Below are 66,491 nucleotides of genomic sequence, written 5' to 3'. Positions count from 1 at the left end.
GAGTTTTTTGAACAATTAAGTTTCACATGATTTCCCATTAAATTCTCCTGAAACCAACCTGATTTCCCTTCTTCCCTACCAGTATCACCTTTAAAACCTCCAAAACCAAAAAAATAAGCTGGAACTCAGAAGTGGCCCTAGGTCAGCCCAGACTTTTCACAGCCGAGGCTGCCAAAAGCAGCAGAGCTGAAGCCTGGAAGAGCAACCAGCTGTGTTTTGCAGCACTGCCAAATCCAGACTGAAAAAGCAGCAAATACAACTTTCGGTGCTAATATAAGAAAGTCCAGGTGGTTCCTCTGCAGCACAGGCCACTGAGCAGACACAAGACACAGCATTTCCCAGCATTTGCCCAACCCTCCTTGGCAGACAGCTGAGCATTAACTGACCTCAAGCCCCTCACAGCAGGTTGGTGACCCTGGCTGCACACCAGGCTTGGTTTTACCTCCACGTTATCATTCCAGTTGCTACTCAGACAACATTAAATACTGACAGACATTTTAAGAGCTGTTCTTACAAAGCAGAGGGGCTGGGATGAGGTGACAAAGGTGCAGCTGGCATGTTTGGTAACACAAGGGAGGGGAATAGCCCTGGGATGGCCTCCAGTTGGCCTGACACATCTGCAAGGAGAGACCGTTTGGATGCACAGCTCTGCAAATCCCACTGACCTCCAACAGTTGGAAATGGGTCACAGGGAGGTTGTAACACTTTGCTGGGCAAGTGCACAGCCATTGGGATGTCCCCAGCTGCTGAGAACGGGGACAACAAGCACATGCACAAGTGAAACAGCTCTTTGGAGAAAAGGAGAAGTCGGCTCCTGTCTCTGCCCTTCCCCCCAGCTTATCTGCTCAGCAGCAAGCTCATCCTCATGAGATTTATGTTGCACGAGTTGACGACAGGAGCATACCCCTGGTGACAAACACGACTTCAATGACTCCTCAAGTAAGCAGCCTGTTAGAAGTTTCTGCAGTGAGAAGAAAAATACCTGAGGTAAGACAGCCAATACGTTTCTCCTTTGTTTTCCAGCAAGGACCTGCTCTCAAGTCGGGGAAGCTGCCAGAGGATTTCAGGGGAAAAAGCATCAGAGAAGCTGGTTTTACTCTGCTGCTCACTTTGCCACCCCATGGACCATCCCCACCTGCTTTCAGGGGAGCCCTGCACAGCACATCCATGGCTGAACAGCTATATTAGTTGCAGCTGTGCTTGCAAGCATGAAGAGAGCTTAAACTAGCAACAGAACCACTCAGCTTGAAGCATGAGCCAAGACAAACCCAACTTCTTAAACCCATAGCCTCAAGGTCCTTTCTGTTCTCTGCAACTTCAGCACTTCTGTCTCAGCACAGGGTCACGTTATTCCCAGAAACTCTCTGGGATTCCTTTGCTCTTTCAAGCAGCCTTGCTCTGGCAGTTTCAAAGCTCATTTTTTCCCCAATGTCTAACCTGAATTCCCTCAACTAATTTAAGGCCCATGCTGTCTCACCCACAGCTGGCACACAGGCTATATCCCCTTCCTTGCCATCACTGTTTACATTGCCCTTCCTCCAGGCTGAGCTGCCCCAGTTCCTTCCACTGCTCCTCCCACATCTCATCCCACCCCACTTGCTCCCAGGCAAAGCTGAGGTTCTCACTGGTTCAGGATTAGCAACAGAAGTTCAGGCCACCCCACACAACACCAGGCTGGCTCAGAGCCCTTAGCCAAGCACTGCTCTCCTGGTGCTCCTGCCCGGGTGCAGCACTGGCAGCTCTCTGCAGAATTACACGGTCTTTACATTCACATTATTTGCCCAGTGTCCTCTGCTGTAGTCACCACAGCTTCCCTCCACCCCAATGGAAACGAGACACATTTCACTACGCCATTAAGGAAACATTCTAAGGCCCAGAGGCCTCGCTACATCCCTCCAGTGACATTAGCTATGCTTAATTAGTTTTCCAGCTAATTTTAAACCAATCTGCCTGCTTGTGGGAGTAGCAGAAACCGCAGGACAACAAAACAGATGTTTTGCTGTCTCTGGTAACTTCTCAGATTAGAGGTTTCACAAGTAATCCAGCACTCAATGTTTGCTGCCTAAACCAGTACCAAACCAGTTTATTTCTGGCTGCCAAGAAGTACCCTCTCCTCCTGAGACTGGGCCCAGGCACATCACTGAGATACTCAAATGATGATGATTAGATAGACCCTGAAGAAAAAAAAACATCATCCATAAAACACAGTGCTGAGCATAGGTAAATTTACCACTAGCAAGGCAAGAAAGAGGGGATGCTACCTCTGAGAACATCCTCAGAGGCTTATGCAGAATATACCCAAACTAACAAAACTCACCTCCTCTCAAACTACTTCATTCTAACTATTTACAGAAGATGCCATTACTAGATTTTACCACTTCGTCCTACCCATCCTCGCCAAGTCTCCAACAAATTGAAGATGTGGCAGAAAAACTACTTTGTAAGAGGCTTGGAAAAGAAATCATTGTTCAAAGCCAAAAAAACATCACTAGGATTAAACTTGCTACTGCAGGTAACACCAACAAACCAAGTCTAACATCAGTCTGATCTGAAGTGGCAAGATCAAGCACTACCAGTTAGGCTGTTACAACCACTTGCACCAACTCATGCACGTTAGCCCTGACGAGGCACTCCTAAACAAACAAGATTTGCCAACTGCAAGCAGCACTGAGGAAAAGCATCACAAAGTTTCAAGAGCAGCTGTTGTCCCTGGACAGCACATTTCAAGCCAAGATAAATCCCTGAGCCAAGACAACACATTGCAAAGCCACCAGGTGTCACACACTGGGCCCAAGGGGTCAAACTTCCCAAATACCTGCAGAATTACCTGCTTCAAGATAGCCACAGCCTTTGTGTCAGAGGCTTTCTGTGAGCAAACACAAGCCACGGGCTCCCCACGACACTTTAAATACAGGTTGCTGAAGAAGTTAGGCAGGGAGCTGAGTTTAAGGCTCTGCAAGCATCTTTTTCCCCCTCATATCCCAACTCATTTTTCATGATCTTTCCAGAAAAAGGTGAGAGTACATCCTGTGCTTTGCACAGGTAATCTTCCAATTGCTGTATGGTGTACATAAGTATGGATATAAATGTCTGCAGATTTTATTGGAATCAAAGCCCTTAAACATATCAGAAATTAAAGGGAACACAGTAACACAAGGGTTGCTCTGGGGTGAGAATGCATCAAAGTTGAATACAGGCAATTAACTGCTTTAACTTTGCTTCCAAAAGCAGGGAAGTTTACATCCTGCATAAGTTCTTGGTAGATACAGCTGAACACACTTACTCTTCTCCCATGATTTGGCACAGGGGAAATTAAGCCTTGAGTTTAAGCTGTCTGAATTTGGCAACACGAAATTTCGCCTGCAACTCCGAGGTAACTGCTTATCAAGAGGTCACTGTTTTACAGTCCTCCACTTTGTCCAACAAGGAAATTGCACCACACATCCTTCATAGGGAAATATTTACACAGAAAATTTAAGCTATTGTTGAAGCAATTTAACAATATATCTTTCCTAAAAATCTGCTAATGCACATCTAGCATTTTCTTTTTTTTGAGATCCTACACTCAGTGTAATTTAAATAGTGTTCGAAACATTCCAACAGGAATCACATTGCACAGAAGAAGCAATTTGCTTCCCTAACATTTTTGCACACCTGCTTAGAGCCTGTGCATTTATTGCACACCTGCTTAGAGCCTGTGCATTTATTGCACAAGTTTACAATGCCAAGCCTCTACATAGGTACCTAACGAATGCTACAGAACAAAGTTCTTTGGAATGAGGGCAAGCATCTTAGTCTCTAGGCTGTAATGACTTAAGGCTTCTTGCAGTTTCATTTGCTTGGTCAGTAAAAGCCAGAGGAAGCGTCATCCACTTTCACTCCTGGTTTGGAGCTGGTACCCGATTCACTCAGACTAAATCCCATTGCAGTTTCAGACGAGCAGACTGGTGACACATCAGTTGCGGGTCACTCCCGGCCCCTCTGGAAGAAGGGATGCGAAGAAAGTCTTGAAAAAAACCCATGCGGTGTTCATAAATGAAGGGTTGGCCTGCTGCAGTTCTTGTAAAACTTGGCCCTCATCAGGAGATGCCTCAGATTCATCTGCTCTGCCTCCATTTCCCCCCTGTCAAAACAAAGGACATGTGGTGAGATCATTGTAGAAATGAGTTAGAAGAATCAGGTGTCAAACAGCATGTTTTGTCACTTAAATGTCACTGTCAGACTAGAAAAAGCTTCCAAGTATCCCCAGACAACCAAAGTCAAAAAAAACAAGCTGCACACTAGTACTACTGGTTAACTCCTGCTGCATGTCCAAGACACTTGTTTAGTGTCACATGTTTAGGACACACATGAAGCACCAGATGAGGTGAGCTATGTATACTCTTACATCTCCATCTAGCCCATGTCCAGGGTTAAACATTGGCCAGCTGTTCTGTTACCCAGTGACCCCTCCCCAATCAAGGAGGGGAATCAGGAAAAGGTAGGAAGACCCATTGGTTGAGAGAAGAACTATTTAATAATTGAAATAAAATAAAATGGAAAATAATAATAATAATAATATACACAGACAAGTGATGTATGGTGCAACTGCTCACCACCCCTTGACCAATGTCCAGCCTGTTCCCAGCCGGAAATCCCAAAGCAGGAAAATCCTGAAACCACAATCCTAGCAGAGAGAGTCAGCCTGGGGATCAGAATGACAGGCAAGATCTTCGAGGGATGGCGACCGTTGAGAAAGAGAGCCCATCCCCAGCAAACTCTCCCGATATATAATGACAATGATGCTACATGGTATGGAACATGCATTTGCCAAGTCAAGTGTCCGCTGCCCTGGCCGCACGCCCGCCAGGTTCTTGGGCATCTGTGTCATGAGTGAAAACAAGTGGAAGAGTCTTTGATCACTACGGGTATCACCACACCACAGCTGGCTACAAACTAAACCAAAGTGTCCTTGTTCTTACTGAATCTCTCACTGTTAAAAGCACAGCTGACTTCAGAAGTGTAGCATTTCTGAACAGAAAACCGATTCTGTGATTCCATCTCAGCAAAACCAAGACAATTTACAACTAATTAACTTTCACTGACATCAAACAGAATGAAATTCAAGACTCAGATTGCTTATCTACTCAAATTTTACCACTGAGGTACTAGCCTAAACCCTGTCTTCAGCTGCAGAACCTGTTCAGCCAGTGACTCTCCATCACAACATCCTAAAGCTCAGGAGCAACTAAAAGATAACATCCAGCCTGAAATATTTTTGTACAACAGAGGAATTTGCTGTCCAAAGGACTCAGGCTGGCAATTACTCCCCCATGGAAGATAGTTGCTGACAAGTTTAAAGAAAAGTTTTTGCTACTACATGTAATTAGTAAACTGAAAGTAAAACTTCAGAGGGTTTCGTGGTCATGGTTTAAAAACAATAGCAAGACAATACCTGTAAGTTATTGTTCTGGTCCTGGTTTACAGCAGCTTGAGGAGGAACATTGCCTGGCAAGGGCTGAACTGGTCTTCGTCTAAATGGAAGCCATCCAACATGGTGCCTGGGGAAGCCAATAGACTTTTATGGTTAACCATTACTCCTTCCAGTTATACCAACACAGTTCAAGTAACATCTGGCTGCTCAGAGCTGCAGACAGCAAGTTCAGCATACTGAAGTCTCTTTCTGCCCTGACCCACTAAGTACTTTCAAAGCCTCCTGTTAGCAGCAAACCATAAGGTAGGAGGGGAAAACTGGGCATCTGCTGACATTCAAAAAGCAGCACTACATCCATGTTTGGATCTGCTCAATCAGGACTCAACCTGCTGGAGAATGCTGCTAGAGGTACAAAGAGCCTGCTTGTTTACCATGTTACATACACCCCTGGGTGTATCCCCTATGTACTCACCCTAAAAAAGGGCACAACAAAGAACAGCACTATCTTACCAAAACGTAACAGGCCATATAGACCTCCTTAGAAGGTCTGTATCTCTACAGCACTGCACCTTGTAGCCCACCATATAAGCTGTTCAAAGTTACACTTCAGAATTATCAATAGTAAAATTTAAGGACTTCTAATGAAGCAATTAACCTTCACTCTCCAAGTCTGTATAGGGGTTGAAAGAGCTGATCATTTGAGCTGCTCTAGTTTCAACTCCTGGACCTACCAACAGGAATTCAAAGACCTACATCACTTGTTTCACTGGTGATCAAAGAATTTGAGAGGACAGATTATCCCAAGCATGTCAACTGACAGCCCATTATCTTTACTGTGCTTCTAAGATTTACCCCAAGCTGCCCCCTCTCCAGAGAGGCTCAAAGGCAATTCAGGACACTGCGCTCAGTTCAGCTTATCTGCTCTCCAGAGAGGTGACATGCAGCAGAGAAACCCACACAGGTACCCAATTTAGATAGCAGGTGTGAGACCCTCTTCCCAGCAGGACTCAAACACTTGTTTCCCCAACAATCACCTGTCATTTCCTCCATTGAACCTACAGGTCTGTCTGCTCTACACTGCCGAACTGCTAGGGCTTTACACTGACAGCTGCTTGCGTTTCAAGAGAGAAAGGCAGCCACACCAGGAGCATTAGTACAAAACCCAAGTAAGACCACCCACTATCACCCATTCTCCATTTAATCCAGGCATAAGCTGTACTATTTTTTTTTTGCTAAATCCTGAGTTACACCAGGATAGAAGAGTGGTTCACCCTTCCCAGGTACAAGAGTCATACGAAGCTCGGCTGCCAGAAAGCTGACCACAGCACAGAGCTCAGTGAAACATCTCAGAATGCAACAGTAAGCGTTGATACCAGACACTTACAGATACATCAGAACTGTGCCGCCCATAACCAAGAGGAATCTGCTGACACTGGAGTAGAAATAGATAATGTTGACAAAAACATAGAACAGTGTTGCTGAGTAGAGCCAGTCCAACCAATCTCGATTGCCACCCTCCTCCTCTTCCTCCATGAGGGGACCCCCTTGGGCATTCATCCGCAAGTTCTGGTCGGCTGCTGCGTTAACCTGGGCAGCAGCGTTCTGGTTTCCAGGCTGATTTTGTGCAGGAAACGGGTCTGGGAGAGGAGCTGGGGGTGCCACGGGTATCTCCTGAGAACGTCGTGCCTGGGATGGGTCAGCAGATGCGGCAGTAGAAGCCAAGCTGAAATCAGAGTACAGAATAAGGCTTAGTCAAATCCTTCCACGCTTAACACAGGCACTGAAAATTTGCCCATCTTTAAGTTCAGAGTCAGATCACGTGCAAGTAGAAAGCATCAAATTTAGAGGCTACAGAAGGGTTAAAACCAAGTTTTAGTTCTACCCATGATAACAGTTGCATAGTGACGCCAACAAGTCAAATCAGGCACCTTCCACATCACGAACAATAATTTCAATACTTTGCAAAGAAAATTCCTTAGAGCAATCTAAAGGTAGTGTGGGAGGCTGCTGCAAGCCTCCACTTCACCTTTGTCACTGGTTTCCAGTCAGTGCTCTGTGTGATACTTTAAGCAGTCAGAAAAATGAAGAGCTAAGGCTCAGCAGCAGGATTTTGCATTTACTCTGCAGACACCTGCCCTCCCAACCAAGAGAGACAGAGATCTGGAGCTTGCAAGATTCCAAAGCACTGGCCTAAACAGTAAGCTAACACCAGTTAGAGGTACACTCCCACACCATTCAGCATGTTACAACAAAAAAGAGTCTTCTGACCACTGTCAAAAGAGGAAAAACTGCCAGAAGCTCTTTCTATTTCCGTGTATTACAGATTTCTATTGGTAGCTTTGAACAGAAAACTTACTATTGCATGTAATATTGCCTTGCATAAATCTGCTGAAACCAGGACATCTGAAGCATGCTGTAGGTTGTGTAAGCAGAGAAGCCAGGAGCCACACTTTGGAAGGGATTCCGAGTTGTTTCAAGCCTTGGTCAAAATTTGAAAACATTCATTAGCAAATACTGGACAAACTGCAAGTGTCATTTATTACAGGACAAGGTAGATAGCTCCTGCCATTTTGTGCATCCAAATGCAAAATTAGTTTTTCCTTCTAGAGTAATAAAGACACATGGATAAACCACATGAATAAAGGGCAAGTTTTCAACTAACAAAGCAGTGCATTTTCCTGTAGCTTATTCCATGTCCACTAAAGTTTTCATGTAGAACTTCATCCCCTTTGGCACATCTTCTGTGGCTTTAAGACAGTATGTGTGGCATAAGGGGCTGGCATCCCACACAAGGCCAACGTTTTAAAAGTCTTAGTGATTCAAGTAAAAGTTGTATTTACCTGTTAGTGGGTTCTGCTGAAGACTGGCCATCAGAAGAACAACTCAGTTTTTCACCATTTGAGGAAGATACAGATGGTTCTTGACTAGCTTCTGACAATAACTTTGGCTGATGGGCTTTAACCTAGGGACAGCGAAGCAGTTAGTGAGGCTTATTCAGGACACTCCACAAGCCTTATGCTAAAAGATTACACCACACAGAATATGCTCTTGTTTTAGAACTCCCACAGAGTTCACACTTTGTCCTGCACAGGACCTCCAGGCACTGTCACAGCACCGACACTGCTCTTGGGCACCATGCCACAAGCACCTCCATCAGTACTTTAAAGCTCCCTTTAGAAATGAGTGGCATGTAAAACTGACTTGATGTTACTCTTCCCTTTCACCAGATCTACACCTGGGGTTTTTTGGGTTCTTTTGTTTGTGGGGGTTATTTTTAACACATGCAGACAGGTCCCATCTGGTTATAAAAATGTAATTGGAAGAAATAGAGGGAAATGCACTCAAAACAATTTGACTTTTTAGCTTTGATTAGTTTGGACTCACATATGCAAGCTGCTGTAGCCAGAATTCAAAAGCAGTTTTGTAGTGGCACATCTGTGCCACATCCACACCAAAGCTGGCTCACATCTACCAAACACCAGACGCGGGTAGGGTTTTGGCCATTTGCACATAAGACCAGTAAGTACTCAGTTCAAGCACTAAGGCTCATCTTTGGCTTCCTCTCTACAGGCTGAGTCATTAACAAGGGCAGTTAAAACTTCTTCAGCTAACAGCTTTCTTCCTTGCCCACACCCGGATTACAGATCAGAACTACTTCCACTCTGTAACTACTATGTCTTCTGCCTGGGACACGGGTCATACTCTATTTAATGTAACTTAATTTACCAGAAAGCCTTTCTATTCTGAGCAGTGTGTTACAACTAGATTATAGTGGTGACGTTTCTTAACGGATGCCATGAGAATCTTTACTGATGAACTGCAGAGTCAATTTTTTTCTGTACTCAGCTTAATCTAAATTACGTCTCACATTCCTAACCAAATTATTACAAAATAATGCTGCCATTGCACTAGCAGGAAAAAGCTGCAGTATCAGCAAACTAAAATAGCCATTTGATACTTCCCCTTTTTAGTCACAACCCCATGATTCAGAATAGTACGTAAACTAAGTGAGAGTACCTCTGCACTGGTTTCTTGCACATTTGCAGGAGCCTTGAAGTTGTACACCAAATGAAGAGCATGCAACTCCTCGTGCTAAAATGTAAGGGAAAACATGTTAAAAAAATCACTTAATTCTTGATACATTTCGGCACAGTGTAAAAGATTATTTTATACCTTTGGCAGCAGCTCTCTCAGATAATGATGATCCAGCAGCAGCCTCCCAGAATAAATCAGCTTTTGGTCCTCTTCAGGCTTTGAGGAAAGAAAACAAAGAATAGGATGACTTGCTCTGCCAAGCACGTGAAAGCATTAACTGACCCAACTTGCAGCCAGAGGGATGGAGGCACATGGCTGGAAGCACCCTGCACACCACGGTGCGCAGGGAACTGTGCACGTTTAAATTCAGCTCATGAGATGAGAACAATCGAATACGGAAACGCGAGATTACTACCACTGAGGTCCAAACCAGCAGGAGGATATAAAGCATCCCTTTGGGAAAAGCTTGGTTACATGCTGTCTCTTTTACAGTCCTGACAGAAACGTTTGTGTTTCTTAGAAACAGAGGTTTGGAGGATCATCTAATCCCATCAGCACTGGAGCTGGCGTCCAGTTCATCTGCTACACCCCATCGAACGAATCCCAGCAGCTGCTCACCCAGAGCCTTCCCACCGCGGCCCAGCGGCCAGCCAGAGCCTACCGCCCATCCTTCCCAGGGAAACCAAGGCCGAAAGGAGGCACGTCCTCCCGCTGACACCGTCGGGCTCCGCTCACAGCACCCGCGGCTCCCAAGGAAGCGGCGCCTCCGCGTTTCCAGCACAAACGTCTCCGCAAACCCCGTGCACGGGCAGGGCCGCCTCTGCTTCTCCGGGAAAAGAGCTCCCAAAGGTGCTCAGCCCCCGCGCGACCGCCGCGGTGGGTGCGATGCCCCCGGCGCTGCCCACCCGCACCCCCCTCCCCTCCGGCCCGCCGACGGCAGCCGGTGCGAACGCCCCGCGGGACGCGCGGGTCACGTTTAACAGCGGCCGAACCAGGCACCGCGTCCCGTCCGGAAACAACCCGCGGGGCGCCCGGCTGATGCAACGGGCGCGGCGCACCGGGGGGGCACGGTGCCCGCAGGGCTCGGGCTCCACCAGGCGAACCGGCGGCGGCCCCGGGAGCCCCACCGAGCCCTTGCGCCGGCTCCCGCCGCTGCCCCGCGGGGATACGTCCCGTCCCGGTCCCCCCTCGGGAAGGGGCTCGCGCGGAGGGGCAACGGGGAAGCGGGGCGGGGGCGCAGCTCGCACTCACCGGCGCCCCGGGTACGAGGCGGCGCAGCTCGGCCTTGAGGCGGCGCACGGTCCAGGCGGGGCCGGCGCGGAGCCGCAGGTCGGGGTGCCGCTGCGTGGGGCTGCGGACGAGCAGCGCCAGCGGCTCCTCCATGGCGCGGGCAGCGACCGCGCCCCCCGCCCCGGCGGTGCCTTTATGGCCGCCCGCCGCGCCCCGCCCCGCCCCGCCCCGCCCTGCCGCAGGGCCGCGGTGGCTGCAGCTCATTGGTCGCGGCGGGAGCGGGGGGCGGGAGTTGCGACGTGGGCCAATGGGACGGAGCCCCGCGTGCGGCGCGGCGGGAGGGCGGCGCCGGGCGGCGGCGCGGGGGGGGCTCCCGCGCTCCGGGCAGCGTTACCATGGCGACCGGGATGCCTCTTGCGTACCGGGCCGTGGCCGTGAGGGGCCGGCGGCCGTGGCGGCCGTGGCGGCGGGGCCCGATCTCGCGGCTCCCGCCGCCGCCAGGCCCCTCCCTGCCGTCCCTCCCCGCGCCGCAGGGAGCGGGGCGGCCCCACCGCGCCGCCATGGCTGCCCGGCCCGGCGCCGCTGCCCCTTCGGCACCGGGCAGGGACCGGGGGGCGCATCACCGAAACGTGCGTCCGACCGCCGGCAGCGCGGGCACCGGTTTGTCTCCGGCCCTCGCGGCCCCGGAGGGCCGAGGGGCTCCGCGCGGGGCTGTTCCCCTCGCGCCCCCGCGGGATCCGCAGCCCGATCCAGGCGATCCGTCGCCGTCCGCCGCGCGGTTTGACATTTCACCACATCTGGTAGCTGCCTCGACCGGCTTATTTCTGACTCTGCGGGGACAGGACACGCCACGCTTCTGCCCGAGGCCAGAAGAAGTGCACAGGGGTGTTGGAGAAAGGTGGTAACTCAAGAAATTATCACTGACAACAACAACAAAACAACATAAAACCCCAAAAAAGCTCAGCAGCTTCTGAGTCATCCTCCTCCTTCCCTTGAGACGCGATCCGGCACTGGGAAAAGCAGTGGTAATGATCCTGCTGCACCAGGAGGGGGGTTTCGCGTGCTTTAAAACAATATCGTAGGAATGCCAGCAGTCAGTTTTATCTGTCAGCACCATGTGTTTGCTCCATGTGTTTCATTAGCTGCTCAGTATTCCTTGGCAGCCAGACCTGTTGCCCAAAGGCACGGATGAGTTTGCAGCTGGTACCAGATTTTGCAACCAGAAAAGACACTCGGCCACGGGGATGCATCACCCCGCAGCTTCCTGGGGAAGAGCTGTGCCACGGGCCATGGCTGCCTTGGGAGCCGACAAAACGAAATCACAAAGAGATGAACTGAGCCGACGTCTGGTTTGACGAACCCTCCGCGGCTGCTGGGGTGCATCCTTGTGAGGATGGAGAACGCCAGTGGAGCCCATTCCTGTGTTGCATCCATCCCCACAGCGAGCACTGCGGCAGCAGGAGTCGGTTCAGAGCTGAGGCCGCGCTCCCTGCCCGCCCTGCCCTCGGCTGTCCCTGCACGGGCTCACGCTCCGGTGGGCTTTCCCTCCCCAACCTCAGCTCTGTGTCCCCACCAAGCCAAGGAGATGCTGTCGGAGGTATCTGCTGCTCTTGCTCTGTGAGCAGGGACCGTGATCCGTGTCCCCCAGCTCCTGCCAGCGCTGGTAGAGGGAAAGACAAATGTAGTGTCCAAGGCCGCCCTCGCCAACGTCCCCCGTTAAGGTCAAGGTGACTTTGTTTGCTGCTCACTCTGTTGCAGCCTTTGCTTGGGGTGCCCAGAGGGCTCCCGTGGGTGGCAGGGACGGGGTAAAACTGCGGAGATACTGGTATCAAACCAGGTTCTTGGGCTCTGCACTTTGCTGGGACTCCCTGTGCCACTGCTGGCCCGTGGACCGAGTGAGAAGCTGTAGTCACAGCACCGGTCCTCCGTCGAGCTCAGACTCCTGTGTTTCTCCCCCCTGCCACAGATAACCCGATCTGAACCCAGCGCTGACCCGATGTGAGCAGGAGCTGGAGGATCGACCTCCTGAGGCACCCACCAACCTGCGTGTCCCCGTGATGCTAAAACTCCGCAGCCCTCCTCCAGGTGAGGGGGTGCTGAGCCCCCCACAGAGCCAGGCCCTCGCTGCCCTCACCCAGAGCAGCCAAGAACTGGTGGATCTGAAGTTGGTGGACACGTCTGGACATTTGGTAGCACGTGATCCAGTCCCAAAGTCTGGTTCAAAGCTCCTGGTACTCAGGAGCTGTAGCCACAGATCCAGGGACGCGGCGCAGAACAGAAGGTGTGACCAGCGTGTCGTTCCCACCGTCCTGCTGAACAATTAACTCCGGTTTACCAAAACTGGAGAGGAAGGGCTGCAAGCTCCTTTTGTCCCCAGTGCCTGCGCAAACATTAACCCTGGTGTAAACCAGGATTATCTTTCTGACCTCAACACAATTACTCTGTTTAAAAAAAAAACTGGGAGAGGGGGGAAATTGCTGATGAGTTTACAGCTCTGTGTGTGGTCAGGCTCGTTTTCACCGCATGGCAAGCTCTCGCTGCAGCCGGAGCAGCCGGCTAAGGATTTGCCGGTACGCGAGGCGGTGTCCCACAGCCTGGCACGCTGCCTTTGCTCACCCAGGTGCGGCGATGCAGGGGAAGAGCCTGCCAGGAGCCACAGTCCGGCTCCCGCGGGCCCGGTGCTGTGGCGATGCCGGGGTCTGATGCAATTACACGCCGTCCAAAGGTCGCCCCACGGGCCAGGCTAGAGCAAGGATCAGAGGACGGCGTGATCCGGGGAAGCCAGGCTGATTCTTGGGATTTGGTTCGATGTGTTTGTTCAGCAGGAAGCGGCTGCGCTTGTCGGGTGTCTGGCTTTAAAAAGCGTCTCATGGCACTGTCGCCACGGCCCCTTCGGCCGGAGTGCTGGCTTCCTTGGAGCCCGTGAGCAAGACTATAGTCTTGTTTAGGTGCATGTTTAGTCTTGTTGGTGACCCCGGTGCAGGGTGGGAGCTCGCGGCGCGCTCCGGCATCGCGCGGGCAGGGCTGCCCGGTGGCGGGGGCTGCGAGGAAGGGGCCGCCTGCGTGTGGCTGAGCGTTTCCGTCTCAGAGCCAGTTCTGCCGGAGGTGCATCCTGAAGGCGTCACCTGCGGACATGAGCGGGCAGCGCCCAAGGAGCTGTGGTCTGGCAGCCTGGCGCTGGGACGGGCGCAGGGATGCGGGCGCTTTGCCGTACACCCAGCGAACTGGAGCAGTTCCCTTCCTATCGTTCGATTGTTTCACTGCTCGGTAAAGCGACTCATCCCCGAAATGACCGACCTTCCCCAGTCGGTAACGGCTCCGAAGCAGTAACGAAACTTTCCTGCTAAATGGGAGAAAAATAGGAGGGAACGTGTAACCAGGAGGCTGGAAACAAGCAGAGTGTGTTGCAGGCCAGGCTTAGATCGTCCCCTGCTGCCAGGACCTGCCAGCCCTCTGCCCAACGGCCACTAAAGCCGTGGCAGCGGGGAGCAGGCAGCCCCGGATCAGCAGGAGAGGCAGGACCCTCCGCCAGCGGGGTGTCAAGCTGTGCCAAAATATCTCCAGGGGGACGCCAAGGCTCCCACCAGTGACACCCCGGGATAGAGTGGGGATTTTTTTTACATTGGGAAAATTTTTTTACAGTGAGGGTGGTGAGGCACTGGCACAGGTTGCCCAGAGAAGCTGTGGCTGCCCCATCCCTGGAAGTGTTCAAGGCCAGGTTGGATGAGGCTTTGGGCAACCTGGTGTAGTGGAAGGTGTCCCTGCCCATGGCAGGGGGGTTGGAACTGGGTGGTCTGGAAGATCCCTTCCCGCCCAAACCGTTCTGTGATTCCATGCTGCCGGCCACGCGTGGGAGCCCGCATCCCTGCAGAGAGGCAGGCGCCCGCCCCGATGGATTTTAATTGTGCCACTAATGAGGGTCTTGATAGCGATGGGGATGCCCGGGATCACCGGGGCGGGGCGGGGCCCGGTGCCCGGTGCCGTCCCCTCCGGCCCGTCCCGCCGGGGCAGAGGAGCCGTCCCGGGGCGGGGCGGGCGGCAGCCGGAGCGGAGCCGACCCCGGCGCGGGGAGCGGGAGCGGCGGGGCCGGGGCGGAGGGACCCGGGGGACCGGGGTTGGGGCGGGGGGTGGGGGGGGTGATGCCCCCGCCTTCGTTGCCACGGCGACGTTGTCAGCAACCCTCCGGCCACTCCCCCCGCCCCGCTCGGGCCAATGGCGCGGCGGCGCCCGACCTGCTCGCCGGTGACGTCATGGCCGGTGAAAATCCCCCGTGGCCGCGGGAGCGGCGGTGGCGGCGGCGCGGCCCCGTGGCCCGGTGCGGCCCGGCCCGGCCCGCAGCATGGCCAAGCACCACCGCACGCCGGCGCGCTCCGCCGAGCCCGTCATCGAGGTCAAGAGCAAGGTAAGGGCCGGCCGCCGCCGCCCGTGCTGATGCCGGTGCCGGTGCCGGTGCCGCCGGGGACGGCCGGGCGCGCCGCCGCCGCGCCGGGCAGCACACGTGGGGCGGGCGGCCCCGCGCACCGGGCAGCGGCGCGGGAGCCGGGCGCTGCGGGCTCTCCCGTGCGCTGCGGCGGCGCTGCCCGCCGCCTCCCCCGGCCCGGCCCGGCGGCCGCGGCTTTCCGCCACCCCGGGCTGCGCCGGGCCGCGGGGCCTCCCGGTGCGGCGGGCACCGGCAGTGAGGGCATCGCCGGGGAGCGCCCGCCTGCTGCGGCGCGCCGTGCGGGCAGCCTCGGTGCGCGGGACGGCCCCGCCGGTGCGGGCGTGCCGGATGCGCGGTCAGCCCGGCTGCACGCCTCGCCCAGATGCGCTCTCCCCCAGATGTGCCCGCTCGCCGTCCCCGGCTCTGCTGTCACCCAGATGTGCACCCCCGGCACGGGATGAACTCCCCGCCACGCACCCAGATGTGCGCGCTCGCACACGCTTGCTCAGATGTGCTCTCCTCCAGATGCGTGTGCTCATCCAGATGTGCGCTCGCCTGATGCACTCCCACCTAGACGGGTGCCTGCGCCCAGCTGTGCCCACCCACCTGCCCCTGTGCTTACCCAGATGTGCACATTCTCTTGCTGCACCCTTGTCCAGCTGTGTGCTCGCCCAGCTGTGCCTTCACTCGCCCGGGACCCCAACGAGGTGCCCGGTGCCCCGGGATGGGTGCGATGCCCCTGGGGCAGCGCGCTCCTCGCAGCCTTCCTCAGCCTGTTCTTAATTGGCTTCCCCTTCGTCGTGACTGAAGGAGGCAATAATTAACGCTGTTGCTCACCAGGTGCTGCAGCAGCGCCTGTGTCACAGGGAAAGGCTTCCCAACAGCATGATGCCCGCCATGGCTGGCACTACAGCCAGAGGGTCCTTCCTCCACCATGTGGGCACCCTTCAGCCTCGTTGCTTTGGTGTTTGGGCAGGAGAACGGCTCCGCTCCTTTTATTTTGCTCTGGACAATGGACACTGCTGCCTTGGTGCTGCCAGGGCTCTGAAGCTGGCAGTGCCTGGCTCTGCCTGCCCCCAGAGCAGCCCTGCCCAGCCTCACCTTCTTCCTCCTCTTCTTCCTCCTCCTCCTCCGCAGTTTGACGCCGAATTCCGCCGCTTCGCCGTGAAGCGCTCCAGCGCGGGCAGCTTCCAGGACTTCTACCGCCTGCTGCAGACGGTGCACCAGATCCCGCGTGTGGACGTGCTCCTGGGCTACACAGACATCCACGGCGACCTCCTGCCCATCAACAACGACGACAACTACCACAAAGCCCTGTCCTCCGCCAACCCACTCCTCAGGGTCATCATCCAGAAGAAGGGTAAGCGGGAGCCGGAGAAGGGCCCCGGATCCATCCTCCTCATCAAGGGAGATGAACCGTGCCCCGCAGTAGTGCCAGCTTCATGATTGGGCTGTGCCGGTGATGAGGGCGGCCGGTCACGTACCCTCCAGCTACTGCTTTGGTGGATGGTGGATGGATGCGGAGCTGATGGTACCAGGAGGCTCCCAGAGCCCCACTGGGGCCGCAGCACCCACGAGGGCTCTTCCCGGCAGCCCTTCCCATGGTGAGGGGCACCCGCACCAGCCAGGCCCCATGTGTCCCAGTGAGCAAAGGCAAATCCTTGAGACTCACCCCTTTGAAGTCGTGTTTTCTGGCAGGGCTTGCGTGGGGTCCCGGAAAACACTGCGTTGCTCCCATGAGCGCTGCACCGGGAGCCCTGTCAGGTCCCTGCCCCGAGGCGGCGGCAGCCATCATTTTGGCAGAGCTCTCCAGGTGCCGGCTGCTGCCGAGTTTTCGGTGGTGGGAGGAGGCTGGTCTCCTCCCCGGCTGCCCCAGGCTCACCGTGACCGCAGCGGCGCGTTCCCGGCGAGCAGCTTCCTCACGCGGGAGCGCGAGATCGCCCTGATAGCCGCATCCTGGTGAGGATAAAAGCCTCCTGGTGTCAAACACCCCATGGATGTCTCCTCTTCGCTGGGAGATGGAGACGAGCCCGTCACCTTCTGCTCTCGGTTTAGCAGCACCAACGCTTTCTCTTTAGTAGCACCATTAGCACCATCAGTAGCACCAGTAGCACCATTTAGGCTGCCCAGGGAGGTGGTTGAGTCCCCATCCCTGGATGTGTTTAAGAATAGGGTGGATGATCTACTTGAGAATATGGTTTAATGGGGATTAGGGATGGTTGGACTCGATGATCTCTAAGGTCTTTTCCGACCTAGAAATCTATGAATCTATGAATTAAGCAACAGTGCACAAAGCCAGACTGGGATAAGAGCCCCAGTTTCCCCAGCACAGCACCCAGAGCAACTCTGTGCTTCCAGCTCCTGTTAGTGGTACGGAGTCCCTGGGTGAGGGGTGATGCCGGTGGCCAGCCCTGGCTGCTGTCCTGCTTTTCCCAGGCTCTTGCATCAGGGTGGTGCAGGACGCCCTGGACACATATTTGCTCTGGGGCCACACAGTGTGGGGGCTGGTGGCGGTGAGCCCGTGGTGTGCTCAGGGGCTGTTGCTGCCGACACCGAACCATCGTTTGTTCCTGGACCAACACCTGGACCCAGGCTGTGGCATGGCGAGCTGGTGTGGGGCTGAGTGTGCCGGGGCTGCCATGGGAGTGTTGCTCCTGCTCCCGGAGCCACCTCGTCCACTGCTGGCTCTGTGGGCACAATACCATGCTGGCACAGTGCGGAGAATGGGCAGCCACAGCCCTGGCGCTGTGTGCAGCGCGATAAGGAGGGCGAGGAGGCTGCGCTGGCAAGTCCCAGCACCCATCCGTGCCCACAGGAGAGGGGCCGCAGGGCCGGCAGCACGGCGGGAGGCGTGCGGAGAGGCCAGGAGCGAGCCCTGGGTGAGTCACAGCTGATTTAAAATGGATCCAGGTCATCCCAGGGCTGAGCTGTCGTCGAACCAGTCCGGGTCGGTGAGGAATGTGGCTGCAGAGCCTCTCTCACGCCGGGCGCGGGGAGCCGTGCGCACGCGTGTGTACGTAGGTGTGCACCCGTCGGTGGGCTCCGCGGGCCAGTCCTGCTGCAGGGGGTCAAAAGCAAAGGCTGCAGCTTGGTCCCTCTCCATGCCATCACCCCGTTAGGTGAAGCCGTCCCCATGGGGCAGCCCGGCCGGGGCCAGCGGTGGCACTGGCCCTCCTTAGCTGGGCTTGGCTCATGGGAAGGGCATGGGAAAGCCCAGCACCTCACCAGGGCCACCAGTGGGCTCATCCCTGGGGTGCTGGACCTGCCTGGCCCAGCTGCTCTGCGCCCCTCGGAGAGGAGCCGTGCGCTGAAATAGCTGTGGGAAAGCCTCCGCCGCCCTTCCCCGAGCTAAAAATACGCCAGGCTGTGTGTGCAGGGAGATATTTATAACCCAGGAGCCCTGGCACGCTGGCTTGGCTATGGAGAAACCCTGCATCCCCTGGGCTTGGGGGCATCCCCAGCACCCCTGCGGCTGGAGCAGGGCCTGGGTACTGGTGGGGGGGCACCGCGGGGAACGCACTGGCAATGCGGCGTCCAGATCCAGGCTCCCCCGTGGAAAGGGATGGGGAGAAACCCGAGAGGGCCCAGGGGATGCTCCCCAGCACCTGGTGGATGTGGCCAAGGAGGGGCCGTGGTGGAGCTGGGCCCCACAGAGCTGCCCCAGGCAGGGTCGAGGAGGATGGAGTCGAACCCTATGTGGTGGTGTCAGACGGCACAGTGAGGGACAGTGGCACAAATGACACTTTGGGACGTCCAGGGGCCCTGAGGATGCTGCAGCCCTGGGATGGGGCTCCAGGAGGTGGGGAGTGTCCATCCTTGGGGACAGCAGGGCTGCGCAGGACATAGCTGCGGCCACCCCCATCCCGTGCCAGTGATGGCCCTGCTCCAACGGGGACAAGGGACTGCGGTGCTGTCCCACAGGGCTGGACTCACCCGCAGGGAGCCAGCTGCCATCACAGCACCCCCTCCTGCAGGGGAGTTCTCTCTCCCAAAACCCAAACTGGGGCACGGCTGTGGCTCCCGGGCCGTCAGGGCTGGCAGTTCTAGTGTTAAACTGCAGAGTTTGGCTTAAAGTGTGATTAAGGCTGAATCACTGCCTCGATCCCACTAATCCCGGCCGTGTGTACGCTGGGTAATCCCAGGAGACGGGCCGGCGGAGACAGGCTGCAGGAAAAGCCGGGGTGATGCTCCAAGGAGGAAAAGCCAGTGGGAGCCGTGAGCAGGGCGCTCCTCCCGCCGGCTCCCCCAGCCCCTGGGGCCAAGGGCGCACGGCCGCGTCCCCGGGCTGCCACGGTGCCTGACCCGTGTCCTCCCTTGCTCCCCACAGCGGAGTCCGATGCCGGCGTCTTCGCCTCGAACTCCCTGCAGCGGAAGAAGAAGGGGCTGCTGCGCCCCGCGCACTACCGGGCCAAACCTCACCTCCTCATCGGCATGCCCCAGGACTTCCGCCAGATCTCCTCCATCATCGACGTGGACATCCTGCCCGAGACCCACCGCCGCGTGCGGCTCCACAAGCACGGCTCCGACAAGCCGCTGGGCTTCTACATCCGCGACGGCGTCAGCGTGCGGGTGGCCCCGCAGGGTGTCGAGAAGGTGCCCGGCATCTTCATCTCCCGCCTGGTGAAGGGCGGTTTGGCCGAGAGCACGGGGCTGCTGGCGGTGAGCGACGAGATCCTGGAGGTCAACGGCATCGACGTGGCCGGCAAGTCCCTGGACCAGGTGACGGACATGATGGTGGCCAACAGCCACAACCTCATCATCACCGTCAAGCCGGCCAACCAGCGCAACAACGTCATCCGCAGCAGCAAGGCCTCGGGCAGCTCGGGCATGTCCACGGACAGCACCCCCAGCCAGCAGACCCCCAGCCCGGCCTCGCAGTACCTGAGCAACTACAGCACGGCCGAGAGCGACGAGGAGGGCGACCTGGTCATCGAGAGCGACAGCGCGCCCCACTACATCCCCGGGGGCTGCCCCAACGGGGGCCCCGCGGACAGACCCCTCCAGCGGAGCCCGTCCCCGCACAGCTCGCGGGGCTCTCTGCAGTCCCTCGGCAGCCACAACGGCAGCCCCGGCCAGGACAGCGGGCAGGAAGATGGCACCCTCCTCACCCTATAGCTGCGGGGGTCCCGTGCCACCCTTGGTGGCCGGCTGGGCTTCCATGCAGCCAAGCTGGTCGTGGGCACCGGGGCGATGACGGGGCTGGTGGGCAGGGGTGGGGCAGGGCTGCCTGCTGCCCTCTCCCACCACCCACCCCCCCGGCAGCCCCGCTGCGGTGCCCGCTCCCGCTGGCCACTGCCCCTCCGAGCCCCTGAGCCTCCCACCTCCTCCTTCCACACAAGTGGGGTTTTTTAATTGTTTTATCAAAATATGCATCATCAATTAATATATTGCAACGGACAGTAAAACCTTTTCTAGAAAGCACCCCCTTGTCCCTGCCTCGCGTCACCCGGGGGGCTGCACCCCAATGGCCACGGGGCACAGCCCCTCCAGGACAGCAAACAGCCCCAGTGCTGCGGGACGGGGCAGGCACGTCCCCCACCAGCCCCACTGCCTTGTCCCACGTGCCGTGGCCTGTCCTGGCCCGTCGTGGGCCAGCATGAACACCGTGACCAGCTCTGCAGGTCCCCTGGGAGAAGGGGGACAGCAGGAGGGGACCCCGGCCCTGTGTGTTCAAGGCAGTGCCCGGGAGCGGCCCCCTCGACCACAGTGCACGTTGTGGCTTCGCACCCCAGCGGGCCCCCCCCGTTCCCACCCTGTCCCCGCCACGGTGCCCTCTCCCCACAGGGGACACTCCAGTGGCATCCACAGGGAGCTGGGTGGCACTGGGGCTGGCAGCCGCACCCCAGCTGTCGCTCAGCCCCAGGAAACGCTGCTGGGGGTGATGCGGCTCCATCCTCATCCTCCAGCCCCGAGCTCAGGGGGCCAAATCCGCCCCTCTGGCTCACCTGGGGCTCCCAGCACGGATGGGCCAGGCTGATGGTGGCTTTGGCCTTTGCTTTGTTGCTGGCCTTTTGGTGACATTTGCTGGCAAAGCAGCCCAGGCAGAAGGTCTGGCAGGTAGGGTGCACCCAAGGGCTGCGCTTTGCCAGCCCATTCACCCAAGCTGGACATGGGTGCTCAGGGGGAGCAAGGGCACCCGCGCGGTGCCGGACCCTTCATGGCACAACGGTTCTCCTACAGCCCTCGGATTAAAACCCGTGGGAAGCGAGCGCAGACGGTGCCAGGTGCCCTGGTCTGGCTCCCACGGGGCGATACTGGGTGCTCTGGACTGGGTGCAGGCACACGGGTGCACCACAGCCAGTAGCAGAGCCGGTCACCTCCCCAGGGAACGGGCTGGGGGGCCGGATCCCAGCCCCGCTGGGGGCAGGCAGGGAGAGCTGCTGGCAGCCCCGGGGCTCCCGAGCGTGGCGACAGTGACGGTACGCAGCCGGGGCCGCGACGGGCAAGGGAGAAAAGCAGGCGGCCGGGCTGGTTAGTCCAGACTTGCTCGGGGCAGGGAGGGGCACGGGGGCTGGTGCCCGCGGCCCCCGGCTGCTCTCAGCACCGCGCTCATCCAGCCGGCTCAGCCCGGCTGCGCCGTTTGCCCCAGGGGAGCGTGGGGTGATTTTCCGATTGGGATCTCACCTCCTCCGGCCCTCGAGTGCTAAAAGCTTCCCCAGCATCAGCTCCGGACGTCCCAGGGAACCTGCCGAGCGCCGGGTGCTGCGGGCAGGGCTGGACCACTCTGCAACATCCTCACCCCGCAAAATCCTGCCCGGGGCCGGAGTAATCCCGTGCGACATGGCATCTGCTCGGGGGAACCGCGCGGAGCATCCTCACCCCATGAAAGGTGACAGGGCAACAGGCACAAGCTGCAACAAGGGAAGTTTTGATGGGATTCAGGGAAAAAAAAAAATGCTCTCCCTGAGGGTGGCCCAGCCCGGGGACAGAGCCCCAGCAAGGTGGTGGTGGCAACCCCATCCTTGCAGGTTTTCCCAACTCAGCTGGACAAGGCTTTGAGCTGTGGAGCTGGGCCTGTGCTGGGCAGGAGATGGACTGAGCCCTCCAGTGATCCCTTCTAGCCTAAAGCTTTCTACGCTTCCCGCAGCAGGATCCCTGCAAAGGTCTGCACAGGTCCCTGTGTGGCATCTGAAGGTAAGGAGGCAGCGAGCTCACCTCCACGATGGCACCTGCCCGGCTGTGTCCTGCCTGCCTGTGGATCGAGATCGGGCAGGACTTCTGTGTATGTTCTCCACCCCAAGTCCATCACCACGACCCAGCACCCCAGCCCTGTGAAACCCAACTCCTCTGACCACTTCAGGCTTCTGTAGAACATGGGACTGGGACCCATGGCTCTCCCCATGCCTGCACATCAATGCTGCTGGATTCTGCTGCCCTCCAGGAGCTGCACACGCACCAAAAGAAGGAAATGATGCTTTACTGGAGCGTGTCCTGCCCCACAGACAACAAAGGCTTCTCCACACATCCTGCCAGATCCCCCTGCAGCCAGCCCAGCTCTTCCCTGGGCAGGAAGGACTGAAGCTCTGTGTCTCTTTGCTGTCCCCAAGCTGTCCCCAAGCTGAGCCCAGCCGGCAGGTCAGAGGGTGCAGAGACACCAGCTGTGTGGGTGGGATGGGTCAGTGCTGGGGCCTGGGGCACACACGGTGGCCGTGCAGCACAAGGTTTGTGTACAGACAAGCCTGCAGGCGCCTACAATGAGCCAAGACCATGGTCCAGCTCAGGAGAAAGAGGGGGACAAGGAACACCCCGGGCAGCAGCATGGGAGACCTCCTGCCAGTTTCTAGAAGTGGGAAAAAAAAAAAAATGGGCAAACAAGAGGCGATGCCACGGATCCAGAGCAGAGAGCTGACGCCTGGGAAGTCAAGCAGCACAGAGACAACTGTCCTCCAGACAGCACAGTGGAGAGTGTATTAGGAAGGAGAGGGCATCTCCCTCCCTTTTCCGTGGACAAGACACAGCACTGGAGGGTGAGCAAGAGATGCTGGGGGCACGTTGGACACTGCATCAACACCTGCATGGGCCCAAGGTCCTGAATTTGCCTTCCCCTCCTTCTCTCCCAAAGTGATAATCGTCCCCTCCCAGCGATGAAGGATGTTCACGTGGAGCAGCACAACACACCCAGCCCCACCAGCTCAGGAGTCCAGCTTGATGAAGACCTTGGGCCTCGAGAAAATTTTGATGGCCTCCTCTATCTGAGAGAGCTTCCTCTCCAGTTCTAACCGCCTCTTCTGCATGCTGAGGGTGTCCGAGCGCACTGGCAGCATCACCAGGTCCTTTGTCAGCTGCTCCTGGCCTGTAAAATTGAAAAAAAAACCACAGTATAAGTGGAAGAGCAAAGAAATTCATCCTTTTCCTAATGCTACAGCCTCATCCTCAGTCATGAAAATGGTGGCAGTACTGGAACAAGGACTTAGAATAGAATCACAGAATGGTTTGGGTTGGAAGGGACCTTCAAGATCATCCAGTTCCAACCCCCCTGCCATGGGCAGGGACACCCCCCACTACACCAGGTTGCCCAAAGCCTCATCCAACCTGGCCTTGAACACTGCCAGGGATGGGGCAGCCACAGCTTCTCTGGGCAACCTGTGCCAGTGCCTCACCACCCTCAGAGGGAAGAATTTCTTCCTTAGATCTCATGGAAATCTCCCCTCTCTCAGTTTAAAGCCATTGCCCCGTGTCCTGTCACTGCACACCCTTGCAAAAAGTCCTATCCTTTGATTCACAGCTTAGCAGGACCTGAGTGACCTGCTCCAGTTTGAAGAACCAAGGGTTGGACTAGAGACCTCTAAAGGTCCCTTCCATCATTTTAAGAGCAATAGTAACCTTAACATCAGGTCCACTGGACAAGTCTGCTCCAGAGAGCCTGTCCCGTAACCTGCAGGTCCCACCAACCTGAAGGAGATGGCTCTTTCCACGCACACAGCTCAAGTGCTGCAACATCTCAGCTACGTGCCTTACTCCAGGCAACTCTCTAAGTGGCTGGATCTGTGCCCCAGAACTCCCCTCTCCTTGGACTGCCTGTTTTTCTGAGCTGGAACCCTCATTCCTTTTCCTCTTACTCTGCTTCAGATTGCCGAGGGTCTCCAGCCGTTGGCCCTCTGGCATCATGGCATGACCAGGTGGCGTGTCGGGGTCTGGCAGGTTCTGCAGCCGCTCCTCCATCTGTCTGCGCCACAGCTCCTTCCTCTCCAGCAGGCTGGCAAGGCAAAGGAAGGCACGTGGCCGCACATCGGGCAGGAGGGGTTGCCCGGGGGTGCAGGCAGAGGACAGGAATCCAGCCCTTCAAACCCCACTAGTCCCCACGTCGCTGCTGGAGGACCACAGACCCGCCCTGCCAGCACAGGCCCTCGCCGTGGAGAGAAGAGGCACAATGAGGCCAACACAAGCTCCTTGCAGACAAGGGCTTCTGCTCCTTGCTTCTGGCCCGGGCCACCGAGTCCTCTCAAAACCAGCTGTGGGCCAGTGATGGAGTGAGGCGGGACAAGGCGGCTCCCAGCCAGGGATGCTGGCAGGGAACAGCAGGCACAGCAGAGCCGAAGGACTGACCCCACGGCCAGTCCTGTGCCAGGACAAGGTCACCCAGGAGCGGCTGGAGGCCACAGAACCCTGCTGGAACCCCAAAGCACAAGTCACCAGCTGGCTGTTGCCGACCCCGGGTCCAAGGCAGGACGAACGCTTGCGAAGCAGAGCAAGCCATCTGCCTCTGCAAACCCAACCTTCCCATCCTGAACCTACGGCACGTGGAGCAAGGCCCACGGAGGGGCAGGAGCACGTTTCTCAGAGCACGCAGTGTCCCTGTGTCAGTGTCCTCGTAGAGCAGCAAGCGAGGGAGGAGGCAACATTCCTTGAGGCCGGTCGCACTGGCCATGGGATGCTCGGGAAGCCCAGGAGCCAGAAGGGATTGCATTAATTCCCCAGGCCACAGCAAATCACGCTGCTTGCGTGCAGTGAGAGCACCTCTGTCCCACCCTCCCCGTCTTTCTACGCAGAAGCTGGGGGACGTGGGCTTGTTCCAGAAAGTCCCACGGACCAGAGAGGGGCGTACGTACTACTGGGGGACGTGGCCCTTTTGCTTGGCGTTGTACTCCTCCTGCTCCCGGTGCTTCTGGTCCAGCAGCTCGGCCAGCGCCTGCAGGGACTGGGAGCGCCGCAGCGGGGCCCGCTTGGCGTTGCGGGCGTTGTGCTTGATGAAGTCGATGCTCCTGCCCTCCACCTGGATCTGGAGGAAGAGAGAGGGAGGCAGCAAGGGCTGGCTCGGTGCACGCCCGTAGGCAGCTGCCCTTGTCCCCACAAGGACAAAGCACAGAGGCACTTGCACAGGACACTGAATGGCAGGTGTGGTGCAGTAGGACAGGCATGTCCTCTGCCCATCCCATCTCAGTAGTCAGAGACAGGCAGGAGCTATGGCCATGTTTTGAGAAGAAACCAGTGCCGGAATAAGTCTCAGAAACCCCTGGGGTGCCATGGTTTGCCTGGCACCAAAAGTCAGGCAAAACCTAAACCCCATCTTTTTGAGGTCCCCAAGCTGACCCCATGCCCTCAAAGCCAGAAGGACAGGAAGAACCAGGCTTGACATAGCCCACGTGGCTCCAACTGCTGTGTTTGGAGCCCCTCACAGCAGGTAGAAGGTCAGCACAAAAACTGGCCCTTGCCAGACCAGTAAATGCAACAGAGCCCCTGGCAGAGCTGGAACTTAGCTAGTCCTTGGGGGCATTTCCCCAGAGACAGCACCCTCTATCACAGCTCCTCTGATGGTCAAGACAGGGGAGAAGGTCACTGGGTTGGAGTTTAAGGTTTTCTTTTCTTGGTTTTCCTCCTTAGGAGTTTAAGTCCTGTTCAAATTAAGTCACTCCATGGCATTTGGAAGCAACAACCCCACAGTAGCCAAAGAGAGAAGACATGAGTCATGGAGCAGTTTAGGATCTCCCAGGCAAGACTACCTGAAAGGTTTAGTTGTTCACACTGATTTAACTCTCCCTATTAAAACGCACACCCATTTCCCAATTTTTTGCCTAACACCCAGAAGCCACAGTTCCTTTGATTAAGGTGGGAACAGTCTCCAAATCTTCAAGACTTCCTGCAAAGCCCCAGGAAGGGCAGATTTGAGATCACTGGCACTTCTACAGTGAGGAAGTGGGATTCCCAAAGGGAACTTCATGAGTCCTTTAACTACGAGCAAGGATGAAGCCGGAGCACAGTATTAGCAATCCTTCAGTGCCCGTCTCACCACTCCAGTGACCAAGGCCCTGTCCCTTCCCTTCATCCAGGAACAGTATTTACAGACCTCCCTGTTCACGTAGCACATCTGGCCCAACGCTTTAGAAGCACACAGGAAGAGTTCGAAGCAGCAGCGATGGATAAATGCCAGAGAACCCTGGGACGGATGAGTGCCAGTGGGAGTGTGCAGTTAAGTGTGCAACTCACCTTGGCTTCAGCATCCAGTGCCTCTGGAGCCTCTGGATCTGCCCCTGCTTTCGTTCTGGCAGGCCTTGGGGAGGGCGGTCTGCATGGCTTGATCCCAGGGCCACAGCGAGAATATGCCCTCAGGAATTTCAGAGCCTCTGGATTCGGAGGTGGGGAGCTCTCCTGGGAAAGGTGAGAAAACACACACTAGTGAAGGGAAGCTGGAGCAAAGAGAAACCCACCCAACAAAGCCTGGGTGGTCAACCACAAGTTTCCAGCAGGCAGATGAGAGCACGCTCTTTCTGCCACGACTTGGCAGAAGCTCTTGGGGGAAGGCAATCTGTACTCAGCCAGCAAAGCCCAAACTGGCTGCCTACAGCAACAAATCTGGACCTGGCAACTGAACTTCGTAAATAAACACTGAAAAAAAAAAAAAAAGGAAAAAATGTGCAGAAACACACATTTGGAGCAAATGCATGCGTAGCATTGACTGGAGAGTCCCTCTTTACTGCCTAATCCAGTAGGCACGAAAGGAGAGCAACACCAGACAACCCAACAGAGATACCTACCAGAGCCAGGACAATCTAAACAGATGGACAGTCCAACCTGACAATGATCACAACTCTTGAAAGAGCAGAAATCTTTCCGCGAAAAGGGCCAAAGGCAGCGTGGAGTGAGCGTTCTGAAAGTTGAGAGACACGTGCCAGTCGGCACGAGAGAACCTGACCTCCCAGAAGAAGCCGCCCCACCTCCATAAACGCAGAGGGTGCTGCAGAGCCCTGCTACAGCAGGATGTAACGAAACAGCACAGGTAGGCATGAACCTGACACAAACTGGATGCTGCTCTCAAGCGCTGCTCTGCTCGGCACCCCACATCTGAGGTTATCCCACCCTAGGCAGAAAGAGGAGCAATAAACACAACCAGGGCACTGCTCTGCTTCTGGAAGTGACAGCAACGGTCCAGGGCAGCCTCCAGATCTCTGCAGGTGCCCAAGATCCTGGTGACCCCTCGAGGTAGATTCCTCCTCGCCATCCCACTTAGCTTGGCAGACCTGAAGGTGGGATAGGACGGCGACACTGGCAGTTTTGGTGTAAGGACCAGGGTGTGTGATGCCCTCAGCACTGCCCAGACTGCTCACGCTTCCAAGACGATGGGTCTTGTTTCAAGAGGCACCAGGAGATGCAGATCTCTCCGGTAAGTCAATGAGAAGTGCCTTGCCCTAGGGCGGGCGGTTAGAAGTCAGATAAAGTCTGTGATCTCAGGAGCAGGCTAGCAGAGCCCAGCGTGCCCCATCGTCCTCCACGGGAGCCCCGAGGCTGCCAGAGCCCTTGTCAAGGCAGCTGCTACAATTAACAGCCCTCGGGGACAGGTGAGAGAAAAGAAACTCTGTGTTAGACACCAAGACCCAACGGAATCAACTTAATCTCCAAGCAGCAGCTTCACAGGACACGGAGAGCCTTCACGGGGAACACCCCAGCTCTAGGAGAGCAGCAGCAATAGTTAAAGCAGCGTGAGTCAGTGCCAGGGCCTCCTGCCACCGCTCTCTGGAGGAATCCGCGGAGCACATGCAACGCATCACGCAGAAACTGCCTGCGCAGAGACCACCCCCTTTCCCCAAAACAAAAGAAGAAATGATCTCAATCTTCCCTAACGCAGAGGATTCGTCAAACGAGAGCGTAGGCTTGTGTTCCTAAAGCACACATGGGTTTGCTCCCGTGTGTGGAAGGGTCACGGACATCAGAGAGGTTGGTGGCACGCCGGGAAGAAGGGACAGAGCATTTGGAACCACTGCCTTAAAAATCATCTTGCCAAGTTTTGCAGTTGCCATCCACACACATGATTTTAGCGTCAAAAGTTGGCCCGAGGGCCACAGACCAGAGGGAAGCAATGCAGAGATGAGGAGGAACTTGAAGGCTCCAACTCAGGAAGGGAGCACCGAGGGAAGGCTGCAGAAGTGGCAGTGCTCGAGGTGTCACCCAGCTTGCACCCACCATCTGCACAAGCAGCAGCTCGCTCTGTCCCTCTGGTCTGCACAGCCTGGGTGGCTGCAAAGACAGAACAGAGATGGACCGTGAAGGCTCCAAGGGATTCAGAAGGACAAAGCCCTCTCCTGGCAGCTGACAATCCTGGGGCTGATGGGAACGCAGGATCCAACGGTGAGAGGCTACTCCGGAGAGCCAGTGGCTTCTCGGCCAAGGCAGCAGCCCTGCGCTTCCCCTTGCTCAAGAAGCTTCTCCCATGCATGGCTGAGCTGGAAGGAGCCCCAGGGCTTCTCCTCCAGGAGGTCACCATGATGAGGGTGAGCACACCACCTCCCCTCCGCTTGCTGCCGCGCAGCGGGAACCCACCCCATCCCAGGGAGCCTGCTTCTGGATGAAGGAAGAGGTTAACTGAACACAGTTCAAGGTCTCTCAGATCCAGACGGATGACAGATCCACCCAAAGACAGTGATGGAGCTCTCCCTTCCTCTCCCAGTGGGCCTTAACTTTGCTTTCTGCACAAACAGGTATGCTTCTATCAAGGCAGCCACTTCGGTGCGTTCTACAAAGCTTTCCGACAGAGGCACCCTTTAAACACCACGAACCCACCAGGGGAGAAAAAATTACCCAGAGAAAGAAAAAGAAAGAAGTCAAAAGCAATCCAAAACCTTCACAAAGCCAGACACCCGCTCGGAACAGAAACCAAGAATGCTTCAGCAGCTGAGAAAGCCTGAGGATAAAAGGCACAGCCCTGCACCCCTTCTCCCACCAGCACGTGGAGAGGACAGGAGGCTCATACGCCCTTTTAGGTTGCACTGGAGCTACGAGATCCCCACCTGGAGATGTCTGCGTGCCCCCACTGCGCAGTGGTTATTCAACAGGACAATCGCTCGGAGAAGAATGTGGAGATGTACAGCCCGCGGTGGGTCCACAGGGTGGTTAACAGCTGGACCGAGCCTGAACACCCACCTCGGAGGACCATGATCCATGGGGCAGAACACCACAGCGTTTTGGCACAAACCCCACAAGTGTTGCCCCAAACACTGGGAAGCTGAGAGCCAGCTGGGTGCACCTCTGGACAGGGAACAGGGCTGTGAGGGCTGCTCTGCACCCCCCAGGAACCACCTTTAGGTCCTTAACAGCTGAAGGGCCAAGTAGGAGCCCCCTAGGGAGATGGTGTGCTGAGGTTTTCTTCTTCTGAGCTTCCCCTGCACGGGGACTCTACTTGGTCAGACACGATGGGGATTACCACAGCAATCGCTCTCCAGACCCAGGCCAAACGTTCTCGCTCAGCGCAGAGCCCCACTGTCTCATCTGCCCATTGTGCTTCAGCACCAAGTTGCCCCAGACCCGTAGGTTCTGGGACTCCCCCATCTCCACCATCCCACAGAACCTCGTGGCTGATCCACATCCCAGGCCAAGAGAGTTTACAAGCTCAGTGGGTACCGACCTGCAGCTTGGCCTTCACCTTTGACTCCACGTTTTCATACTTCTGGGATTTCCAGAGAGCTTTCACAGGCTTGGGCTGGCTGTGCTCTTGGGCTCGCTCCTTCTCTTTGCACTTCTTCTGAATCTCCTTTATTCGCCTCACGTTTTCCTTCTCGTGGTCCTTGGACTCCTTCCCTGCGCAGCAAGGGGAGACACGGCCATCACCGCTCAGCCACTGCCAAGGGACACAGCTTCTCGGAGCGCTGGCACCAGAGCCCACAGCTCCATCTTCAAAGCTGGTCCAACTGCCCGTTGATACAGCGAGCCCTCCCCTCTCCTGCAGACTGACAATCTGTGCATTTTTCCCATGTCAGATGCACACTCCCAGATCGACCCTCTTCTGCCAGAGGACAGAAGGGACATGATTAAGAGGACATAATTAAGACTACAAATGGTATTTTTTGTTTTCTAATCAAAAACGATCCTTCCTTTGGCTCTTCAAGACAGGGAAGATCCCAGCTGACACAACCCAACCCTCTTCCATTCCCCGTGCAGTTGTGGCAGCCACCAGCTGGCATCCACCACGCTGGCACCAGGCAGGGCCAGGGGCAATGCCAGCACACCAAGTAAATCAAGCAACACCCGGTGCTCAGTTTTATCTCCTTCCTGCACCTCTGAATGTGTTCCCTGGGTGACCTCCCTGGAGAAGGGAGCACCTTTCACAAAGACGTTCTCAGTATCCACATACGGTCTGCCCAAATCCTGCCTGGCTTCACTAACAACTACCTCCCAGGCTAAATATCCTCTACACATTAAGATTTCACGTGATTCATCTTTAAGTCTGACTATAAAGACACTGGTTACACGCAGAGGCAGCAAACTAGAAGGGCTTGATTTAGTACCAGCATCTCTCAACAGTCTCTCATGAACTTGAGGACTAGTTCCTCAAGTCCAAATTAAACAGAATCTTTTTTTACAATCCCTCTTCCCATTCCAGGCCTGGGCCAGACTGGAGTCAGGGAGGCTGCAGCAGCACTGGCTCCAGCCTGGGCAATGGCCCAGGGATCCCACTGCCAGGCCAAACGCGGGCGATGGGGCAACCCATCAGGCAGCATGAGCTGAGGAACCCCCCCAAATCCCTGACGCTTCACCCCTGGCCCCAACGCAGCTCAGGCCAGCAGCAGCTCAGCTGTACTTACTCTTGACTGGCAGCCTCCCGTCAAGGGAGATCCCTTCGAGCCGCAGTAAGAGACCGAGCGTCCCCGTCCGTCCCTTCTCCAGGAAGTCCCTTCCACTGGGGCGAATGCGAGGGGCTGGCTGGGCCTGGCGGGCACTGCCCAAAGCAGGGTATGGGTTGGGCACTGGGTCCAGGGGGCCAGAGGTGAAATCCAGCTTCTGAGCATTCCCTTCCAGCCTCCCTCGAGCTACAGAGAAAGAAAGAAGAGGAGATTATCAAAAACCAATCTCGCCTTGTGGCTTTCTTCACCCACAGCCTACAAACAATGCTGAAGACCCCCTCTCCACCTCTACCTTATGCTTCCCCATCTTTCAACCACCTGTACAGACCACCCTTAGGATCACCATCCATGAGGCAGCACAAGCACCTGCACCAGTGTGTTACGGAAACTGCGCATCTGTAACAAGCATCACAAGGACTCACCTGAGAAGGGGCGTTTGTAATAGTTTGGAAAGAGCGTAGGGTCTGGAGGAATGGGTCCAGAAATCCTGGATGGCCCTTCACACATCCTGCCGTCGTTCTGCCTCCGCCACGGAAACCAACCACCACTGAGAACAGAAATGAGCAGGGCTCACTCAGCCACTGAAAAGCTACATTAAAAAAAAAAATATATATATATATGAACTTCTGACTTTCATTAAAAAGCTCACACCCAGCTACAGAGATGACCTGCAGGTAGGAAACCACCCCAAATTGGTCTCTACACAGGTGAGGCAAGGGATCCCAGCAGCAGTGTCCCAGCATTTTACCAGCGTTGAACCTGAAACGTCCACAGTTGCTGTAATATCAGTATCTTCAGCACAGAAAATCCTTCCTGGCTTCGCTCTCCCAGACGGGAACCTTTCATGCAGACACACCAGCAGGAGCTGAGCTGCTCTAACTGCCCTGTGTGCCTTTAGCAATAGGAAACACAAGGTGTCTGGACACCATCTGATACAGTTTAGCCTTAGATTTGAATTATCTTGCACCTGGGGCTCTTCCTAAATAGCTCCCGTGGCTCCAACACCACCTGCCCAGGGCAAGCTGAAGCCCCTGCCCCACACAGATAAACCTCTCCGCTGTATCACCCACCACAGACGCCCCAGTGGAGTCCCCACTCTCGAGCAGGCTGGGGCTGAGCCTCAAAAGCACCCGAGACAAACCACTTCGCTCCAGGACAGCGCAGGGGCACGCGCTTCGTTTTGGGGGAAGAGCCCTGAGACAAAACCAGCCCAGCTGTCTCTCGGCGCTCCGGGATAATGGAGAGAAGAAAAAAATCTTTTTCATTTCTAAATAACTTTTCAATGCAGATCAACTGGGACCAGCACAGATCCAGATCCACAAATCCCTGCCCTGGCCCACGCCGCTCCCTGCTGCCCCTCTCCTCCCCACAGACCCTTCCAGCACAGGAGCAGCCAGCACCTATTTCCCCACCATGCTCACCACGATCTTGCAGACCATGTTTTATTGCCTATGAGAAACTTGAGGGACTTGCTCCCCACTCAGAAAATGAGGATGCAGGATGCCACACCACCAGGCACAGACCGCTGGTGAGTTTTTGGCAGATGCCATGAGAGCCTCGATACCTCTTCCGAGTCACGCTGTGACTCTGACAGGCATCAGGGCAGCTTGGCTGGGGTCATCGCTGTAAGAGCTGGGGCTATGACCTGCATGCCCTGACTCCTGAGACAGGAATTTAAAGATTTCTGAGACAACTCTACGGGAAGAACCCCTTTCAGGAGCCTCGGCATGCCAGCACTGCCGGGACGCAGCATCTGCAGTTTAATTTACAAACCAGTACACGCTCAGTGCAAGGCTGAGCGAGCCTGACTCATGGCAACTAATGCACTGCAGTCTTCCTTGCTAAATCACCCCTGTTGACATGAGAGCCATTAGCAAAAAGCTGTTTTCATCTCCCAGACACAACTGCGGAGGTGATGCAAACAGTGCTGACTGTTGCACACCAGCACGCACGCCCAGGCTGTGCCCAGCTCCTCTGGAAAAGCTATTTCTGAAGAGCAGACACAGACTCTCAGCCTGAGATAAAAGGATGCTGCCTTGATATTATTTAATCTCCTTGATAATGGATCCAACTAAACCAGAACAGGCTCTCTTACTCTAGGAAAAAGAACAAGCGTTCACCACGAGATCGCTCCAGAACAGCTACTGGCCTTGAAACCCACATCTGATCTTCATCTGAACTCTGCCTTCAAAGCCAGTAATTTACAGGGAAAAATGACAGGCTGAAACCACGACCTGTAACAGAGCAGACAATTACTGCGGGGGACTGCAGGAGGGAAGGAAGGCAAGCTGATGGGAGGCGGGGGATGGAAGGCTCATTTTCTACCTTCACACGAGTCACATTTCACATCCCAACAGCACCCTGCCCTGCTGCAGGGAATTTGCAAATGACACCCACTCCCTGATTTGCAAGTCACATCGCCCCTGGACTGGGATCTCGCAAGATCCGATCAGACAACCTTATTACAGGAGCAAGCACCTCGCCTATCGAGGCACCTCCAGCCAACTCACCCCCATGGGACACCAGCCCCTGGCACCAGTCTCCCAGGCCCCCAGCACCAGTCTCCCAGCCCCCCGGCACCAGTCTCCCAGCCCTGAGAAGCAGCAGCTTCTCAGTTACCAGTGACGGGTACAGACTTCCCAAGCTGCTGCTCTGCTCCTGCCCACCACGACCATATTCGGGGGACACAAAGGAGAGAACCTCGCGGCTCCCTGCTGCGAAATGGGGACGCGTGGACCTTCTCCGCTGCCATTCCCATCCTTCTGCTTCGTCCCTTGTGACAGCTCTGCAGCACAAACCGTCCTGTGCTGAGCCCGTTCAGCCCCCCCGCTCCTGCGTGAAACAAGTCACTTCTTTCACTAGGTGAGTTTTCTAAAAGTTCACCCTTCTGTCCAAAAACAACCTGGCTGTTACCTCCACGGGAGGGTCAGAGAAGCGCTGGAGCACAGGGAAACACGGCAGAAGCCTGTGCTTATGAATGTAGAAGAAGGAAAAAGAGGGAACAGAGCAGTGACCCGCTCGCTGGCTCAGCCGCACCGTCCAATTTGCACCCAGGAAAGCATCTTCTCCATCACCACGTTAGAAACCTAAACTTCAAGAATGCCGTATCCGACCTGTTGCCACCAGAAAGACACTATTTCGAGCATGGTCAGGCTAGGAGGTGCAGGCAGACTCTGCAAACGCCGTCCGATTCAGCCTGGGTAGACAGATACACACGTGTGCAACTCCTCTCTCTTCTTAAACCCTGCCAGACTGCAGAGCTCACCAGGGAAGCAGCGCCGCAGGGGTTAAGAACAGAGAGCTTCTCCGGCTTACCAAGTGCTAAAAATGCTCCTTATCCCCCCGGTAAAGAGACCTTTTGGAGCCCATACGAACAACAGCTTCCTTTCATGGCTTGCTTTTGGTATCACAGGCAAGGAAACCACAAAACATGGGAATGGACCGGGCTTTGGCAGGTGTTTTCCACAGCCCTGAACCTGCTGCATCCGACTTGGAAGCAATCCCTCTTCCTCACGGATCACGTTCTCACTGCGCCCGGGTCCCCGGCCAAGGAGCCTCTACCACAAACAGAGCTGAAGCAAGACCAGCTTCATGCCTTTATGAGCCAACCTCTGCAAAAAAGCATGGGAAAAACAAAAATCCCACGGCTGCGATAAGCTGTGATAAGCAAGTCATCTGCAGCAAATCAAAGGGCTGATCTCCACGCAGCTGGTCTTGGCTGTTTGCTTCCTCCTTCGGTATTTAGCTGAAATGGAAAGCGGCACCAGGAGAACCTCCATGTCCTAGGGCTGCACACGGATCCCGGGCTGTACCTCCTGCAGAAGTGGGCATCAGGAAACGAGGTCAACGTGCTGTGAACCTGCCCAGGGGTGTCAGTCCATGCTTATGCCTTCCCCTTGCTCCCCTCTGCAGATTGCACCGGGACAGATTAATATTCTCCTTTTAATACTATTCCCCATGCAGGTTCCCTCCGGTACCACCAGCTCTTCCTCACCTGCCAGTCTCCAGGACCCGTTTTCTCTTTTGTCTCTCTGAAAACAAAGAGGGACAGGTAGGGCCAAGCGTGATGCTGGCCTCTGCGTGTGCAACACGTTCCCTTGCAGCTGGCCATGTGTCCACCAACACGCCTTCAGGAACAAAACCAGACTGTCAAAGGAGCTGAACACGTGTCCTCAGCCGCAGCCTCGAGCAGGAGGCGAACGAGGGCCGTGCTCGGCGCTGGGCGGTGGGCTGAGCCTGGGGGGGTATCGCAGAGCTGCAGCCGAGTCCTCTCTCAGGGGAGCGAGGAAGGACGGATGGCACGAGGAAGGACGGACGGCACGAGGGAGGACGGACGGCACGAGGGAGGACGGACGGCACGAGGGAGGACGGACGGCACGAGGGAGGACGGACGGCACGAGGAAGGACGGACGGCACGAGGAAGGACGGACGGCACGAGGGAGGACGGACGGCACGAGGAAGGATGGACGGCACGAGGGAGGACGGACGGCACGAGGGAGGCCCACCTTAACACGCGGGACTCCTCTCCGGCACAGGGATGAGCCACGTGCCAAGTTACACGACCCGACGTGCAACACCAGGCCCAGCGACGGAGCCGGGAGCTGGGGGTCACGGTCTGCGCTCTGCCCGGCTGTGCGGTCCCAGGAAAACCATAGGAAGCCTGTTCTGGGCCGTGTGCTGAGATCCAGCACCCACCAAACAACACTGGACACCCCCAAAAGACCCTTCCTGGCTTCTTTCATTCCCCGGGTGCCCAGGGAAGGGGTGGGTGGGGGAAGTGCTGGCAGAACGCAGACCCGGGGTGTCGGAGCCAGACCGCCCGCAGAGCCTCAGGCTGTGGGTGGGCTGCAGCCCCCCAGCACTGCGCCCGGGTGGTGCAGCGACCCCGTCCCGGGGGGCCGCAGGCTGTCCCGGGGGGGATGCGGGCTGTCCCGGGGGGCTGCGGGCTGTCCCGGGGGGCTGCGGGCTGTCCTGGGGCTGCGAGCTGCCCGGGGCGGGAGGGCACGGCGGCCCCCCAGCCCCTTGCTCCGGCATCCCCCAGCCCGGCTCCCCGCAGCCCCCAGCCCCTGCCGGCCCGCTGCCCGGCGGCCAGCCCCGGGCCCCGAGGGCGCTCTCCGGCTCCCCCCGAGCGGACTCACCCAGGGAGGCCGCGCAGAAGCTCTCCCGGGGCGCACGGGCCCAACGCGGGCCTGGACTGGGGCCGCCCGGCCCGGCCTCGCCGCTCTCCCGGCAACAGCCGCTTCCGCCGGGAGGGGCGGGGGTCCGGGGCGGGCCCCGCCCGGAGCGCCGGCCGGGCCGGGGAGCGGGGCCGGGGCCGGGGCCGGGGCCGGTTCTCCCCGCCGACAGCCGCGGCGCGGGGGGCGGCAGGACGGGAGCGCGCTCGCCAGCAGACGGGCCGGGCACCGAGCGCGCCCCGAGCCGTGCCCAGCGCGGGACAGCCCCGTTTCGGGCTCGCCCTGCGGCCGAGGCGCATCCCCCGTGCCCTCAGCAACCCCCCGTGCCCTCAGCACCCCCCCGTGCCCCCCGTGCCCTCAGCATCCCCCGTGCCCTCAGCATCCCCCCGTGCCCTCAGCATACCCCCGCATCCCCTGTGCCCTCAGCATCCCCCGTACCCACAGCATCCCCCATGCCCTCAGCATCCCCCCGCATCCCCCCTGCCCTCAGTATCCCCCGTGCCCTCAGCATCCCCCCGCATCCCCCCGTGCCCGCAGCATCCCCCCGCATCCCCCGTGCCCTGAGCATCCCCCGTGCCCTCAGCATCCCCCTGCATCCCCCCGTGCCCGCAGCATCCCCCCGTGCCCTCAGCATCCCCCCGTGCCCTCAGCATCCCCCTGCATCCCCCCGTGCCCGCAGCATCCCCCCGTGCCCTCAGCATCCCCCCGTGCCCTCAGCATCCCCCATGCCCTCAGCATCCCCCCGCATCCCCCCGTGCCCCCCGTGCCCTCAGCATCCCCCGCATCCCCCCGTGCCCCCCGTGCCCTCAGCATCCCCCCGCGTCCCCCCGTGCCGTCAGCATCCCCCGTGCCGTCAGCATCCCCCCACATCCCCCCGTGCCCTCAGCATCCCCCGTGCCCTCAGCATCCCCCCGCATCCCCCGTGCCCTCAGCATCCCCCGTGCCCTGAGCATCCCCCCACATGCCCCCATGCCCTCAGCATCCCCCGTGCCCTCAGCATCCCCCATGCCCTCAGCATCCCCCCGCATGCCCCCGTGCCCCCCATGCCCTCAGCATCCCCCCGCGTCCCCCCGTGCCGTCAGCATCCCCCATGCCGTCAGCATCCCCCACATCCCCCCGTGCCCTCAGCATCCCCCGTGCCCTCAGCATCCCCCCGCATCCCCCCGTGCCCTCAGCATACCCCGTGCCCTCAGCATCCCCCCGCGTCCCCCCGTGGCCTCAGCATCCCCCGTGCCCTCAGCATCCCCCCGCATCGCCCCGTGCCCTCAGCATCCCCCCACATCCCCCTGTGCCCTCAGCATCCCCCCGTGCCCTCAGCATCCCCCCGCGGCCCCCGTGCCCTCAGCATCCCCCGTGCCCTCAGCATCCCCCCGCATCCCCCCGTGCCCTCAGCATCCCCCCGTGACCTCAGCATCCCCCCGCATCCCCCGTGCCCTCAGCATCCCCCGTGCCCTCAGCATCCCCCCGTGCCCCCCATGCTCGCAGCATCCCCCCGTGCCCTCAGCATCCCCCCACATCCCCGCGTGCCCTCAGCATCCCCCCGTGCCCCCCGTGCCCTCAGCATCCCCCGTGCCCTCAGCATCCCCCCGTGACCTCTGCATCCCCCGTGCCCTCAGCATCCCCCCGCATCCCCCCGTGCCCTCAGCATCCCCCGTGCCCTCAGCATCCTCCGTGCCCTCAGCATCTCCCCGCATCCCCCCGTGCCCTCAGCATCCCCCCGTGCCCTCAGCATCCCCCCTGCCCTCAGCATCCCCCCACATCCCCCCGTGCCCTCAGCTTGCCCCCGTACCCTCAGCATCCCCCGTGCCCTCAGCATCCCCCGTGCCCCCCGCATCCCCCGTGCCCTCAGCATCCCCCCGTGCCCCCCGTGCCCTCAGCATCCCCCCGCATCCCCCCGTGCCCTCAGCATCCCCCCATGCCCTCAGCATCCTCCCGCATCCCCCGTGCCCTCAGCATCCCCCATGCCCTCAGCATCCCCCTGCATCCCCCCGTGCCTGCAGCATCCCCCCGTGCCCGCAGCATCCCCCCGTGCCCTCAGCATCCCCCGTGCCCTCAGCATCCCCCCGCATCCCCCCGTGCCCTCAGCATCCCCCCGCATCCCCCGTGCCCTCAGCATCCCCCGTGCCCTCAGCATCCCCCCACATCCCCCCGTGCCCTCAGCATCCCCCCGTGCCCTCAGCATCCCCCCGTGCCTTCAGCATCCCCTCGCATCCCCCCATGCCCTCAGCTTCCCCCAGTGCCTGCAGCTTCCCCCTCTGCTCGCAGCATCTCCCCGTGCCCGCAGCATCCCTCTGTGCCCGCAGCATCCCCCCGTGCCCTCAGCATCCCCCCGCATTCCCCCATGTCCTCAGCATCCCCCGTGCCCTCAGCATCCCTCCGTGCCCGCAGCATCCCTCGTGCTCACAGCATCCCCCCGTGCCCTCAGCATCCCCTCACATCCCCCCATGCTCGCAGCATCCCCCCGTGCCGTCAGCATCCCCCCGTGCCCTCAGCATCCCCCCGTGCCCGCAGCATCCCTCCATGCTCTCAGCGTCCCCCTGTGCCCTCTGCATCCCCTCACATCCCCCTGTGCTCGCAGCATCCCCCCGTGCCCTCAGCATCCCCTCGCATCCGCCCGTGCCCTCAGCATCCCCCGTGCCCTCAGCATCCCCTCGCATCCCCCTGTGCCCTCAGCATCTCCCCGTGCCCTCAGCATCCCCTCGCATCCCCCTGTGCCCTCAGCATCTCCCCGTGCCCTCAGCATCCCCCCACACTCCCCCCGTGCCCTCAGCATCCCCTGTGCCTGCAGCATCCCTCGGTGCCCGCAGCATCCCCCCGTGCCTGCAGCATCCCCCTGTGCTTGCAGCATCCCCCCGTGCCCTCAGCATCCCCCGTGCCTGCAGCATCCGCCTGTGCTCGCAGCATCCCTTCGTGCCCGTAGCATCCCTCCGTGCCCACAGCATCCCCTTGTGCCTGCAGCATCCTGCAGTGCCCGCAGCATCCCTCTGTGCCCAGAGCATCCCCGTGCCCTAGGGCCTGGGGGGGTCCCGCCAGACCCCCGCCCGGCTCACAGGTGTGTGCTCACCCCGCAGCTCGGAACAAGGCTGGTGCAGTGGACCAAAGCACCTGCACCAAGCAAAAAATACGGGAATGGGCTCCCCAGTGTCCAAACTTCAACACGTAACTTGGCGTGTCTCAGAAAAAAAACCCTGAAACGCAGTTACAGAACAAGTCCGGAGGTGTATTTTGCTGAAATACTCTCTTGCTTCTCCTTTCTGGGATTTTCTTTCCAAGCCAAGCAGCTGAACTTTTGTTTTCCACAAGAAATCCGACTTAGAGCGTGTGTGCCGTTGAGCCGAACGGCCGCGGTTTGCTGGGCGAGCGCAGAACGCCGGCTTGGCGTGGTGGAACCGAAAGCAGCAGAATGACGGTGCCAGCCCGGTGTGCTGCACCGGGAGACCACGATGGGCGTGGGTGCCTTCGCCCACAACCACACTTCTCCCTTGTAATGGTACATCTCTGTGCCATTGCTCCGGACCTGGGTTGTTAAACAAATTTTGGAGTGTTTATTGCTGAGCGGAGGAGCCACAGGTGCTGGGGTCTGCCTTTGCCTGCAGAAGCACCCTTTGATTGCTGCATCACTCTCTCCGGGCTATTAAATGCCATTTCATTCATGAAAGAGCTCTGCAAGAGCCTGTTTCTCCTGCCATGGTACGATGAAGACAGAGACTGTTACCCAACAATAAAGGGGTTAAAGTTTTTGCGTACAAGTTTCATGAAGGGTTCAGTGAGGGTAGGTGATTTACACACACCTAAAAAAACGAACGAGATGTCCATCCTTGAAGCTGCCAGGAGTGATTAAAAAGGAGACTCTTTATCCAGAACTGTCTGCCCTTGGAGGGAACATCCCAGAAACTGCATAAACTTTGTTCTCGTGTTTCTCTGAGCTGTGAACATGCAGTGACTTGGGGGAAAAGGGAATTCCGGCAGGGGGAGACCGTGACCACCAACTCATGGACCACCTACCCTAAATACACCCCAGACCCAAAAGAAAGGGGCAGAGGAAGAGAACTGAGCATGCGAAGGAATTTACATGTAAAGCGAGAGAAAATGAACCAATTGTTTCAGAATATGTAAATATGTTATGAACATAAATATGTTATAAATATGTTATGTTATGACTGTAGTGTGTAACTAATTTTCTGCCCAGTGCCCGCTAGGAGGAGAAATGCCCCGTGCACCCAGTGCTGCGATAAAGAATGGCGCTTTCTAAAACTCCAGAACAAGTCTTGGAAAGTTCACTTTTCCTTTTCAGATATCAAGACCACTTCTCTACTCGCACTTGGCCTCTCCCGAACGCTCTAGGGTGCAAAAGTCAAACAAAACCCCAGAATTTTCCAAGCTTCTGGCTCGAGGGGTGGTACTCAGTGCTGGCCTTCACAGACTCTGCAGCAGCATTCATGGGGAGGGGGCTACCAGGGTCCCTTCTCCCCACCGGAGCAGGGCTGTCACCAGCCCCAGATCAGGATGGCCACAGCTGTGTCCCACAGAGCCCTGCCGTCCCTGAGGATGGAGACTCCTCATCTCCTGGTGATCTCTCCCAGGGCTGCAGCATCCCCAGGACCCCTGAACCTCTGTCACCACCACGGCCAGCCCCAGCAGCCCAGCTCCGCTGCGCCCCCCAGGTGCCAGGGAGCATCCTCTGAGCCTTCTCTGCCTTCTCCACCTCCCTTTTCAAGCAGGAGCCCAGACCTGTGGCACCTATTGCAGGTGCCTCCCCTGCGGGGGTTAACGGTCTTCTAGAACCTGCTGCCCAACGGTCACCTTCAAACAGTCATCCCAGAGCCGAGCCTGGGGAAGCTGGGGAGGACAGGCTTGAAGTGACTGCTCATCCTGTGGCTTAAAACACTCGTCGTTGGCTTTTGTGGCTTTCGGTGGCCTGTGCCAGTCCTCCCTGCGCTGCCTTCTGGGCACGGGGCTGCTTCACCAGAGGTATTGCGGCTGGAAAGGGAAGCCGGCGTGTGCGGGGACCGGTGGTGAGATACTACAGCCTCTCAGGGTTGCAGTTGGTCAGCAGAAGTGCTAAACTTGTGCTTGGATGTTGGTTTAACAGGCAAAACGGGAGTGAATCCAGCAAGGAGGTTAGAGGAGAAAGGGAGAGTCCTTCATATATCAGAAGATAATGCTCCTCGTTAGATACTAAACCTGCTTAGGGGCTGCCCCTCCTCGCTGCTGGTGGAAGGGGAGGCAATGCCAAGGCTTGGGCCAGGGGCTGGGTGCCAATGGTTGGCCTGAGGGAGGTACGAGGCAGAGGTGCAAGTTGGGCAGTTGGGGGTCTTCTGGCAGCCCAAGGAGGAGTGGGGAGGGGTCTGTTGCAGGTTTACTGAACAAGCGGGTGATGGAGATGGGGGTGGCTAATGGCTGGGCTCAGGTTTTCACCTCCCTGCATCTCTGGGGGTATTGGGAGAGCTCCTAGAGCCGGCTGCTCTGGAGCAGCTCGTGAGAGCCCTGTACTGGGCCAAGTACTGGGCTCTGCCCTTGTACTGGGCAGAGCTGAGCCTCCTCAAAGCCACCACCCAGACCCAGGGCTGGGAGGGGGAACCACTGTGCCAGCAGCTCGGCAGGGAGAGGCAGACAGAGCCCCCCTCCTGCGGAGGGGACGCGCCGCAGCCCGGCAGAGCACTGTGCCTTGGGCTGAGCCCCTGCGCCAAACCAAACGCTCATGGAGATGTTGGTCTGTGTGCAGCCCTCGCCGGTGGCCTAGAGCATCTGCCATGTCAGCCCCACTGCCAGAGCCTCCTGCCCTGGTGAGGAGCCCCAAGGAGGGGCAACACGGCGGCCACGAGCCAGGGCACATCCTCGCTCAGCTGTCCGCAGCCCTGGAGAACCCAGACATCAAAGCTTTGGAGGTGAGGGGTGATGCCACGTCGGATGTGGGAGCTATGATGCGCACAGGCTGCATCCCTGGGTGCTGCGAGCATGGCACTTGCCCCTCTGCCAGCCTCGTGCGTGAACACGGGGTCCCGATGTGTGCCAAAATTTAGGGAGGGGGAAGAAATGGGAAAAAGCTCCTTTCTGCAGAGGGTGGATGTCCCTGGGGCTGGATCTGCTACCCAGAAACAAAAGGCGTGATATAACTCCCAAGTCTTTCTCGAACTGAGGGTAAACGACCCCAGAGTTACCTGCCAGCCTCTAGTTAAGCTGCAGGAGATGGCAGCTGAATAATTTCCAGCCAGCTCCTTGCAGAGCGGTTTTCTGCCCTGGTGGCACTCTCAGGGGTGGCCCCAGCTGCTGCTCAGGGCTTGGCGGTGGTGATGGGGGGGGCAAGGTGGCAACCAGAGCCCCATGGGGGCCAGCGGGACTTGCAGGACCACCCAGCCTAGCGGTCCCACCCAGCACACACAGCCGTTGCAGCAACACAGGTTGCTCCTGCTCACCGGCCAGCTGGGCTCACCTCCCAGACCCTGGGGCCGTGTGGGGTGTAAAACCTTAAACCCAAGTGGTTATTAATGGCCAGCAAAGGGTCTGAGCCACAGCGACAGGGTCATCCATGCCAGGGCCCAAGGAAAGCAGCTGCAGGGACTGGCAAAATGGGAGCATAACTCATCAGTGCTGTGCCCTGTGTCCCCTGCAGTGGTCCAAGGACGGGCGAGCTGTCCTCGTCCACACCGAGCTGTACGACAAGGAGATGGGAAAGAACAAAGAGCTCTTCCCAGACCTGGCGGATCTTGGCTGCGTCGCGGCGCTGAAGGCCTGGCTGCTAGCCCATGGCTTCAAACGCAAGAGGACAAAGTAAGTCAGCACATCTTCACGAACCGGCTTTGCCAGGATCACCGTGTGAGGAGCAACTGCCAGCGAGGCCTGGGCTTGCTCCAGGCGGGTTGTGTTGAGTGAGGGTGAAACAAGGTTGGGAGGAAGGGGATGGAAGATCCTACTTTGGGTAAGGTTGGGGTGGAAGATACTGGTATGTAGGATTTGTGGTTGGACATTGTTCTCCCTTGGTTTTTATTCTGTTGAGAACCAAGGAGCTTGGATTGTAGTAATTTTGAGTTGCTTAGAGTTTAAAAGAGCAGATAAACCAGAGAAGTGTGGAACGGGAGAAGCCCAAAGAGTCACAGGGCTTGTGGTGGAAAGGGAAACGGCACCTATGGCAACGCAGTAGCCCCAAGCCATCCGTCAGCCACAGTCAGTGACCACTAGCCAGACAGTCCAAGTCCAGGCTGTCAGCTGGAGCAGCAAGGTGCCAGCCAGCCCCTGGCATGGCTTCACCACAGCATGAGCACAGACCGAGGGCAAGGGCTGCACGGAAACACGGCCAGGGCATGGAGCCCCTCAAGGTGCCGTGGGGCTCTGTCTCCCACTGCAGCCAGACTCCAAGCTGGCTGTGACCCACAGCTGGTTTCTGTCCCACAGGGCCAAGTCACAAACGATCCGGTTGCAGCACTCTGATTTCCAGAGGGTGCATCCCACCACGGAGGAGCCAGGCACCTCCAAAGGCAATGCGGTCCCCTCTGCCAAGCAGCAGAAGAAAAGTAAGAAAAAGAAACTGACCCCCCCCAAAAAAAAAAAGGGCCTTGTCCCAGGACACGCCAGGTGAGCAAAGCTGGTGGCTGCAGCCACCCACACTGGGCTGGCACAGCGTGTGCTTTAGGTGACTTGTCTCAGGAACGATGCTGGTCTAAGGCTGGATCCGCAGTACAACAGGGTGGCCTCCCGCCCTTCTGCTTCTCCCGGACCTGGCAGCGTCCCCGGGGGTTGGGTGATGATGGGGACTCTGCCACTGGTGAGTTCTCAGCTGGGCACTGTGATGGCCAGGCAGGCTCACCATGGCTCTTCCCTCCAGCTGCTGTTCTGTCTCTGGGATGGGGCCATGTATCCCTGGCTTTCATCCCACCAGGCAGCCTCAGCTCAAGGGCACCTGCCTTTCTCTGCAGCCCTGGTTCCTCTCCTGGCAGGGGTAACCTTCTTCCTCTCCTCCCCATGCTGCTGCAGCCCGTGAGCCACAGCCCAGCCCTGGCAGGGAAGGGGTGGTCAGTGTCGGGCTTTTCTTGTACCTCCCCAGGAAAACGGCGGCGCGTGCGACCCTTGTACCAGTACATCAACTTCGACATGCCGGAGCTGATGCACCCATCAGAAGAAGAAGCTGCCCCAGAGCCGGCCCAGCCAAGCCAGATCCCTGCAGGCCCTGGGAGGGCAACTGCTCCACAGCTGGAGGGTGAGGTCCAAGAAGGTTTACCCAGCTCCTGTATTTCCCAGGGAAACAGCCTTGTCCCGCCAGTGACCAAACAGAGACATGCTGGCCCCCATAGCGTGTCCTCCCAGAAATGGAGGCTTTGCCCTTGCCTGTGCAGGTTTTGGCAGCATATCCTAGCTTTTAGAGAAGCAGCTTGGATGTCTCTGGGTCACCGTTTGTAGCTCTTCCCTTAGGTTTTCTCTTGAAGCTCTGAGGTGGCCCAGCCAAACAAGGCAGGACCCTTTCCCCTAGGACAGCACTCTTCAGTTGACTTCACAGTCTCCAGGTTCCAGAGTTGTTTTCCAAGACTTGGTGGCACTTCCAAGCCACAGCCAGCCTCAGCTAGAGCTGGTGACAGGCCTGCTCCAAGCAGGAATTCAGGCTGGAGACCCAGCACAGCCATCCCGCTCACACTGCTGTGACCTGGGGGATCCTGCTGCTTGCAAACACTCAGCCTGTCTCCGAGGAGGTGGCTGGGCTGTTGATGCACTCGCTCCTCTTGCAGATCCCTGGGCCAGCAGAGCTCCGGATATCCCAGCGCCAAAAGCAGATGATGAATTCAAGCAGATCGATATGGATGGGATGCTCAGACACGCAGCTTACGTGGTGCCAGCACTCTTTTCTCAGTATAAGTAGCCACACAGCTTCCTACCTCCTGCTTGGCTGCTACAGCCTGACCTGCGGGGTGGTGATCCTCACCTTGGCCCCTACAAACAGCTAGGGGTTTACTGGGTTTTCTCCTGGTTGCAGAGAACCTGATTTGCCTGGGGGGGGGGGGGGGGGAAAAAGCACTTTTTCATTATAAAAATATACCTGCAGGTCACTTGGCTTTAGGATGCATGTGCTGTCATTCCTTCCTCACGTGTGAAAAGCGGGAGGCTGGGGACTGGTCTTGAGCCCCACTGTTGGAGGCCACCCCACAGAGGGGACGCAGGAGGGGACAGTCTGGCACACAGCGAAGCGTGGCCGGGTCCCCCGCTGCGGGCAGCGCTAACCAGCAGGTGTGTTCACTACACCTGCGCAGGACGAACAGGGATTGCGTGGGGGAGTCCGGGCTTCCCGACAGGGATCCACCTCACACCTCGTCCCGAGGATCCGCCACCCCGCTCCGCCTGTGCAGGGCCTGCAGGCTGCAGCCAGCCTACGAGAGGCCCGTTTCACTTCTCTGAATGCTTCTGCCGTCAGGTCTCTTGCTCACCCAGGAGCCTTGGCACCCTCCTTCCTCTGCTGGGGTCATCTGGGAGATGTTTTGCGCTTCCTCCTTCTCCTGGAGAAGGAGCTGTACTTTAGGATTTTCTGCCCAGTACAAACGTACTGACAAAAGCACAAAGGAAGGTTCTCGGTGCAAGGACAGCTTCAAAACAGATCCAAAACTGGCATGAAACAAGCCAGAGCTGTTCCACCTGAACCAAGGTGGTGACTTCCAGGTGAGCTCAGGAGACGTTATCTCACCTGCTTTACATAGCACAGAGACTTCACAGACACTAGACGCTCAGAGCTTCGGCAGGAGCACCAGCCCTCTGCCTGCAAAGGAAGGGTTGCAGAGACGTGGCTGTTGCTGCTCCATCTGCCATGGCTGGGAACAGTGAACGCACGTCAACCCTTTGCTTTCTCCATCCAGCTCCCGGGAGGGATGAGCTTGCGCAGAGCGCAGGAGCAGCCACACTCCCACCCTTTAAAACTGCGTTACCTGCAGACTTATTTAGCAGAGTTTGAACGTGTTGAAATGAAATAAAACCCAAAGGTAAATACCTGCTTGACATGCTGAGCCAAGAAAGCTGTCCCATCAATACTACGGGATTTTGCTTCTTAGTTGGTGTCTTCCAGCAATTTCTAAGATGAGTGAGGCAGGACGAAAACCAAGATCCTGTTAAATCACAAAAGCTGACATGGTAAGTCCAAGATAGGCAAGACGGTCTCCAAAACCAGCTACTCAACAGCTCTATTCCGAGGGAAACAGCAAAGAGATGGGAAACAGATCTTTGGTGGGACTGACTTTCCCTCGGTCATCGATGACACTCACTAGGGCAGCACAGAGCTATCTCCTACTTTTTCCACATCCAAGCTGCCCAGCTGGCAGCAAAAGAGCACAGAAGTAGGGAAGGACTCAACAGATGTCAAGCCCCTGCTGGAAGTCTCCTGTTCACGTTTATTAGGACAGTTTTGGCTTGACCAAATCAAACACAAGCACACAGCTGCATAAAGAATTCCCCCAACAAACACAACTTTTTATTTCTGTAGAAAACAAGATACTTTTTCAGGAAGGACCAGCTTATGAAACAGCAGTTTGCATGTTAATATACATAAATACACAGGGTTACAATTTAGTGGGAAATACATTAAAAAAAAAGCTTTCAAGTACACAAAATAAATGTAGTAAAATCGGACTATCCCTTCCGCATACCTGCCTCAAATGGAATGAACATCCGCCCACGATCTGCCAACGGATCTCTCCACTGGACACACGCTGCAGGAGGGGGTGAGGACAGGCAGGGCCAGAGGGTTAATATCCAGTGTTTGGGATTAAGAACAGACTTACCCACGTTCAGTCCCTGTTCTCCCAACTACCAGGATGCGTGTAGTGTGACCGTTACCCTGCCAGCATGTTAGGAGAGCTGCAGAGGTAGGAAATACCTCCTTACTTCCACCTTCAGGTCCCCAGAGGGTTAACGCCGTACAGCTTCGTTACCCACAACACTAGAAATCCTGGAAATCCTGTGCCCCCGGGAGGCATTTATTAACAGTCTTGGACATGACAACGTGGTCCTGCAGCCACAGCGCCCGTGCTGCCGGGCAGTAAACACAACCGACGGACACAGAGCTTATGGGAGAAAGCTGCTGGATGCAGGCAGCCTCCTGAGTAGAAGGAATAACGTCTACAGATATGGAAGAACAGCACGAATCATCACAGACTTCCTGAGGATTTTCCTGCCAGGACACTGCCAACAGAGAATTCAGAGCATCGTTTAAATAAAACACCACTTGGAAGGAATTTGCAAGCCAAAAGGCTGATCCTTGTATCACAAACTTCAATCTGTTCCTTCTGCTTTTTGTCCTATAGGAGTTGAGAGACCTGTTACATCCCTAAACTCTTCTAGAAAATTTTACAAACAGGAGTAACACTCCGTCAGTCTCCAAGAGAGAAGGAGAAGGCATCTGAACAACAGACACTCCCTGATGTTGCTCTACGTGCTCTCATGTTAGAATGGGTAAAATGAGCCACCTGTGCAACAGGGGTCGTGTCCCGTTCCCAGGCCAGGCAACGGCAGAGATCCCGCGCTTCGCTTCAGCTACTGCGAGTGCAAAGGGCAATTCAAGTTTTCCTACCAGTCCCCAAGGCAGAAATTAAACGTTTGCAAAAACGGAAACACTTAAAACTCTTTAAGCCATTTAAATCAGAACAGTTTCTATCAGAACTTGACATATTTTACATGTTTATAAAACCCAAGGACCTCAGCTTATTAAATAACAATCAACATATCTTAAAAACGAAAGTTTTCTTACATTACAGCCAGAAGTGTTAACGGGCCTGTCTTCCAAAGCAGGAATGTTCATAAGTTATTTCTCTGAAGAGCCTCGCAGAGGTTTTGATTGGCATCTGGTTCCTCAGTCATCACCTCCACAGCCTCCCACTCCCCCGACCTGCTGGACTTCTTGATGGCCTCTACTACGCTCTGCATGTACAGACCGTCTTCGAAAGAGGCTGCCATGGAGACAGGTTTATGGTCCCACGTCCGACGGTCTTCCTGGTCTTGGAAAGACTGCCGCAGCGCTTGCACCATGTACACCATTCCTTTTAGGTAAAGCAGCGGGATGTCTTTAAACCCCTTGTCTAAAAGGCCCTTGTTGACAGTCAGAGAGTCTGTAAGCAGCAGTTCTTCTTGGAGCGCGGTGTTTTTCTGCCCGTACAAGTCCGTCCCGCGAGCTATGAGGCGACCAGCAGAGCCAACAACCATGACTTCATGGATGAACGATCCAGGCATGTTGAAGTTGAGAGTCACAGTGCAACAGACACCCTCGCTCATCAACATCTGGAAAAAGCAGAAGTCATCACTGGTGACGTGGCGGATCCCGCTTATAGCCATGTTCTGCTTCACAAAAGTCTTGAGCAAACCATGGACCTTCTCTGCCCTCCTGCTGATGAGGTGAGTGAGGAGGTCGATGATGTAGGTTCCCATTGTATGCAGGCCACCTCCTCCCATCAGCTCATCGCAGATCCAGTTGTACTTGTGGCTCAGCAGGCTGCCCCCATAAACTCGTACGTCACAGATCATCACGCTGCCCACGTAGTGTTCTTCTATCAACTGCTTCATCTTCACAAAGGCGGGCAGGAAACGGAGAACATTGCCAACGATGCTCATCAGCTTGGGGTAATACCTGGCGGCTGTGACCATCCTGAAAGCATCCACAGAGGTAGCGGCTTTCTCACAGATGACGTTCTTCCCTATTCCTGCAGCACAAAGAAAAAGAAAAATAACATAGCACACACCAGCCAAATATGCTCAGATACTCCAAAAGGCCATCGAGAAATGGGAGTTTTAAAAGTCAGGCTTCCCTGCTGCAATTTCAAAGGCAAAGGTCTGGGAACTAAACCAGGAATGCCAAGTGCAGCAAGACCCAAAGCTGCTTCCAAGATGCTCTGGTTGCGGAGCTGACAAACTCCCACAGAGAGGCTGCACATAAAGAGAGGATTTTTACATCACGAAGGGTAAGTGGCCAAATGGCATCGCAAGAAGACACAAGTTGCGTGTTGTAGCTGTAAAATTATTGGAACACCTGTACAGCCAGAGGGAAAATAACATCATGCACCCTGCAGGGAAGAGATGAGTGATGGGGAGATTCGATTTTCATTTTGTATTTCACCATCGCTAAGAATTTATTATTTCAAATAGATGAATAGAAATGGGATGTAGAAGATACCTAGTGGCCGTGTACATAATACAAGGATCAGAAACAATGTTTTGGTGGGTGGATTGTTTAAAAGCATCGCTAATTGGAAAGCAAAACACTTCTGGTTCAGCAGACTGCAAAGGTGGCTGTGCGAGTTACGCAGACGGGAGCTGCCCTCGCGAGCTGACCCACTGGGATTTTGTGACAGTTTGATGTGGGGGGGGTGTTCTGGTGGCAGGGGAGGGGATTTGCTCCCTGTGCCACCAGATCTGAGTCCCATCCCCCCCCGGGGGAGGTTGAGCCAAGGCGGCGCCTCTGCGAATTGCCCTATTTAAGTTGGGACAAAGGGGCGGGAAAGGGCTTTTTGCTCAGGAGCGAGGAGAGAGCAGGAGGGCGCTGCCCTCGCTCCCGGCTCCCGGCCGAGCGGCCGCTCGGGCCCGGGCCGGCGCCATGTGCTCAAGATGGCGCCGGGGAGCCGCATGGGGGACTCGGTAAGCGCCCCGCTCCCGGGGTGCCCGCCGGGCCGAGCTCCCCCAGAGAGGATTAATATCTAAGAGAAGACAACCACAACGACCGGGTCAGCAAAGATGGAGCAGGAGGAGGTGTGCTGGAGCTGAGGCTTCCCTTGCAAATCGGTGTGAGATGGCAGGCGGCCCCCCTGCAGCCAGGGTGTGCTCGGCGGGGCAGAGACCCACTCGCGGCCTGTGGAGAAACCCACGTCGGGAAGGAGATGCCTGAGCCCAGGAGAGGTCGTGGAGCAGGGGATGCGCGACCAGGTACTGTTGATAATGGGGCATGGAATGCACGACGAGGTCGTGGAGGCATCTGGAGACCGTGGGACGACCCACGCCGACGCGAGTGGCAGCAGCTCCCTAAGAGGCCGAGACTGGTAAAGCCCGAACTGGTGCGATCCATGGGGAGGATTGCAATCCTGCGGGCAGGACTTACTTTGGAAAAGTTTGGGGACTTTTTCTTTGTGAGTAGGGGATCCACCGAAGCAAGGGAAAAATGGTGTAAAGACTCCTCCTCCTTTAAGAAAGGAGCGGCAGTGAACAACATGGATGAACTGACCTGTACTCCCCCATTCCCTGTCTCCCTGCGCCGCTGGGGGGAAGACAGAGCCAGGAACGAAAGGAAAATAGGGGGTGGGGAGGTGTTGTTTTAAGATCGGGCCTTGTTTTCTCTTTCTCCTCTCAAGTAACCGGTTTCGTTCCCTTTTGTCTTTTGTTTAGTAACTGTTAATAAATTGTTTTTGTTTTTATGAAGAAAGCCTGAGTCATGTTTTGCCCGAGACCATGTTTGGTGGGTGCTCCCGCTCGGTTCTTGTCTCGACCCTCAGTCCAAAAACCACGACAGATTTTATTCCTACGGATGCGCTTCATCTCGTGCTCAGCCTGACTCAATGTAGGCAGTGAAGAATTCACTTTTTTTTTTTAACTTTAAAGCAGAAAAAGTTATACAAAAGAGCATCCCAGTGCAGGCTTCAACCAAATCCCTGCATTTGATGCTCTGCTGGTGTTCCCTCTTCCTCCTCCATCTTCACCCTTTTCTCATGGCATGGCTTAACTTTTATCGCATACATCAGGTCAGACAAAATACTTACTCAAATATTTTTCAGTGTGACAACCTAGAAGTCTCCCGACATTAACTGGTGATGTCAGACCTGAAGGTCAGTCACATTGTACCACAGTTTCTGCCTAGGAATTGCAGCCATGGCTGCACATGCTGGTAGGCACCTCTCTGAAAGCTTCTCCTTTCCCAGGAGCAGACTGGGCTCCCTGCTCAGAACAGCTTTTAAGTGACAACCCAACGAGAAGATACCAGCACAAACGCTTCAGCCGGTCTCTGGCACACGAAGGGAAGCCAGATCCCACACTGCAGCTCCTGCTCTCAGCACTCCACCTCCCGGCTGCACCCAGCGAGCCTTTTGGGAACCATCAGAGCGGTGCAGGGGCCAGCGAGCTCCCGTGACACATCATCGTGCCCAGCTCAGCCAGGGGACAGCTACGGCTACGGCAAACCCCGAACCTGTGTTTCTAACAGACACAAGCAAAAGCCTGTCAGAAAATGACAAGACTACAATTTTTAGTGTTCTCTCCCAGAGAAATCCCCTAAATAGATGTGAGCCAACAGAAGCTTTAACGAGCAAAGGGGACGGTCAAACTCCCTGGGCACACCCTGGCTGCCCACTGGTAACCCTCTGTGGCGGGGACCATTGCTGACCCTCCCGCCCCCAGTCCTGCTCCGGAGACAAGGCACGATGCTCTGTTCGATATTCTGCACGGCCAGCTTGCCACGGTTTAGCCTAGCCGGCAACTAAACACCACTCAGCTGCTTGCCCACCTTCTCCACCCCCAGGGGATGGAGAAGAGAATTAAAGGGGAAAAGGGAGAGACCCGTGGGTTGAGAGAAGAACAATTAAATAATAATAATACATGAATATATGTAAATGCGTATAATGACAATAATATATCCAAACGAGTGGTGCACAGTGTAACTGCTCACCACCCAGTGACCAACACCTGTCCCATCCCAGCAAACGATCCCAAAACAGAAAGTCCCAACATCGCAATCCTGGAGAAGCGAGAGGCCCAGAGAGAGAGAGAGCGCACCCCAAGAGACCGAGAGTGAAAACCCCTGGAAGAGCAAAGGCCTTTCTTTCCAGCCAACCCTCACCTATACACTGGGCATGACGCCACGTGATATGGAATACTTCATTTGGCCAATTTGTCCCTCAATCCTAAATCTAAGTTCAAATCCTAAGGGCAGTTGTGGCCCTTTGTCCCGGCCGTGCTCCCCCCCCAGCCTGTTGTGCTCCTGCACACTGGCAAAACACGGGAAGCTGGAAAGCCCTTGATGTCTCAGCACCAACTGTAACCATCAGTGCGCTGTCGACGTTCTGCTCACAGCAAATCCCAGAGTAAATCCCAAACCCAGAGCTCTTCTGGCTGCTACAAAGAAGAACCAACTCCATCCCAATCAAAACCAGGACACAGCTGAAGCATCTTGAGAAGCTTCAGTGCCTGGTTTACCTGCCTTGTTTAAGCAACACTTATCTCAAGCCAAGTTACAGTAAAATACAAGCGAAAAGAAAAAGTAGGAGGATCTTCACAGCAGTTCTCAAAGCTGGCAGAAAATAAAAGCGACTCCTGATCCACGTTCGCACGGGGCACTGCTCTGCAGTCAGTGCTCTGCCGGCACGTCCCTCCCTGCTGCACAACCCCACGTGTATTTGGCGGTGCAGGAGCTGGCTCAGGGCACAAACCCAACATGGAAATATTCACTCATCTTGGCTCTTTTTCGGGCAGCTTATTGCCCCAAGTTGGCTCTTCAAGGAGCCTGACGGTGTCCACACAGAAGGGGCTGGGTCCCTGCAGTGGGCAACTGAGAGCGGAGAGGGCCGAGCCAAAGGAGACCCCCCTGCCTGCCGGGTCAGCCACGTCACACCAGGCAGTCGATCACACTGGGCTGCCCTTGTCCTGCCACCCACCCTTGTCCTTGTGTCAGTGCCGTGCTACAGTGCAGGCTGAGCAGCTTGAGGAGCAAGAACTGCCTGATGCCTTTGTTTGGGAAGGCAGTGAGTGCGGCACACCGACAGCTTGGCACAGCCCACCGAGCGCTGCCGGCGTGCCAAGTCGGAGTCCTGGGTACACCGTAACACCTCTGGGGCAATGCTGTGGTTGCCTGCAGTGGGATGCCCCCCCAGCCGTCCCTAAGCTCATGGAGATGGCCGTGCAGCAAGGACGAGGGCCAAGTCGGAGATGGCTACGAGGTCCCTTACCAACGTAACGTCCATGCCTTCTGTTTTCCGAGGCAGAGTAACTTACAACCCTTGTCCTGTCACTATTATTTTGATAATCAATAACCTGAACTTGGTACCATACTGTTTTCTTAAATCACCACTGCAAAACTGTCTGTTGAGGTCCCAACCAGCTAGGAGACCTGAGAGCCACCACAGGGCTCTGGTGCTCCTCAGAGCCCTTTGTGAACCAGTTCGGCTCACCATTGGAACCCAGTTTAGAAAAGGAAGCTTCCTCTTTCCACGCAGGGGGTTAAATCAGCTCACAGATGGGTCTAAGCCCACAGAAGGGGTTGCATGACTGGAAGGAAGGAAGTGGAGCTGTGGAGTTGGGTCTTCCCACCTTAGACAGAAGGCTGTCCTAGCAACATGCCTCAGGGTCTCCTCTGTGCATACCTCGGAGCAAACCCTGTGCAGGGAGCACATCAGCTTCTGCAGACCATCCCTTCACTGAAGTCCTCCTAGGACACTAGGGAGAGAAAGAGTCAATCTTCCTCCCTAGAACTTATTTCATTTTGTCCTCACCCAGGAAACAGGCTGCCCACCCTGCCTCATGACAGTCTTGGCAGATGGACGTTATTCTGCCAGCCCACCCCACCGTTACCAGCTCCAAGCCCCCGTGGGCTCTGTAAGCTGCAATGATGGTCCCTCAGGAAGTGCTTCTTGCTCTCAGTGCTGCGTTCGTTACTGCTGAATGTGAAATGATGTACCTAAGGCAACCAGCTAAGCAGTGAGAAGGTAGGCAGCTCTCCACCAGCTCTTCCACTGCTCGTGACTCTCATTAACTCGGAACGGCTTCAGGCTTCAGCATCCCCCAGAAACTGCCCCAGACAGGCCGTACGGCCCTACGTGCAGAGCAGCCACACAACCTGACTCACACACCCCGACCAAAGCACCCGACAGCGATCAGGCCTGACCCCGAACAAACTGCTCTGCTCCAGACACACATGAAACCACCTCTCCACGAGCGCGTTTCCAGGTGCACCCTTCGCAGCAGTCGTCACTAGCTCTGCACACAGGAGAAACCGTTCTTATTTATGAATTTTTAACTGGTGGTTGTAGTAAGAGGGAGGGAAAAAGAGAACAAAAGGTCACTTTTGCCAGGAGTCCTTAAATAAACTATCCACTCCCGCGTTCTGGGGCAAAAGCACCTGCTAGATTCCAAGAATTTTCAAACCAATTCCTGGTTTAGTAAATAAACTAAATGTTTAAAAAGAGGTGTCTCAACTCATTAACGTAACATAGCCAAATCATGGCTTCACTCAATGAAATACCAGATTTAAAGGGTGTTCACATCCTATGGAAGCAATCAAAAAACAAGAGGTGAGCCTTACTGGACAGCAGAATAAACTGGAGTATGTTCTCCTAAAGGAATCTTATGTCTCTAGTCAGATCCACTCTGTCCATCCGCAACGAGGCCTCAGCTTCTCCTGCAGCTGCTTAGCCACACCGCATCCAAAACTGGCCATACAAGAAGTATTTTACAGTCTGGGTTAATAAAATGCAAGCACAGAAAACCTGCTGCTTTTTCATGCTACCTGGTGGGCACTACCCAGAGCCGTGATAGGAGCTGGGGATGGAAACAGGTCCCAGCAACGGCCAGGACCCCTCAGCCCACTTCTTCCTCCTGGTAGGGAGGGTGCCAGTAAGGGCAGGAGGAAAGGGAAAGGACCCCGCAGCCTGGTGGGGCTTTGGGAGGCGGAGTGTGCACGAAAAGCTGGGAGAAGTGCAGCCCAAACCTTGAAGAGCTGGCTCTCTCCACAGCTGATAGGCACATGAGCTGGGGTCTCCTCTCTGCCTCAGGCTGGGTGCAAACCAGCAGGCCACCAACACCACACCCGGCCACCTCATTGAGAAGGTCCTTCGTAGCCAGGGGGCCACTGAGTAGCCTGGATGGGCCGGGAGGGACACGCAGGTGAGCAAATGCAACAGGCAGGGGCACCCATGCACAGAGGTGTCCCTGCAGCGCAGTCAGGAGGGGACCGGCCGCGTGCCACGCAGCCTGCCCAGGCAGCGCCAGGAGTGGGCTGGGCTGGGACAGCCCGCTCACCGTGACACCTACCACGTCACCTCTTTGGCTGTTCCTCTGCCTGGCCATCACAGCCACAGCTGCCCATCCAACGCTTTCCACGAACAGCTGAAGTGCCCAGCCTTGCCTCCCTCTGCACAAGTTCCAATGTCGGCTCAAGCCACCACATCTATTTATCCCACGTAAATATGTCCACTGAACTGAAGCCCCAGTTCTTTCCTACCCTGAGTAAGGTCAGACACCTGAGGCTGCACCTGGGAAGATGTACGACTGGCCGCTGTTGAAGCGCACCAGACCATTGCTTTGTCCACTGGAAGAAGTTGGGAGTGTCTGAGGAGTCTTCCCAAACAACCGGCTGTTTCAGACGTGCTTGCTTTGGGAGCTTCCCAGTGAATGAACGCGCATTCCAAAGCACACTCCATTTCATTTCTCGTTTGCCTACGGATTGAAAAGACCTCCATGCTACTCGTTACGGAGACGGGAAGCACAACATGCAACGAGCACTCACGGCATGCCCGTTCATCCTGTTTCAGAGCAGGAAATCCAGATTTGACACAACACAAAGCAGTGATAGTGTCCTTTCTGACTCCTTCCCTCATAATTAACACATACGTGCTATAATTTGTAGGGACTCCACAAAATCAGGGAGCTAAACAATCTATGTTGCAAAGATGTCTTAAACAATGTAGGCAACCAGTACAAACCACGAGAGACAAGCAACAGGTTCCTCTGTAGCCACTCCACAAACCACCCGTTTGGCAGCCGGGCTCCGTACGCGCAGCAGCGTTATCTTCAGCATCCTGAAGATAAAATTTTACTCTGAGGACTTCTCATGCTCTGCCTCCCTGAACTTTGCCTCATGCACAAACATCCCATGTTTTACATTCCACCCCAGCTGGTAACTCAGCTCTGGGCTCACCTAACGCAAAGGTGGATGCATTTTACCTGTGGGACATGAACCACAGCACAGACGTTTCCTGAAATTAATTTAGTTCCCCTGAGATCAAAAGAAGTGCAAATTTTAGGATAGCTTCTTGCTTTGCCGGTTGTGGAGATAAACCATAAGATTACACGGATCTTAATTTGAATTATCCTCTGGGCTTTGATCTGTTCTGTCTGGTGCAGGAACTCAGTCCAGTGCTACTGCTTTGTCCTCAGCATGCCGAAGCCCTACCTAGGCTTGTTTATGGATGGCAGTCAGCAGGAAATTTATGCAAACGAATCGCACCGCCTGGAAAAACTGGGTCTGTCTCTCCAGAAAGAAAAACGTAAGCACTTAAAAAAAAAAAAAAACACAAACAACCAAAAAACCCCAAAGAAAGTACTAAAAAGTATACAAGTAAGTACTAAAAGTGTAAGCACTTCAAGAACAAACAAAAAAGCCCCACCAAAACAACACACAAGACCATTACCACTGCGCCACATCCATCTTTCCCAAAGCCCGGCCTCTGGGCCAGTAAACACCAAACCATTATAGACAATTCACAGCCAATAATTCTCCAGTTATAAACATCACAGTATCAATCTGAACTTCCGGAGAAAACATACTTGCCACCTTTGGCCCTACCCTGCCCTTGTGTTCCTCCAATGACCCCTCCAGCACTGGCTTAAAGCACGTCACGACACTCTTGGTAGCAGGTCGATAAACACTATTGCGACAGAAAAGCTGACAGACCAGGTCAGCATCATACTGGGTCCCAGATGCCTGCACCGGTTTGCAGATCAGAACATTTCAGGATAGAGAGGAGCAAAGAAAAACTACTACTTCATCCGTTGATTTCCCGAGCTTTCTGGGCTTTCGGCTTCTCCCCCCCTTTCCTCCTTAAGCCATCCTACAGGTTCCCAGCCTTCAAAGAAAGAAACTCGATTCATTTCGGTTAATAATTCATAACAGGTTCAGGCCTCTCCATTTAGCCCACTCGACCATCATGAGCCATGAGAACCAGTTAAACACTTACTACTCTAACAAACGTAGAGCTTTTAGCATATTTAAAGAGAGAAATTCTAAGTTACAGTTCCAATATTCCGAAGTTGGAATCCCTTAAATTCCAAGGACAAGGTAAACACACAAATCTAACCCCGCAGAACAAACCAAAACAAGCTCAGAATCTCACTCTGCATATCTAAGTGGCACTGCAAACCTTTGTGCAGGGAGTTGGTTACTTCCAAACCAAATTGCTGTGGAGCAAAGAGGCCAAGAACAACAAACCACCCTGGCTCACATGGTTTGAGACATTACCCGTCCTAAAATTAACTCATGTGGATCTCCTGTAAACACAGGAAAAATATCACACCTGTTATTTCCAGAATTACATGCAAACTCACAGCCACGCTGTGCTACGTGAGAGGACATTAACACTACAGAGTCCCACGCTGGAGAATTAAGAAATGTCAGGATGCCCAAGCAGCTCCCTGCCCAACCAGTTCGGGGTGGTGTTCCTCCTCTCCCAGACCCCTTCACCCAGCCCATCTCGCTGGATTCCTCCTGTTGTCCTCCAACTTCTCCTCCTCCTCCCCCAGCACCTGCCCTCCTGCATCAGGTGGAAGGATTCCTCCAGGAAGCCTGCACCCGGGACCGTACCGGCCTGCTACGGACACCAGTGGCTAAGGAGAGCTCCAGGCGGTGGCTGGGTCACAGCACGCTGGCTCAAAACAGGGCCTGCACAGAATTTGGCTCCTACGAAGGCTCTACGGAGCACATGCAGTCATTTTTTCCAAGGCTTTTAACTTTCAAGTGTGGTTTTATCTGTGGGGAAAACAGAAAACAGAGCTGAACAATCCTCCCACCCCAGGGAAATCTCGGTTTCCTATTGTGGGACGTGGGAAGATTTGAAATGACTTAAGCAACTTAAGTTGCATGAGTTTGTTTGTTGGGTTTTTTGTTTGTTTGTTTTAAATGGGCATAAAAACATTTTCCTCCCTCATCATCATCTCTGAAACAGCTCGTTTTTATTAACACCTGCCCACGATAAATTCAGTCAGAAGAAGACATGAGATATTTTAGCCCGATCGGTTCAAGATTTGCAAAGCTATAAGCAACTATAAAGAGCATTTTTACAAAAAATTCTAGGTAACCTTTCTTGCAGATGGCGCTACCAACGCCACACAACACCTTCAGCACTGCATTTGCACCGTGGTGCAACCAGAACTGTGCTGGGATAACACTTTCCAATTTCAATCTGCCAGCGAGCTATGGATTTTCGGTCCCGCTCCAGAGACAAAAAGGTACCTAGAGCCTTCACAGCAATTTGCCGAGTTAGCGGTGGAGGGATATTGATGCAAACCAAATCTACGTCCTGGTGAAGCAAGACATCGTCCGTCCGACTCGTGTAGAAGGGGATGTTCATTTCCTCTGCCAGCTGTCTGGCTTCCTCTTCAGTCTTCCCCCAAAGCGCTTCGATGGAGAAGCCTTCTGCTCTCAGCAGGGGTACCAGTACCCGGGCGGTGCTGCCAGTTCCAAACACGCCCACTCCAGGAAGCATTTTCATTCTGCGTTCATTCAAGCATTACGGTCTACACGCAGGCCTTCGATAAAGCGTTCAGCTGCTCAGCTTTCCGTTCCAACCACGGTTCCTAAAACATGAAAAGTTACAAGTCAGTAACCACAAAAGGCATATTTTGCTATCAAGCACATCTCAAACTCATCTAGCCTGAATCCTTCTACCCTTCACACAGCATTCAAAATTCCCAAAGATCCTCATGAAAAAACCAACCCCCCACAAACTCGCAGTCCTTAGAGAAGCAGTACTAAGGGACAAGTCTAACAATCCCACTGACAAAGTCAAGAGTGCCTCCTGAGCTTCAAAACTCAGGACACATGTCCAGAAACACACCTGAGCACGCCAGGATGAACCAGAGATGGCAAGGCACCAACTGGGAGCGACAGGAAGCATCACTGGGACAGGACACGGATATCGCATCGGCAGTGAGAGCAGTGCCACTGTAATTGTGATGATATAAGTCTCTAAATGAGACAAGTTTGTGAGATGAGGTCGTATCTTTTATTAAACTGGCTGAGATAGCTGGAAACAACAGGCAAGCTTTAGGGCACATAAAGCTTTCTTCCAAATTAAACACACAAACTGAAAGCAATGACTTGGAACTTAGTTTTATGGCATAGTTAAGCCACTCCAGAGAACATCTAGAAAACACATCCTGCGAGGAAAGCCTGGATTCACCGAGCTGCTTTAGCCTGGGGAGAAGGCTACAAGGAGACTAATGTCAGTGTTCGACTACGCAAAAAACTGCTTTCCGACAGGAAAAGGGCGCTCCTCTGTGTCCGTTGTGGGTAGTGAAGTTTTACTGAACTCAGGACAGTCAAAAATATCTCCTGCCTACGCCATGTAGTCTCCAGGAGCGCAGGGCTTTGCACACAATTATAGTCCCTACACACAAACACCTGGTTAAGTCACACTTTTATTGTTCTGTAAGTAATTTCTGGTAAATTGATCCCTTTGGATCCCTCCTTGCCAGTTTGACTCAGAGCTGCTTCTGGCCACAACTGGCTGAACTGCCTTCAGCACTCACTTGAGCACTAACTTTTGAGGAGAGACGTCGGAAGTCTCCTCAATCCGTGCCACTGCAACCTAGGAGCTGGCTTTTGCTCTGTGCCTTTCTGAATTCTCATCTACTACACCCACTGTCAACCTTTTCCGAATGATTTTTTTTTTTCTGCAGAAAGAAAAAGTTTTCTTAATTTTATAAACATGAAAAATTCCGTTTTCCTTAGCAGCTTAACATGAAGAGGCAAAGACCATGTTTAAAAAGAAAACCGGTACCAACATCAGATCGAAAAATCCCAAGAAAGGCGATCTGTTTCAGAAGGAGTCACATCCTAAAAGACTCACACCAAGTCACGACGTGCAAAAGCAAATCCTGACACAGCATCAGGAGGCACCAGCAGGCAAGTCAACCCCCCCACACCGCAAACGCTTTGTATGGCACCAGCATTTCGTTAGTCTGGGGGTGCCCATGCCAACCAGCAGAACAAAACTGCCCAATTTCTAGGTATTTGTGTGGTACAAACTAAGCTAGGAAACAGAAACAGCAGCACTTGAGAATATTTTACCTTCTAAAACACACAACAAATATTTACAGATGCGATAAAACACCTTATTAAATATTTACTGAATTATTTCAGTATGGTTTTTGCTTGTTCTGGGTGATGATAGGTTTTTGCAGTGATACAGTCGTGATAACATGATACAGTCTTTATAAACAAGAACAAAGTTCATTGGAATTTTAATTAACTCATTTTTATCCGACACTGAGCAGAACTCTCAAATGAGGATGGTATTAAAAGGATCTTGAAAACATCTACTATTATATGTAAAAAGGTAATTTAGTGGCAGGAAGGATGGCTTGTATTCAGGCTTGTTTTGTATAAATGATGCAAACAAACAAACAAGGTCCTGCAGCTGGATGTACAATAAATAAAACTGTTGAAGTCCCTACACATCTATATGTGGCAGTTTACAGGCTGGAGGAAGAAAAAGTAAAAAGAGCATCATCTTCTTTTGCACAGACACAAACTGAGCAAGGTGGAACGGAGCCAAGGTGAGCGTGTGCCTGCTTGCACCAGGCTGCACGGACTTGCTCACCGATGTCAAAACTGCAGGTGGCAAAAGTTTGGAAAAGGCTGAATTTTCTGAAAACGCGATGAAGAGCGCACCGTAGCGCTTACCGTGCGGTAGGAGACTCCTGCTGCTCGGATGAGCTGATTTCTGGAACGCTTGCTCATTTTAAAAAGTTCATCTTTAAAAAGTTTTACTTTTTTCTGTTTTCCGTTCAACTGCCTCCTAAAAAACCCAGTCAGGTGGAATTCATTTTAAACCCATTTATTCCCAAAACGCACCGTGCCGCTGCAACGGTGCCACTAGTCGTTACCAGCACAAACCCACAAAAACTGGTGTTTCACTTCCATGGAGACCAACTTCTGATGATACCAGAACTAAAGGGCACCAGCTCAGCACCAGTACCACGACAAACCAAGAACCAGCCAACTCAGCCTCAGCAACGACTTCCAGCGAGGCAGCTGTGCTCTTCCCCAACTGGGAGGTCCTGGTTTGTCAGGATGCTCATGGCAGGATGGATGCGGATGCCGAAGGGCAGCGAAACCACGGTCCTGGCACAGGGCAAGGCGCAGAGCACGCGTGGCGCAGGCAGAACTAGAGTAAATGCTGCCAGAGGTGGCACGGGAGGTTTTGAAGAGGGGCATGTATTGGTACAACCCCCACACACACATTCCAGTGCTGCTAACTGGCAGATGAGACATTGGTCACCCCAGGGAAGGAATCTAAAAATCAAAACGAAGCCACAGCTGAGGAAAGGGGCAGCTGTAATTAACAGTCCATGAAGAACAGCAACCCCAGAAGAGCAGCACTGTGCCACGGCAGAAGTCCCCAGGGCACTGATCTCCGGAGATCTATGAGCACTTCTAATGCTTCTCCTCTAAGGAGTGGAGAAAAAAGCAGAACTGGAAACGACACAAAGGTGATCAAAAGCATAAAAAATCTTCTGCCTAAGGAAGACCTAAGTAAAGAAGATTAAGGGAGGATTTTTGGGCTATTTGCAGCCCAGAAAGCCAACCATGTCCTGGGCTGCATCCAAAGCAGCATGGGCAGCAGGTCGAGGGAGGGGATTCTGCCCCTCTGCTCTGCTCTCCTGAGACCCCCCCTGCAGTTCTGCGTTGAGCTCTGGGGTCCTCAACATCAGAAGAACATGGAGCTGCTGGAGCGGGTCCAGAGGAGGCCACAAAGATGATCCGAGGGCTGGAGCACCTCTGCTGTGGAGACAGGCTGAGAGAGTTGGGGCTGTTCAGCCTGGAGAAGAGAAGGCTCCCGGGAGACCTTCCAGTGCCTAAAGGGGCTACAGGAAAGCTGGAGAGGGACTTTGGACAAGGGTGTGTAGTGACAGGACACGGGGCAATGGCTTTAAACTGAAAGAGGGGAGATTTCGATGGGATCTAAGGAAGAAATTCTTCCCTCTGAGGGTGGTGAGGCACTGGCACAGGTTGCCCAGAGAAGCTGTGGCTGCCCCATCCCTGGAAGTGTTCAAGGCCAGGCTGGATGAGGCTTTGAGCAACCTGGTGTAGTGGAAGGTGTCCCTGGCCATGGCAGGGGGGTTGGAACTAGATGGTCTTCAAGGTCCCTTCCAACCCAAACCCTTCTGTGCTTCTATGAAAGATTCCTCAGTCCGGCAAAGACGCAACTGAGAGGGATGTCACAGAAGTGATACAGAGTGTCTTAGGATGGAGGAAACCAAATTTTTCACTGTCTCTCCCAATATAAGGACAAATCAAACGGAGCTCAGCAAAGGCAAGATCAAAACAACCTAAAGGAGGCGTGGTAAGCTGTGAAACACCTTGCCATGGCATACTGTAGATGTCAGCTGCTGAAAGGAGTCAAGGAAGACTAGACAAGTTCAGGAACCCACTTTGGGAATACATTGCAACCAGCATTTACATGACCAAACGCAATGAAAAACCTGCCAATTCCTACAGGACCCAATTCAATTCCACACTGAAGCAGTCAGGGAGCTCAGGAGGCAGAAGCCTCAAAAAATAAATATTACAGTCAAGGACTACAGCGCCCAGAAGCTGTTGTGAACCCTTACAGATGGCTAAAGGTAGTAAAAGAATAATAGTTTTTGCCAAAAAAGACACTCGTTAGTGTAAGACTGGCTCTGCAGAAGAACAAGGCAATTCACGCTTCTCCAACTTATCCTAAGAAGTTCCATTTTGGTTCCAAGGAAGGTGAGGCACACAGTGGAGGGGCTTATCAGCAACAGAGGAACTGTTTTCACCCAGTCGGTTGTTGCTGTTGAGTTTGCAAAGAAAGCAAAGACAAGTAACAAGGCCTGTACAGGTAATAGAGTTGTTACTGGTTGTGACATCCTCATGGATCTTAAGGTTGCACGAGAAACTTTGCCAAAATCTATACAGGAACTACTCAGATTTTCACTTTGCATTAGGAGTTTTGCACCAGTGACATGAATGCACTGCAGAGACTGAAAACAGATGCTGCCCCAGAACTGTCAGTTCTGCAAGAACCCCAGCAGAGGTGACAGAAGTGCTGGTAGAAACTGCAGGCATCCCTGTGAAAGCCAGCAAGCTCTCTGCAGGAATAGAGCTGGGAGAACTTCACTGGTCCACTGAAGCCAGACATCACTTCAGCCTGGAGAAGAGAAGGCTCTGGGGAGACCTTCCAGCACCTTCCTGTGCCTAAAGGGGCTACAAGAAAGCTGGAGAGGGACTTTGGACAAGAGTGTGCAGTGACAGGACAAGGGGCAATGGATTTAAACTGAAAGAGGGGAGATTTTGATGAGATAGAAGGAAGAAATTCTTCCCTCTGAGGGTGGTGAGGCACTGGCACAGGTTGCCCAGAGAAGCTGTGGCTGCCCCATCCCTGGAAGTGTTCAAGGCCAGGCTGGATGGGGCTTTGGGCAACCTGGTGTAGTGGAAGGTGTCCCTGGCCATGGCAGGGGGGTTGGAACTGGGTGATCTTTGAGGTCCCTCCCAACCCAAACCATTCCGTGACTCTATTCTGTACGTGCAGTCATTTTCCACCTGTCAAACCGTTTATCCAGCCTTCTGGCACCCAGGTACCGCCTGTGACGGCCCCCACACACGCGGTTCATGCGCCAATCTCAAAGAGACCAACGCGCTGCCCCTCCGAAACGCGCTTTTAACTCCGAGCAAGCGTGTTGCGCGACGGAGCCCAGCGCCTCGGCGGCTCCCGCCACCCCCCGAGCCGGAGCGCAGCGCCCGGCCCGCCCCGCTCCGGCCGTGCCATGCGGGCCCGCTCACGGCACGCCGCTTCCCGCGGGCACCGCCCGAGCTCAGGGCGGCAACCCCTGAAACCCCTCACGCTGTCACCGCGCTGCGAAGCGGCCCCGGCGCGGCCCACGGCGCTGTCTGCTGACCGGGGAGCGGCTGCTCTTTGTGTGCCGGTCCCTCACGGCGGCGGCCGCGCCAGCCGGCCCCGCCCCGCCCCGGGCAGGGCCTCCGCCTCGCCTCACGGGGCCGCACGGCGCAGGCCGCCGGCCCACACGGAGGAAGTCCCGCCGAGACCCCCCGGGCTCCCCCGCCGGCCGCGCCCGGCCCGGCGCCCTCGGGCAGGAACGCGTCCCGCCCGCCTCCATGCGGCCCCGCACCGGGAGAGCTGCCCTTACCTGCCGCCGGCCGGCGGAGGAGGCCGCCGCCGCCCCCCCGCGCATCCTCCTGCCGGGCGCCCGCTCCCGGCGCCGCCCTGCCCGGCCGGGCAGCGGCTCCCGAAATGGCGGCGCCCGGAGAGGCTTCCCCCGCCTCGTGCAGGGCGGCCTATCCCGCGGCCGGACACCGGCGGAGAGGCGGGCCTTTGGCCGACGGACAGTGCCGGCAGCCAGTAGGAAGGCGGCGCGGCGCGGCGTCATCTCATTGATGCGCTCCCCCCGTAGCCTCTCCTCGGCGGGGTGCCGCGGCCGCGCCTGCGCGGGCTCCCCAGTAGGCGGGACACGGGGCGGGCTGGGGGGCCCGGCACCGGGGCCGGCGCTCCAGCAGCATCCCTGGTGTCCGTGACAGTCTCCTTAGCTTCTTAAAGCGAAACATGGAAAAATGCAGCAGCGGGGGGACGAGGTTTAAAACAATCCAGAGGAAGATCCGGTAATTCCCTAGTGAGGTCTCTGTAGTTACTCATGCACCGTAACAACCCTAACTCGTACATTTGACTTTTCACTCTTCTATCTCGCTTTGCGACTTGTCAGAGTTTTGTAACCCCAAGATGTGCCGCAGGCTGGTCCCTGTGCGGCCCAGCTCAGCGGGGGCTCTGGGTGGGAGGTCCTGGGATGAACATCCCCCCCAAAGCCCTCTCAGCTCCTTCAGCCGCCCAGGAAACTTGTGCAGTGAGATTTCCTGGCTCTAGGCTTCAGGTCAGGGGATCCATGTGTCCATGTCTATCTCACTGCGAGCCTCCATTGCTCAAGGAAGTTCCTTGCTACAGGCAGGCTGAGGGCAAGATTCCGCTCAGCAACCGAAGGTGCTCTTTCGGAGACCCTGGGGAGGGCAGAGCAGCACGGTGCCCAAAGAAGTTCTCCTGTACAGCTGCCATGCTCCATCTGAGGACAGCCCTTGTCGTCATGCTGCTCCTCATCCTCCCCCAGCAGTGCACAGGAGGCTCCTCGCCTGCTCCCAACAGGCTGCATGGCGCTGCAGAAGTCGAGAGAGGAAGAGCTCAGTGGCAAGACATCAGGCAGGTGCTCCTGAGCTTCACTGCAAGGTGCTGGAAGGAGCTCTGGTAGCAGAGGAGCTCTGTGGACTCAGCAGTAGGCAAGACCAGTACTTAAAGGGGGCCTACAGGAAAGCTGGAGAAGGACTTTTTACAAGGGTGTGTAGTGACAGGACAAGGGGCAATGGATTTAAACTGAAAGAGGGGAGATTTTGATGAGATCTAAGGAAGAAATTTTTCCCTCTGAGGGTGGTGAGGCACTGGCACAGGTTGCCCAGAGAAGCTGTGGCTGCCCCATCCCTGGAAGTGTTCAAGGCCAGGTTGGATGAGGCTTTGGGCAACCTGGTGTAGTGGAAGGTGTCCCTGCCCATGGCAGGGGGGTTGGAACTAGATGGTCTTGACGGTCCCTTCCAACCCAAACCATTCTAGGATTCTAAGACATTAACCTTCAGTTCTGTTGGCACCACAGCTGGGAAGACTGGGAAGGCACTGCCCACTGGAGAAGGTCTAGCTGAGCCCCAGTCCCTGGGGCGGTGCATGCAGGTCTGTGAGGGAGGAGGAGGTTGTGCATGGAAAGGGCCCACAGTTTTTGTTATCACTGACTTGTCCTGATGGAGCTTTTGCACCTTCTCGCTGCAGATCTGTGACTGTTCGGGGTGCTGAGGCCCGCGCTGAACCAGCGAAGCTCTGGGTGAAGAGAGCAATGGAGATGCCTAGAAGAAAGGGCTGAAACCTTTGGTCTGCCATCTACAGATAGCTCCCCACAACTGATGTGCTCAGATTACAGTTAAAACTGACTCATTCTTGTGTGCTTAGGCCAGGAAACCCAACCTGGGCCCTGGGAGTTAGATGAGGCTTGTGTTAACAACCTTCCTTCTTCTCCTGCTCTCCTAATTGGGATGTAGAAAATTATCCTAATTGAATGGAGAATCCAACTTGCTAAGGGTAATCTAGGTAAGGCTTGTACTTACGTGCAGTGCTCATGGAGCAGGATGGAGGGTCATACTTGGTGCCTTGGTGTTTGCACTGAGGTCACAG

The 66,491-nt window shown here is 55.6% G+C and overlaps 4 protein-coding genes across 7 annotated transcripts; 1 reads left to right on the top strand and 3 right to left on the bottom strand.

Moving 5' to 3' along the window:
- Positions 1 to 3,693: 3,693 nt before the first annotated feature.
- On the bottom strand, positions 3,694 to 10,831 carry HERPUD1 (homocysteine inducible ER protein with ubiquitin like domain 1). The gene is made up of 8 exons (XM_086620898.1): positions 10,700 to 10,831; positions 9,587 to 9,664; positions 9,431 to 9,505; positions 8,254 to 8,375; positions 7,770 to 7,892; positions 6,798 to 7,136; positions 5,435 to 5,540; positions 3,694 to 4,123 (listed from the first exon to the last, which is right to left on the bottom strand). Exons 1-8 carry the CDS (start codon positions 10,829 to 10,831, stop codon positions 3,956 to 3,958), a joined length of 1,143 nt encoding a protein of 380 aa, XP_086477024.1. The 3' UTR covers positions 3,694 to 3,955.
- A 4,186-nt stretch (positions 10,832 to 15,017) lies between these two features.
- On the top strand, positions 15,018 to 20,213 carry PARD6A (par-6 family cell polarity regulator alpha). The gene is made up of 3 exons (XM_086620978.1): positions 15,018 to 15,080; positions 16,236 to 16,458; positions 19,426 to 20,213. The coding sequence occupies exons 1-3, from the start codon at positions 15,018 to 15,020 to the stop codon at positions 20,211 to 20,213; spliced, it is 1,074 nt and encodes a 357-aa protein (XP_086477104.1).
- Positions 20,214 to 23,230: 3,017 nt separating this feature from the next.
- Positions 23,231 to 31,654, bottom strand: ENKD1 (enkurin domain containing 1). Of its 2 annotated transcripts, none has more exons than XM_086621145.1 (7): positions 31,570 to 31,654; positions 31,109 to 31,333; positions 29,932 to 30,104; positions 26,523 to 26,684; positions 25,148 to 25,317; positions 24,098 to 24,294; positions 23,231 to 23,391 (listed from the first exon to the last, which is right to left on the bottom strand). In XM_086621145.1, the coding sequence occupies exons 1-7, from the start codon at positions 31,652 to 31,654 to the stop codon at positions 23,231 to 23,233; spliced, it is 1,173 nt and encodes a 390-aa protein (XP_086477271.1). The 2 variants fall into 2 exon arrangements, with proteins under 2 accessions (XP_086477271.1, XP_009989877.2); XM_009991575.2 differs by having other exon boundaries at positions 24,158 to 24,294.
- A 14,732-nt stretch (positions 31,655 to 46,386) lies between these two features.
- Positions 46,387 to 64,448, bottom strand: GFOD2 (Gfo/Idh/MocA-like oxidoreductase domain containing 2). Of its 3 annotated transcripts, none has more exons than XM_086620868.1 (4): positions 64,423 to 64,448; positions 58,481 to 58,824; positions 48,038 to 48,983; positions 46,387 to 46,400 (listed from the first exon to the last, which is right to left on the bottom strand). In XM_086620868.1, the coding sequence occupies exons 2-3, from the start codon at positions 58,737 to 58,739 to the stop codon at positions 48,085 to 48,087; spliced, it is 1,158 nt and encodes a 385-aa protein (XP_086476994.1). In that variant the 5' UTR covers positions 58,740 to 58,824; positions 64,423 to 64,448; the 3' UTR covers positions 46,387 to 46,400; positions 48,038 to 48,084. The 3 variants fall into 3 exon arrangements, with proteins under 3 accessions (XP_086476994.1, XP_086476993.1, XP_086476992.1); XM_086620867.1 differs by lacking the exon at positions 46,387 to 46,400 and adding an exon at positions 46,773 to 47,000; XM_086620866.1 differs by lacking the exon at positions 46,387 to 46,400 and having other exon boundaries at positions 47,083 to 48,983.
- Positions 64,449 to 66,491: the final 2,043 nt, after the last annotated feature.

This window comes from Tauraco erythrolophus, chromosome 15, assembly GCF_009769465.1.
Source record: "Tauraco erythrolophus isolate bTauEry1 chromosome 15, bTauEry1.pri, whole genome shotgun sequence".
NCBI classification, from domain to species: Eukaryota; Metazoa; Chordata; class Aves; order Musophagiformes; family Musophagidae; genus Tauraco; species Tauraco erythrolophus.
The sequence above is the reverse complement of the archived record's forward strand: the minus strand, read 5'-3'. Positions and strand labels throughout refer to the sequence as shown.

What these genes read in the sequence shown, in the direction of transcription:
- GFOD2 (XM_086620868.1), bottom strand. Translation starts at nt 58,739, where the DNA reads ATGAAAATGCTTCCTGGAGTGGGCGTGTTTGGAACTGGCAGCACCGCC. An exon ending in AATTGCTGTGAAGGCTCTAG is followed by an intron (nt 48,984 to 58,480) that starts GTACCTTTTTGT and finishes TTTGTGCTGCAG; the next exon opens with GAATAGGGAAGAACGTCATC.
- ENKD1 (XM_086621145.1), bottom strand. Translation starts at nt 31,654, where the DNA reads ATGTGTGAAGGGCCATCCAGGATTTCTGGACCCATTCCTCCAGACCCT. An exon ending in AAGGGCCACGTCCCCCAGTA is followed by an intron (nt 24,295 to 25,147) that starts GTACGTACGCCC and finishes TTGCCTTGCCAG; the next exon opens with CCTGCTGGAGAGGAAGGAGC. An exon ending in GGCAGTCCAAGGAGAGGGGA is followed by an intron (nt 23,392 to 24,097) that starts GTTCTGGGGCAC and finishes TCAATTTTACAG; the next exon opens with GCCAGGAGCAGCTGACAAAG.
- PARD6A (XM_086620978.1), top strand. Translation starts at nt 15,018, where the DNA reads ATGGCCAAGCACCACCGCACGCCGGCGCGCTCCGCCGAGCCCGTCATC. An exon ending in TCATCGAGGTCAAGAGCAAG is followed by an intron (nt 15,081 to 16,235) that starts GTAAGGGCCGGC and finishes CCTCCTCCGCAG; the next exon opens with TTTGACGCCGAATTCCGCCG. An exon ending in GGTCATCATCCAGAAGAAGG is followed by an intron (nt 16,459 to 19,425) that starts GTAAGCGGGAGC and finishes TGCTCCCCACAG; the next exon opens with CGGAGTCCGATGCCGGCGTC.
- HERPUD1 (XM_086620898.1), bottom strand. Translation starts at nt 10,831, where the DNA reads ATGGAGGAGCCGCTGGCGCTGCTCGTCCGCAGCCCCACGCAGCGGCAC. An exon ending in TGAGAGAGCTGCTGCCAAAG is followed by an intron (nt 9,506 to 9,586) that starts GTATAAAATAAT and finishes CTTACATTTTAG; the next exon opens with CACGAGGAGTTGCATGCTCT. An exon ending in GGCACAGTTCTGATGTATCT is followed by an intron (nt 5,541 to 6,797) that starts GTAAGTGTCTGG and finishes TGGCTTCCCCAG; the next exon opens with GCACCATGTTGGATGGCTTC.